The sequence below is a fragment of the Agelaius phoeniceus genome (genome assembly GCF_051311805.1).
Source record: "Agelaius phoeniceus isolate bAgePho1 chromosome W unlocalized genomic scaffold, bAgePho1.hap1 SUPER_W_unloc_2, whole genome shotgun sequence".
NCBI classification, from domain to species: domain Eukaryota; kingdom Metazoa; phylum Chordata; class Aves; order Passeriformes; family Icteridae; genus Agelaius; species Agelaius phoeniceus.
In genome coordinates this window covers 3448684-3519009 of record NW_027509867.1, presented here as the reverse complement: position 1 = coordinate 3519009, position 70326 = coordinate 3448684, and the positions used below count along the sequence as shown (strand labels likewise).

At 52.5% G+C, this 70326-nt stretch overlaps 2 protein-coding genes and 1 pseudogene across 2 annotated transcripts; 2 read left to right on the top strand and 1 right to left on the bottom strand.

Moving 5' to 3' along the window:
- Positions 1-14819: 14819 nt before the first annotated feature.
- On the bottom strand, positions 14820-52230 carry LOC143692664 (uncharacterized; annotated as a pseudogene).
- A 5284-nt stretch (positions 52231-57514) lies between these two features.
- On the top strand, positions 57515-59148 carry LOC143692663 (uncharacterized). Its single transcript, XM_077172912.1, has 3 exons — positions 57515-57535; positions 57877-58337; positions 58512-59148. Exons 1-3 carry the CDS (start codon positions 57515-57517, stop codon positions 59146-59148), a joined length of 1119 nt encoding a protein of 372 aa, XP_077029027.1.
- A 6122-nt stretch (positions 59149-65270) lies between these two features.
- Positions 65271-66203, top strand: LOC143692662 (olfactory receptor 14J1-like). Its single transcript, XM_077172911.1, has one exon. The coding sequence runs from the start codon at positions 65271-65273 to the stop codon at positions 66201-66203; it is 933 nt and encodes a 310-aa protein (XP_077029026.1).
- Positions 66204-70326: the final 4123 nt, after the last annotated feature.

The window sequence follows — 70326 nt, the reverse complement described above, 5'->3', positions numbered from 1 at the left end:
CCCAGACAAAATTTGCCATTCTTGACAAGTCTGGCTGGCCTTGGCGTAGTGAGGCTCTCATCTGCCTTCCAAACACTGGGGCTCTGTGCTATGGAAAAGAACTATCTTTCTCACCCATGGGCAGAATTGGGATTTCACCTTCATCATTTCCTATTGTGACAGCCTGGAGGAGATTGTTAACTGGAAATATTTTGTGTGTGGGGGAGGAAGGGGCAAGTCCAGTCTTGCCCTGCCCTGGAACCCCAGCCCTGCCCTGCCCTGGAACCCCAATCCCCCCAGAGCCTCTATCCCAGCCCAGCAGTGGCTGCCAGTCCCTGGCACAGCACAGGCAATGCTCCACAGCCACCTCTGCAGCCCCAGCCCAGCTCCTGAGGGACCAAATGAGCCCAAGCCCCACCTGGGGGAAGGGCCCAGGGAGACCAAGGGGTATTGAAGGCTGACCACAAGGCAAGCACACATCTTGACCCTGCATCCTCTTGGAATTTCCATCTGAACAGTGCTGGAATCCAGGAGTTGGTAGCTGTGTGTGTGCTCCTCTGTATCTTTTTGTCTTCTATTTTTGTCGTCTTGCAAATTTTGAGTAACTTAAAATTAACAAGTTAAGAGTTTGTGGAGTTGAATGGGCCAAGGTAATGCTCTGAGAAGTGTTTTCTGTTGATTAAATGTCATATTTACCCTTTTGCCAAAGTTTCTCTGATTTTCTAAAGTAAAGGCTGTTTCGTTGTTTTGAGCTCCTAAGAACCTCTTGTTGGTATTTTTGCAGTGCTCCAACTCAGAGTACACAAACAATTGTAATTCCTTTAAATGTCTCCTTGAGAGAGTTTTTTAGTGTTTGTGTTGGTCAGGGCTTGTGTGTGCTGCTTGGCCCAGCCCAGGCAGGGCTTTCCCAGCCACATTCCACACTCCATTGCCCAGCTGGAGCCGCTGGTGCCTCTGAGTTGTGCTGCCCCAGCGCCAGGGACGCTCTCCTTGTCTGCCCATTCCCCCACGGTCTCTGGGCAGGGATGGCCTCACTGGGGGCTGCTGACATCCTCAGCAACTTGGAGGCTGCTGCTGAATTTCCCTGCTCCAGAGGCTTGTTCAGCCTTCAGCTCTTCAGTGCAGGAATTCAGTGTCCCTGGGCTCATGAACATTCAGAACACCTGAACAAGCCAAGCCTCTGGGAATAATTTGATTTTAATTTTCAAATCCTTTGTGGTTAAGTAGATCTCAGTAGTGTATTCAAACTGAATACATGATATTTAAAAAGACAGCGAGAAAAGATTTTTTAGGTCCTGTTTAGATTTGTTTTCCTGTTAATTCATTGATATGTGCAATCTCCAATTGATACTGATTTCCAAGTACCCCCTCATGCAGTTTGAACAGATATGAAATCAAGATCCTTCATGGCTGACAATCAATCAGACTCTGTCCCTACCCCCAGCCCACCATTTCCCCCATCCAAGCCCTGGCACTCAGAGCAGCCTTGTGCAAATCTGAGCTCCCTCCAGCCCAGGCTACACCTGTAGCTTTCAGCTCCTTGGCTCCCACTCCCACCTGCTTTCCTTGCAGAAGGAGCTGCCTGGGACACAGAGGGATGTTCATTTCTTGTCAGCCAGCAAAGCCAAGGGAAGGCACAGCTCCATCAAATGCCAAAGTCATTCCTCTGCTGGATATTAAATCCACTTTGCACAGCAGACAGTCTCAGAGCAATGGAAAACACCTTCTGTGCCCAGCACAGATCCCAAGGCTCCCCAAACCCTCCCTGCCCTGATTCTGCTCAGATTTGCTCTTTGCACACACGAGTCACAGGCTGAAGTCAGGAGCTCCCTCCATGCCCAGAGGGAGGAAAAGAGAGAAAGGGGAGGAAGAGCTCTCCTGTGCAGAGCCAAGGTCCAAGTGCAGCCCCTGCAGTGGGAACCACTACTCATCAGGTTTGTGTCCTTTGGGCTCAGAGATTGGTGACACTCAGAGGCACAGAAAGGTTTCTTGCTGACAAACACAAGTTGAACATTTGAACAGTTTAATAACCATCACAGCTCTTCCCTCAGCTCTCTGAGATGTCCCAGCAGCATCTGACATGTCTCCCATCCCCAAGGGATTTCTGAACTGTTCTAGACAGAGACATAAGAAAAGGTAATTTAGTGATAGATATAACCATAATGAGATATTTAATTCATATTTATTTGAACTTGAAAGACTTGGCCACTCCCTGAAGCTCAAAGCATGAAACCAGTCAGTTGAGAGGCACTTGAATGACCAGAGAGCATCTGGAGGGGGAAATCATAGAGCAGCAGGAAGTAGATGGATCCAGCTGGTCTAGTGAAGAGATGTAGTCAGACATGGCCATTTCAACAGGAGAGATGGAAACACCTGACGGAAGAGGGAGAGGAAATAATAGACTGATCATTGGTGAGAGGAATAGAGGGGAAGATCAATATTTCTTCGTCTGCCATCAGCAAACTTCCAAGAAATTCCCATTCCTGGTGGGAAAATATTGCCATTTCTTAAAAGGAATCAACTGACCCAGATAATAAAGATTGCCTGAGTATTAAGAAACTAACAGGTAATAAAACCTGTGCCCCTTTCCAGGAAGACATCAGCTGAGTGCCCATGGACAGGCAGTGCCACTTGTGCCCTGAGGGGCCCAGCTGGGATTGGATCTCTCCAAGAGCACCTGAGGGAGAGCAGAGCACCTTGCAAGCTGCAGGTGCCTGACACCCCCACAGGGATCCTGTCCCATCAACATCTGCTCTGCTCCAGTCTGAAACAGGGCCCAGCATGGTGCTGGGATCATCAGAGAGCTGAGGTGTGTGCTGGAATTCAATGGCCTCCGCATCCTGCAGCAGCCCTGCATTTCCCTGCTGCAGCCTTGGTCTCCAGCCCAGCCATGGAGGCTCTTTGGGCTCTGGAGTGTTGCTGCAGCCCCCAAGGGCAGCTGAGCTCTGCCTTTGGCCCCATGGAACCACAGAGTGCAACTGTGACCCTGCAGGGCCTTGTGGAACCATGCAGAGCATTGTGACAGGGCAGGACCTGGTGTCATGATGGGGCCATTATGACACTGCAGGGCCCCATGGAACCAAGGGGCCAGGGCTGCTCCTCAGGGACCCATGGAATGAAGGAAACATGTTTGACACAGTGGTGGCCCTTGGGACCAAGAGGCCATTGTGACACTGTGGAACCAAGGAGAGCATTGCTGCACTGCCAGACCTCGTGGAACCAAGGATCCATTGTGACACTGCGGGGCCCAAGGATCCAAGGGACTTTGTGACACCAAGGGCTCCCATGGAACCAAAGGGACATTGTGACACTGGGAGGCCTCATGGAATCATGGACACCATTGGGACACTCCGGGGCCTCATGGAACCGTGGTGACACCAAGTTGTCTGGGAGTGTTGATCTGCTGGAGGGTAGGAGGGCTCTGCACAGGGCCCTGGACAGGCTGGATCCAGGGCCCAAATCCAACAAGGTGAGGTTCAACAAGTCCAAGTACTGGGTCCTGCACTTTGGCCACAACAACCCCTGCAGCTCTACAGGCATGGGACAGAGTGGCTGGAGAGCAGCCAGGCAGAAAGGGACCTGCAGGGACTGATGGACAGCAGGCTGGACATGAGGCAGCAGTGTGCCCAGGTGGCCAAGAAGGCCAATGGCTCCTGGCCTGGCTCAGGAATGGTGTGGCCAGCAGGACCAGGGCAGGGATTCTTCCCCTGTGCTCGGCAATGATTGGGCAGCACCTCGAGTGCTGTGTCCAGTTCTGGGCACCCCGATTTTGGAAGGACATGGAGGGGCTGGAGTGTGTCCAGAGAAGGGCAACAAGGCTGGGGAGGGGTCTGGAACACAAGTCCTGTGAGGAGCGGCTGAGGGAGCTGGGGTTGTTTATCCTGGAGAAGAGGAGGCTCAGGGGAGACAAGGCAGTGTCAGGGCATAGGTTGGACTTGATGATCTCCAAGGTCTTTTCCAGCCTTGCTGATTCTGGGATTCTCTGAAACCACCCTTGGAGCAGTTGCAGGATGAGCCCTGGGCCTCCTCTTCAGCAGCTACAGCAGCCCAGGTCCCTCAGCTTCTCCTGGCAGCCCCAAAGCCCATCCTGTCAGTCCTGCAGAGCCTCTGCAGCTGCTCCTCATTGCCCAGAACAGGGAGCCCCAGAGGCAGACACAGCAGCCCAGATGTGCCCCCCTGGCCTGGGGTGCCTCTGGCAAGGGAGCAGCAGCAGGCACTGCAGGAGCCTGCAGCCAATTCCTGCAGCACTTGTAGGATGATCCTGCTGCCCAAGGGGCGTTCCCATGGTGCCAAGTCAGGAACTGCAATGGGGAGTGGGGCCAGAGAGGAAAGGGCAAACAGGAATGGGCTGTTTGCAGGGCAGGGAACAGGGCTGGGAAGGAAGAAGAAATTTGTACAAGTGAATAGTAAAGAAAGCAAAGAGAAGCCAAGGAAATGGTCAGGGCAGTTTGGGGGTGGCTGCCAGGCAGCCCTGGCTCTGAGCAACAGCGTCTGCAGTGGCACAGGAAACTCCCAGCTGATGGGAACAAACTTTCTGGCTGAGTGCAGAGGCCAGGACAAAGCTGAGTGGTTTCCCTGGTGTCCCGCAGGCCTTGCTGGCCCCAGGGGCTGATGGCATTTGTGCTCCCTCAGGTTCATGTCCCCACAGCAACAGCATGGGGGTGCTGGCCCTGCTGTGTGCAATGCAAACAGGGGCTGCTGAGGCAGTGCTGCCGTGCCTGTGCCTGCAAGGATGGGGCACCTGTGTGAGCTGGGGGAGAGGCCAGGGCTGCAGAGGGGGGATGTTGTTGGCAGCTGCATGAGGAGGCTCTGGGACGCTGCCCTGGGCTGTGCAGCACACTGGGCATGGATCAGCCCCTGCTCTGCTGCTCCTTCCCGTCTGCCCCAGGGCCCTTGCAGAGCCCCAGCCATGCTGTTTGCCCCCAGCCTGCCCACGGCCAGCCTGGGGCTGCTGACGGGGGTTTCTGTGCTGAGCATTGGCCTGGCCGTGTTCTTGAGAGAGCCTGGGCAAGGAGCCTGGAGCCCCCAGGGCCTGGCCTGAGGCGTCAGCGCTGCCCCAGCAGTGCCCATGGCCTGTCCCTGCTGCAGCCCCGGCACTGCCACCCCCAGGGCTGTGCCCGGCCCCGAGAGCACTCAGGCCCTGCAGCAACACCAGGGCCACCAGGGCAGTGGGGCAGGCCACGGCAGCAGCACTGGCAACACCAAGTGCTGCTGCTGCTGCTGCTGGGCACAGCTGCTGGGCCAGCACTGATCTGCCCCAGCTCTGCACACAGACATTGCTGCTGCAGCTCTACAGAAGAGAACAAAAGGGCATCTCTGCAGAAAACTCTGCTGGGAGATCCTTTAGCTCCTTTAAAGGCACCAAGAGCGCAGCCCCTCATTGACGCAGTCTCTGGCCACAGGGAAGGTGGAGAGAAACAAAATGAGAAATGGCACAAACACTGACATACCTGGTGGACAACATTTAAAAAAAAGTAAAATAAAGAAAAAGAACCTCCAAAATGAAGCCGAGAAGAAGTTTCCAAGATGCCTTTTATTACAAGTGATTTACAGAAATTGGCCAGCAGTTTAATGTTTCTGAAACCATCCAGTCATCAGACTCAATACTGCAGCCTTGAGCTCCTGGTTCCTCAGGCTGTAGATGAGGGGGTTCAGGGCTGGAGGCACCACCGAATACAAAACTGCCAGTGCCAGATCCAGCGATGGAGAGGAGATAGAGGGGGACTTCAGGTGAGCAAAGATAATAGTGCTGAGGAACAGGGAGAGCACGGCCAGGTGAGGGAGGCAGGTGGAAAAGGCTTTGTGCCGTCCCTGCTCAGAGGGGATCCTCAGCACGGCTCTGAAGATCTGCACATAGGAGAAAACAATGAACACAACAAAAACCAATTGCTAAACACACACTAACAGCAATAAGCCAGATTTTCCTGAGGTGGAATTTGGAGCAGGAGAGCTTGAGGATCTGTTGGATTTCACAGAAGAACTGGCCCAGGACATTGCCATGGCACAGGGGCAGGGAAAATGTATTGGCTGTGAGCATAAGTACATTGAGAAAGGCACTGGCCCAGGCAGCTGCTGCCATGTGGGCACAAGCTCTGCTGCCCAGGAGGGTCCCATAGTGCAGGGGTTTGCAGATGGACATGTAGCGGTCATAGCACATGATGGTCAGGACAGCAAACCCTGTTGTGATAAAGAATAGAAAGAAAAAGAGCTGAGCAGCACATGCAGTGTAGGAGATGTTGCTGGTGTCCCAGAGGGAATTGTGCATGGCTTTGGGGACAGTGGTGCAGATGGAGCCCAGGTCAGCGAGGGCCAGGTTGAGCAGGAAGAAGAACATGGGCGTGTGCAGGTGGTGGCCGCAGGCTACGGTGCTGATGATGAGGCCGTTGCCCAGGAGGGCAGCCAGGGAGATGCCCAGCAAGAGGCAGAAGTGCAGGAGCTGCAGCTGCCGCATGTCTGCCAATGCCAGCAGCAGGAAATGCCTGATGGAGCTGCTGTTGGACATTTTTGGTGCCTTGGCATGGGGAGCTATAAAAAAAGCAATCATGGAATAGTTGGGTTTGCAGAGGACTTGAAATATCCCAGCACAGTCTGGGGGCACTTTCCCTCACTGCCTGCCCAGGGCTCTGCTGCCTGGAGCTGTCCCTGCCAGCAGCTGCTTCCCTGTGCCCAGGGCTGGGCCCTGCCAGTGCTGCCAGAGCCCAGCCCAGCCCTGGGGGCTCAGCTCTGCCCTGCAGAGCCCTCCCAGCTCAGGCACTGCCCAGGGGCAGCTCTGGCTCTCCTGGCTGTCATGGAAACATGGTAAAAACCTTGAGCAGCTGTTGGAAAAGCGACACTGATGCTGCCCCTAAGGGCTGATTTCTTTCACTGCCTGGTTTTATAAGATCTGAGAAAAAAAAAAAATTCTCTACCTGAACTGAGGGATGAATATCTGTGTGCAATTTCCCATCCATGCAACCTAGAGAAGTAGATGATTAAAGCAGGATATTCCCTTTTATGCAGGTCCTCCCTTGCTGTGCTCCCTGTATAATCTACTTGCAAATGTTCTGCAGTTCAATGCCATGCTGGGAGCAGCCCTGAACAATGCAGCATCCTCCCCACACAAGGAGAACACTTCCAAGCCACACCAGCTGTCTCCTCCCAGCCAGATCTTGTCCCCCAGGGCTGGGAGCAGCTGCCAGGGCTGGCTGAGAGCTGTCCCTGGCAGGCAGCAGAGTCCCTGCCCCAGCACAGCGCCCTGGGCTGCAGGACCCTGCTCTGCAGGACAGCCCTGGGCACCCCTGGCTGCTCTGCACAAGAGACAAGCAGAGAATGTACTCACAGGCTCTGCAGGCATTGGCATGTTCCAGCTGCAGGAGATGGCTCCAGGAGCTGCAGCTTCATTGTCCTGCAGCCAGAGGTTCCTGTGCCAAGGGCTGGCAGTGATTGTGCCCCAGGCACTTCTCAGCCCCTTCCCAGCCCTGACTGATTGAAGCTCTCTGTGCCTCTGTGCTGTGCCCGGGCTGGCTGCAGGCAGTGCCCCAGCCCTGCTGGGCTGGCACAAGAGCTGCTCATCAAGAGAAATGTGCTTTTGAAGCTCTTCTTGGTGAGCAGGAGCTGCCTCTGTGCCAGGAGCCCAGCCCAGCTCAGCAGCACAGACACAGCACAAGGACTTTAATCAGCCTCTGGGGCTTTGTGCTCAGGCCCTGGACATCAGGCCCTGAGAGGCAGCTGAAGAAACTTCTCCAGAACTCCAAGGCATATTCCAACTCCAAAGTTTCTTGGACTTTTAATGGGTCCCAGGGAGGGACACGGCTGAGCAAGTGTCCCCAGGCCCCCGGCAGAGCAGAGAACTGCAGGCAGTGATGACAGGTGGGGACAAAGAGAAGCCAAGTCTTGGTGCCCTGGGGCACAGCAGGATCTGTGCCAGCAAGGGCTGGGAGGAGACACCTTGTCCTGAGGCCCTGGGGCCTCCTGGCACAGCCCCAGCCAGGCTGGGCACTGTCAGCCCCTTGTGCTGCCCTCAGCATCCCCCCCTAGCCCACATCCCAGTGGCCTCAAGGATCTGCTGCAAGGAGTCCCTGGGGAGCCTTGCTCAGCAATGGCCCTGGGGGCTCCTTCATGCTCCCTGCAGGGACTGCAGGTTTTTCAAAGGACTTTGGCTTTGGCTTTTGCCATGGAGTCTCTGAGAGGTTTGTGCAATCCTGGCCTCCAATTATCTGCTGTAATTAGTCCCTGGAGAGGCTTTGTCAGTAACAACACTCAGTGGGGTCATTAATACTTCAGGGTACTTAAGTTTTTTAAGGTACTTGGTGTTTCCCTTTTGATACAGTCTTTATGAGAAAGATTGTGCAGTCACAGCCTCCAATTATCTGCTTTAATTAGTCCCTTGAGAACCTTTATCCGTAGTGACAGTCAGTCTCAGTACTGCTTCAAGCTACTTCAGTTATTTTAAGGTGTTTCCCTTTTGATACAGACTCTGTGAAAGGTTTAAGCACTCATGGCCCCAATTATCTGCTTTAATGAGTCCCTTGAGAGCTCTGTACTTACACTCAGTGGGGCTCATTAATACTTTGGAATACTCAAGGTTCTTAAGGTACTCTGGGTTTTCCTTTCTATACTGAGTCTCTGTGAGGTTTTTGTGTTATCCTGGCCTCCAATTCTCTTGTCCAAAAACTCCATAAGTGGTCTGTGTTTGGGATGGACCTCAGTGGGACCCATTCATGCTTTGAGACACTTTGGGTGTTTCCTCTGACTTTGACTTCTGGAAAGGTTTGTGCAATCTCCTCTCAGGCCCTGAGGTTCCAGGGCTCAGCTCCAAATGCACCACAGGGCTCATTAGGATCAAAGAAGTCTTGACAATTCGTGGCTGTTCCTTGATTTCCCTGTGTTTCTGTGCAGTTCACTAAGAATTTCTTTTTATATCGTTATGGAGAAATATTTCAAAGAGTTTCTAATAAATCCACATTCCTTTTTAAGGGTGTACTGTTCTCTTTAGAGCAGAGGTAATTGCAGCATTCAGTGACTGATACTGACCCAGGGACTCTCCTCAAGAGGTCTGGCCTGATTAGAGAAGCTGTGTCTTGAGATCTGACCCTGTGTTGACCACTTTACTCCACATTCACAAACCCCATCCTGTCCCTCCTCTGTCACTTGGGGCCAGCTTTGCTTGGAGAACTGGCTTCACTCAGGCAAAGAGGGGTTTTTCTTCCTTTATCTTAGCAAAAAACTCCCAAGTTCCCCATTGAAAACAGACACCCTCCTCAAGTGTATGCCAAGCCGAAGTGCCACCAAGATCACCCCAGACCCTCTCTGGGCCAACCATCTCTGGGCCAGCTGTGAGGGTGTGTGGAGGCCTAGGGTCCTACCATCAATCACAGTCTCCCAGCCATGAAGGGCTGGTCCCAAGTCAAAGGAACAGGCTTTCAGATTAGGGTGAGATGCATGCTTCTCCCATGGATCTTTGCAGGCACATGCTGATTTATGTAAAGTTATGATACCCAATTGGCCCGTTGGCCTAATTACCCTAACTCAGCCCCTATTGAATTAGTTCCTAGAATGTTCTTCTCTCTCTTTCCCTCCATTGGCCCTAGTTTGCTGCATTCCTCCACCCCTGTTTCCTTACTGGCAGAGCTGACCTCGGACCCCTTGTCTGCACCATTTTCCCCGGTATCCAGGGGTCCCCTGACCCTCAGGTCCACCCTCACTATCCCATATAGGACCCTGTGCCCTCAGCTTACATCATGTCTTCATCCCTGGACCCTTTTTTTCTCTGTACCCTGTTCCTGTACCAATAAACCCAGTTTGCTGGACATCATACTGTCACTGACATTTTTTCTGAAAAATACCTTTGCTAGGATTTTTTTCCTGAGAAGCTGAGAGGCCTCAGAAATGAAATGTAAACAATAATGTGGCAGGTGCATCTTTGATTGGTCTCATGTGAATTGATTCTACTTGATTACCAATCACAGGTCCAGCTGTGTTGGGACTGGTCAGTCACAAGATTTTATTATCATTCTTTTTTAGCTTTCTGATGTCTCTTTGCTCTTTCTTTAGTACAGTTTTAGTATCGCATTTTCTTTTAATATAATGTAATATTATAAAATAGTAAATCAATCTTCTGAAACACGGAGTCAAGATTCTCATCTCTTCCCTCATCCTGGGGGCCTGCAAACACCACCACACATACAAAGACCCTTCCTGCCTATTCTGGCAGCTTTCTGAGGAAGCAGTGAGCTTCGGGCTCATGAGTGCCAGATGCTCCAGGGGCCTCAGTAGCACCACAACGCTACATATGGTGCCTGAACAGGGGCATGATTCATTGAAATCCCTGTGAGCATCTCCAGCAGTGATCCTGCCAGCCAGACACCACTGGAAGCTGTACACCTTCAGGACAGCTGCAACACTGAAGTGAGACTCAAGTTTTATTGAGTCTCACTAAAGTGGAAGTTGACAATCCCTTCAATATCCATGGGACAGACTTTGCTGACAGCCCCACAAGCCCCACTTTGGTTGAAGATCGTGCCCATGAGACTGAGAGTGAGTGGCAGAGAGCTGGCGGGACTCAGGCTTTTGATTTTCTGTTCCTGTGAGTGGGAATTCCCTCTTCCATTGGGGGCAGCTATGGAAAATACTCAGTCCCAAGCTGAAAAGGATCTTTTTGTTAAGTTTTGGGGAGTTTTGAATTTAGAGGGGAGTTTGTTTTCTGAGGGGAGTTTAAAATGTTTTGTTCACTGGTTGTTTAAGGAGTTTCCTGATATCTCTGTTGATCCTATCTTTCAGTCATCATTTTGGGATGCTGCTGAGGGAAAGCTTGATATTTTACAAACACAAGGGGTGGTAAACATTGGGAAATTTTATCCTTTGTTTCATTCAATTTCTGGGATCGTTTCATGAGTTCATGGTTCCAACCCTTTGAATCACTTTATTCAATCTATCTTCCATGTTCCTGAACCCATGTTCCCTAAGAACAGGACAGGAGATGGAGCCTGCCCTTTGGCACAGATGAGCCATCTGCTGCCTGCCATCTCCCCTCCTTTTCTGTTCTCTCCTCAGGTGGTAATGGCCATGCTGCCCTGAGATATTCCCTCACCCACATTCCTGCATCCCCTAGTCCTAATCCCCCTTCCTATGAATCACAAGGTGGCAATGATCCTGTGAGAGAGAGCCCCATTTCAGATTCCCTCCTGCCTTCATCCCCATTTCCCGCCTTTGCTCCGGGTACCTCCCCTCTGACGGGTCCCACCTTGACGTTGAGTTCCGCCCCTGGAACTGGACATGGGGCCAACTGGAAGGAAGCCATTTTTGCTACCAAAGGCCTTCAACACTGGGTGTTGCTGGTTAGCCAAATGCCCTGCGCCCCTCCCAGCAGACCGGCTTCCTCTGCAGAGGAAGAGAGCAATAGCTTATCCAAGAGTGAGGATGAGCCCAAGGATTCTTGGCAGAGGATGCAAAGAAAAGCTGCAAAGGAGGGGGACTGGGATGTAGGATCCAAGATTCAGGTGGCACCTGTGCAGTATAAGGAGGGGCCAAAACCTAAATGGGAATCTATTCCCCACAGGGAAATGAAGGACTTAGTAAAGGCTGCAAAGGATTATGGAAGGGGTTCTCCCTATTTTAACAATTTGCTGGACACGACATTTACTGCCCACACGATGGTACCATGCAATTTAAAGCAGTGTATGAAAATTATATTGTCACCTGACAAATTTATTTTGTGGAAAGGAGTTTGGATAAATGAAGTTAATGAGTTACCAAAAGGTTATGTTAAGGAAGAAAGGCGGTGGCACCTCACAATGGACCGCATTACCAGGGAAGGAGACTATACTAGACTGCAATATCAGGCTGAAGTCCTCCCCCAGTCAATACTGGAAGATCTCAAAGGTGCTGCATGGTCCACCCTCCTCCAAACACCTGACGCTTCTACATCCCACACTGACTTCACTGATATTCGCCAATGCCTGGACAAGAGCTATATCAAGTTTGTAAAGCACCTTATGAAAGCACTGGAAAAACAGGTAGATGATCAAAAGGTCTGGGATTATTTTATTAGCAAATTAGCTTTCTGTAATGCCAGTATTGACTGCAGAAAGGTTCTGCACGTCCTCCCCCTTGACCCTGAGCCATCCATTGCTCAGATGGTTGACACTTGCATTTGCCAAGCGGTCTCAGACCGTGACTCCAGCCTAGCCAAGGCCACCGGCCAGGGTGCAATGGAAATGCTGGTTGCAGCAAACGTGCTTCTTCAGATACAGAATGTAATAGAGGCAATGGAAACTGTTATAACTGCGAGAAAACTGGACACGTAGCAAAAGACTGTAAATACAAGAATAACAACCGTTCTCCTTTTTCACCCAGCCCTCAGTCCCACAGCCATTGCCCAAACTGTTCCTGAAGCCAACAGCACTACCAGCCCTGGGGAAACTCCCAGCAGAGCACAAAATGACACCCAGTATGAAGTTACTCTGTCCCACCCTTCCATCGGTGATGGATGTCCTAGGTTACAATATAAAGATGTATTCTATTCCCATCCTCAAGAGCTGTTGAAACCAGGAGGGGCATTGTGTTTTCCTTATCTCCTGTTAAAGGGCCCATCAATGCCTTTCCCCATGACTCAGAGATAACTCCCTCCAGGAGCCATTTCTGTTTAATGGACCCACCCCATGACTCACAGAATGACATCAGCCCACTGTGAGATGCTCTGCCCAGGGGGAGGAGCTAAGCATCCCCATCTGGATATAATCTGGGGTTTGGGACCAAACAAGCTGTCTTTCCACTGGATTTCCCAGAGGAACAGCTGCCTTTTCCACTGGATCTTCAGAGGAAGGCTACACCCTTCTACAGGATCACTGCTCCAACAGAACCACATCTGCCACTCCAGGAGGACTGCAGCCACCATTCCAACTGGACTGCTACCAATACCCTGACCAACAGAGTGACAGGTTATATTCTGACTTTATCAGAGTTTATTCTTTTGTATTATTGCATAATTTTTGATTTTTTTTTCTTTTCCTAATAAATTGTATTTCTGACTTGGAGTCTCTCTCTGGTTTTCCTTTCAAACCAAAACAAATGAAAACCTTGAGTGGGTTTCCTGAACAACAAACCCCACTCAGGAACCACCTGCTCCGTCCAGGCTGCCTGGAATGGTGTCACCTTTCTACAGGGGACAGTGTGAGCAGAAATGATCTCTGGAAGCAGAATTCTCTGAGTCTTCCACCTGAATTCTCCGTCCCTGTCCTTTCCCTGGATCTCTGTTGCAGATGGAAGCTGCTGGTGCCATCCTCACCTTTAACCTCTCTTTGGAATGCAAACAGATGTTCCCAGGTGTGTTAAGCAGGATTTGCTCAATGTTTCTACAAAACTTTTGCGTTCCTCGTGGAACAAAGGGGCCATTTTGGCACTGAGGGGGAGACGTGGAAGCAAGGAGTCAATTGTGACCCTGGGGTGCCATGGAACCAAGGGGCCATGGTGACACAGCAGGGCCACGTGGATCCAGTTGTCCATTGTGACACTGTGGATCCAAGGAGACCATGGAGACACCCCCAGAGCCTCATGGAACCAAGGAGTCCATGGTGACCCAGCGGGGCTGCCTGGAGCCAATGGTCCATGGTGACACTGCCCATCCAAGGAGGCCATTGTGACACTGAAGAACTTCATGGCACCAAATATCCATGGTGACACAGCAGCAGGGCATCACGGGAACCAAGGAAGTGCTGTTGGCAGTAGGGAAACTCATGGAACCAGGGGCCCTTGTGGCACTGCAGAACCAACAGAGCTGCTGGACCTTGTGCCCTGGCCCTGCACAGCTCCTTGGGAGGCACGGCAGGAGCAGCACCCTGGCAGCCTCGGGAATGCCCCTCTGGGATCCATGGCACACACTGCCAGGGGCTGGAATTCCAGTTCCCAGACAGGAAAAGATGTTCCTGCCCTGGAAAGCAAAGCTCTCAAGAAGGAGCCAAAAACCAAGTGGAGCAAGATCTTACAGTGACATTTCACTGCCAGCCTTCATAACTTCACCCATGGTTGTTGTAGCTCATGGATTGGGAATTAAATCAGGGCAGGGTCTTTGGTGGGAGCTGCCCTGGGTCAAGGGAGACACTGAGAGAGAAACAGAGCAGGCAAAGAGAGCAGGAGAGAAAGGAGGACACAAACACAATGAGCTGAGAAGGTGGCACTCTGAAAAACAAACCAGAACTGATGGAAAATGAATGAGACAGAAACCAATAGTTCTGAAAGTTTTATTTACTATCACAATACATCCCACACACCCAGCCCTCCACAATCCTTGTCCCACACCCTCAAATTTGGATCCCACTTCTCCCAGTCTCTATCCAATTCCATCTTACCCTGGAGGCTGGGGAATTCAGTAATTTTGGCATGGGACTGAGTTTTTTTGAGGTGGGATTCAGGCAATTTGAAGTGGGATTGAGCCCCTTGAGGGTAAGATTGACGTGTTTTCAGTGGGACTGAGTCATTTTGAGGTGACAGGTCAATCCATCTTTACTTTTGGAGTGCAAAGCTATGCAGAACACTTCCTGAAATCCCCAAGAACTCCCAAATCTTCCAGGATATGTCCCAAAACCATAAATTCCTGCTCAAGGAACTGTTAACTGATGGAACTTTAGACTTCTTTGATAAATTTCTTTTTTTTTTAGTCCTATTTCAGATGTTTTTAAATGATAAAGAAAAATCAAGAAGAAATTGGGGCCAAACCAAAAAGATAAGCAGCCAGGTGTCTTCCCAACACAGATCACGGGAATGTGGGTCACCAAGGCTCTGCCCAACGTGGATCCTCCCAAGGGGGATGAAGCTGGAGCCGTGGGCGAAGCTCTTCGGCACTTGGGGCATTTGCAGGGCTTCCCTTACCAGTGCCTCTGTTGGTGTTTGGTCAAGTGAGAGCTCTGGGTGAAGCTCTTCCCACACTGGGCACACTCGTAGGGCCTCTCCCTGGTATGGATGCTCTGGTGGGTGACGAGGGTGGAGTTTTGCTTGAAGCCCTTCCCACCATCGGGGCAGCAGAAGGGCCTCTCCTCGGTGTGAATCCACTGGTGCTTGAGGAGATGGGAGCTGGTCTGAAACCTCTTCTGACACTCGGGACACTCGTAGGGCCTCTCCCCAGTGTGGATCATTTGGTGGATGATCAGCTGTGACCTCTGACTGAAGGTCATCCCATATTCCCCACACTTGTATGGCCTTTCCCCAGTGTGGATTCTCTGGTGGTGGATCAGACTGGAGCTGCCGCCGAAGCTCTTCCCTCATTCCAGACACTCGTAGGGCCTCTCCTGGCTGTGGATCTGCTGGTGGGTGATGAGGTTGGAGTTTTGCATGAAGCCCATCCCACAGTCAGGGCAGCAGAAGGGCCTCTGATCCGTGTGAATCCGCTCATGCAGGAGGAGACTGGAGCTGGTGTGAAACCTCTTCTGACACTGGGGACACTCATAGGGCCTCTCCCCAGTGTGGATGATGAGGTGGGAGCTGCATCTGAAGCCCTTCCCACACTCCCCACACTCGTCGGGCCATTTCCCAGTGTGGATCATCTGGTGGCTGATCAGGGTGCTGCTCTGCCTGAAGCTCTTCCCACACTCCAAGCACTTGTGGGGCTTCTCCCCATCATGAAGCTGCTCCTGGAGCACCAGCTCTGAGCTCTGGCTGAAGCTCTGTCCACCTTCCTGGAACAGGGTGGGTCTTTCCTCCTCAGAGCACACTGGGCTGGGTTTGGAGCCCCTCTTCCTGTGGGATCTCTGGGATGTTCCTCCCTCTTGGATTCCTGTGCCATGGAGCCACTCAAAACAGCCTCTTCCATGAAGTTCTGCTACAGAGATTTTTCCTCCCTGGTCTCCATCCTCAGCTCCTTCCTGGGGGAGGAAGGCCAAGGAGAGGATGGGATTTGCCTCCGTGCCAGAGGGAAGGGGAAGGAGATCCCCCCAGTGCATCCCCAGCAGGACGGGGTTGGCAGCAGGGTTGTCCTGCAGCCGGGGGCTGTGCTGGGCTGGGAGATGGAGCAGGAGAGAGGGGAAAAGGGGCACTGACTTCTTCCTCACCTGCCTGGGGCTCATGGAGCATCTTCCTTGCAGCCTTCTCCTCTATCCAGCCAAGGTTTGGGAATGGGAAATCCTGCTTTAGGAAAAATTCAATGCATTATCACATTGGGTTAGGGGGTTCCCCCTGCCCAAGTCCATCTCTACAAGTCACCAGCCATCTGGGGTCCATAAAAACGTCCCAAACACCAAGATTCAGCCCTGAAAATGCCTCCCAGCAGTTCCCTGTCTCTGGTCTCTCCCATTTGGCGTTTGGGGTTCTCCCTGTCCCAGCTGCTGGGGGTCAGATGTATTGGGGGTCCCCTGTCTACCCAGTCCCCACCCTCTCCAGGCTGCTGGGAGTCCCAGCAATCCAAAAAGTTCCCCTTTTCCATCTCCCCACTTAGGGAAGCTGGGGGTCTTGCGGTCCAAGTGTCCCTTCTCCCTTTATTCTCTGCTTTGGGGTGCAGGGGCTCCAAGGAGTCCCCCCTGCCCCTCTCCAGGCTCTTGAGGCTCCCCCCAGTGGTGGCGCTCCCCCCTCTCTGGGCTCCCCACTTTGGGCTCCTGGGGGACACAGGGCTCTGCTCCTCCAGGCTGCCTCTGCCGGCAGCTGCCACCGGCACCCCCCAGTGTCCCCCCAAGGGGCATTTTCTGCTCAGCTTTGCAGTTCTTCGTTCTCCAAACATCCCCCCAAAAATACCCAACCCAGGGACCCCCCAGGGTATCTGGGCAGAGCTCCCCTGCCCAGGGCACCTGCGGGATGGGGGGTGATGATCCCACAGGTGGGGCTGCGAATTCAGGGAGGGCTCGACCTCTTGGTTCTTTCTTCTTTCCCTGATCCTCCTTTGTCCCTCCTCTTCCTCCCACTCCTCCTCTTCCATCCCTCCTCCTCCTCCTCCTCCTCCCTAAGCCCACCTCCTTCCCCTACTTCCATCCCTTCTGGCTCTCCTCCTTCATCCCTGCCCTTCCCTCCCTCCTCCTCCTCCCCCAGCAGCAGCCACACCCTCGGTGCCCGTTCCCGCAGCCCTCGCAGCGCGCGGCAGGAGCGGGGATGGAGCCGGGACAGGTCGGGATGGGCAGCGCGGGGCTCTCGGCTGCTCCCAGCCGCTGCGGGCGGGGGAACCCGGCCCGGGCCAAAGGAGAGGCAAACTGGGCAAACTGGGGGCTGCACATCCAAACTGGGCCTTGCTGGGGACCCTGGCTGGGCACTGCCGGCCCCTGGGGCTCCTCTCGGGAGATCTGGGAGGGGGAAACGCAGAGAGGGGTGGGGGATCCCAGGAGTGGCGTCTCTGGGAGGGACTGGGCTGTACTGGGATCATACTGGGATCATACTGGGAGTGAGTGGGAGGCTGCAGGGGCAATTGAGACTATGCTGGGGGCAAATGGGATATACTGGGAGCGAGTGGGATCGTTCAGAGGGTGACCATGAGCAGCTGTGAGCAACTGGCATCATGCTGGAAGGAACTGGGAGTCACTGGGTGCATGCTGGGCATGATTGGAAGCAACTGGGCTTATACTGGGATGAACTGGGATCATGCTGGAAGTGACTGGGATCATACTGGCAGTGAGTGCAGCTACACTGAGGCTGACTGGAAGCGGCTGGGAGCAAATGGGATCAGGCTGCAAGGAACTGGGACTGACCTGGAATTTGCTGGAAGGAACTGGGTGAGACTGGGAGTGACTGGAACAAAAGTGAGGCTGAAAGGGAGCAACTGGGACCATGTGGGGCACAACTGGTTCATACTGGCAGTGACTGGGAGCACACTGGGATCATCTCTGGATCATACTGGGAGGGACTGGACTAATACTGGGAGTGTCTGAGAGTGACTGGGAACACACCATGCACATCATCCCCCATACTGGGGGGGACTGGGAGCAACTGGGAGCACGCTGGGAGCAAATGGCATCATACTGGGACTGACTGGGCTGATCTAGCTGGAGGCAACTGGGACCATACTGGGAGTGATTGGAAGTTACTGGGATTATACTGGGACCATACTGGGAGTGCTGACATGTGACAAGGATCATACTGGAGGTAACTGGGCTCATATTGGTGTAGAAAGGGAACAATTGGGATCACACTTTGGGCTACTGGGAGCAACTGAGAGAAACTGGGACCATGCTGCAAGCAAACTGGAGGGACTGGGAATGACTGGATGTGTGATGGAGGCAACTGGGATATACTGGGCATGACTGAGATCATCCTGGGATAACAAGCATCTTACTGGGACCACTGGGAGGTCTGGGAATGACCATGGACATGCTGAGGGCAACTGGGATGTACTGGGAGTGTCTGTAACCATACTGGGGATGACTGGGAACACACTGGGAACAACGGGGACCCTGCTGGGGAGAACTGGGACCCCATGCTGGGGGCAACTGGGAGTGAGTGGAAGTGACTGAGTCTACACTGGGGGCAACTGGGCATGACTGGGACCATGCTGGGAGGGACTGGGATCATCTATGGAGTGACTGGGACTACAGAAGGGACAACAGGCTTCAACTGTTATCACTCTGGGAGGAACAGGGAGCAACTGGAACCAGGCTGGGGGCAACTGGGATCATACTGGGTCATACTTGGAGCAACGGCGACTGCACTGAGGGTGACTGGGAGTGGCTGTGAGCAACTGGGATCAGGCTGGAAGCAACTGAGGACAACTGGGTCTAACTGGGAACCTGCTGGGAGTAACTGGAATACGCTGAGAGTGATTGAAAGCACAGTCAGGGTAAATGGGAACAACTGGAACCACACTGGACGATAATGGGATCAGCTGTGCCCATGCTGGAGTCATACTGGAACTGAGTGGGATCATACTGGGAGTGACTTGAAAAGTATTAGGAGCATCTGAGAATGACTGGGATCCTACTGGAACGAGACTGGGAATGACTGGAAAGGTGCTGGCTATGACTGGAACCATGTTGGAGGTGACTGGGAGCAACTGGGCCAACACTGGGAGTGACAAGGGGTCACTCTGGGCATGACTGGAATCATACTGGGAGGATCTGGGAATGACTGGGGTCATACTGGGAGTGACTGGAACCACACTGCGGGGAGGGGACTGGGTACAACTGGGATCATCCTGGAGCCACTGGGATTACAGCAGATGTGAATGGATCCTGACTGGGGGGTACTGGAAGCTACTGGGCCCATGTTGGGAGGAAAATGTGGCACATTGGGAGCAACTGGGATCAACTGGAGGGTACTGGAACCATGCTAAGGGGACTAAGGACACAACTGGAGCAACTGGGTGTGAGACTGTCCGAAATTTCCCTCATCTGCCTCACGATTGTCATTGGGGACCACTGGAGAAAAGAGCTCCTGTCTTAAATCTCTGGCCCTGTAGGAGAAAGTTACATGCTAAGGGCCCTGAGGCCTGAGAGCATTGCTAAGCTATTGTTTCACAGGTGTGTTTACTGTATGCTACACTGAGCTCCATGAAAGGAAGAGAAGGACATTCTGCCCTTTTTGCAACAATAGCTCTGGGATTTTCCCCCCCCCACCTCTGGCTGGACTTCTCTCGAGTTCTGGGTGGTCCTCCAAAGAAGACCCCTCTCGCTCCTTTGCAATCACCGTGACAGACAAACTGAGATGTAAGAAGCCTCTTCACCAGAGAAAAACCGAGACATGAAATCCCTCGGTGAGAAGGGCCCCTCTCACACTTTCCAAGGACTGGGACTGAGACCCCCAACCTGGGGGAGGTGTTGTGGGGGAGGCAAGCTGACCAAAGCAAGATGGATGTTGCAGGTGTGAGCAGTGGACCACAAAGACAATGGCTCTCGCCCACTGCTGAGAACATGGACTGTGTGTACCCTTCTCTAAATACCATTCTTTCCCCCAAAGATACAATAGACTACCTTTGATTCGGTTTCAAGATCTATTCCCCTTCCCCCATCAAAAGAGAGTATAACCAGAGTCCAGAAGGACTGCACCTCTGAGATCTGCCCGGACGTGACCTGGTGAACTCCATTGGCTGGACATCGAAGGACTTCGCCGTTCTACATTTGGTAGCTCTATACCCATTCATTCCCTCCCTCTTTTCCCTTATTTTTTCCTTTTTTTCCTCACTTCCTCCCCAACGCATTTTTGCTGTGGTTATTTCAAAAGAGGTGCATTTGTTTGGATTATCACTGCAAACCCCCTTGTCCCATGTCGGTTCTTTTGCACTCTGACATCGCGAACGATCACAAAACTTGTTTGTAAGGATGGATCATGACACTAGGTCACTGTGGCCTGGTTTGGGTTGCCCAGGGCAGGAAAGATGTCTGGCAGCTGGAGCAGGGTCTGGGAAGGGCCTCCAAGGTGGGGCTGGAGCCCTTGGGCTGTGAGCAGAGGCTGAGGGAGCTGGGCTTGTCCAGCCCGGAGCAGGGAAGGCTGAGGGGCTCCTCATCCCAGCCTGGCAGTGCCAGCGAGGAGGGGATGGAGAACACAGAGCCAGGCTCTTCACCGGGGCCTGGTGGGAGACAAAAGCCAATGGGTGGAAGGGGAAAGAGGGGAGATCAGCCAGGACAGGAGGAGATGAAATGAGTCAGGCTGGTTTCCGCATTTCCTCAACACCAAGAGCAGCCTGACCTCCCTTCTCCATCCACCACTGACAGCTTTGCAAATCAGGAATTGTTGGAGCTGTTTTGTCCCCACTCCAGGATGAGCATTCTAATACAAGAACTTAATTGTGTTTATATCTATCACAGAACCATGTTTATCTGAAATTAATTTTAGTATGTAAATCACTTGTGGATGGTGGAACTCATCAGACGCTGCTGGGACATTGCACATAGCTCAGGGAAGAGCGTGAGTGTTATTGAATTGTGTCCTGTTCAACTGTGGTCTGTTGGCCATGAAGAGAAACTTTCTGTGCCTCTGAGTCTCAGCAGTTCCTGACCCCCAAAGGACACAAACCTGATGAGTTGCGGCTCCCACTCCAGTGGCTGCACTTGGACCTCCCTCCATCCCCAGAGCAGAGCTCCCTTGTCCCAGGTAGTCCCTGGCAATGCAGGGATGAAGGAAACAGGGCAGGCTGTGGGGATCAGGGGCAGGGCAGAGCCAGGGAGAAGAATGACTTTGGCATTTGATGGAGCTGTGCCTTCCCTTGGCTTTGTTGGCTGACAAGAAATGAACATCCCTCTGTGTCTCGGGCAGCTCCTTCTCCAAGGAAAGCAGGTGGGAGTTGCAGCCAAGGAGCTGAAAGCTGCAGGTGCAGCCTGGGCTGGAGGGAGCTCAGATTTGCACAAGGCTGCTCTGAGTGCCAGGGCTTGGATGGGGGAAATGGTGGGCTGGGGGTAGGGACAGAGTCTGATTGATTGTCAGCCATGAAGGGTCTGGATTTTCATATCTATTCCAACTGCATGAGGAGGTACTTGGATTCAGTGTCAATTGGAGATTGCACATATTGATTTATGAACAGGAAAAAATCCTAAACAGGACCTAAAAAATCTTTTCTCACTGTCTTTTTAAATATAATGCATTCACTTTGGATATACTACTGAGATCTGTTTAATTCGCCACAAAGGATTTGAATATTAAAATCAAATGATTCCCAGAGGCTTGGCTTGTTCAGGTGTTCGGAATGTTCATGAGCCCTGGGACACTGAATTCCTGCACTGAAGAGCTGAAGGCTGAACAAGCCTCTGGAGCAGTGAAATTCAGCAGCAGCCTCCAAGTTGCTGAGGATGTCAGCAGCCCCCAGTGAGGCCATCCCTGCCCAGAGACCGTGGGGGAATGGGCAGACAAGGAGAGCGTCCCTGGGGCTGGGGCAGCACAACTCAGAGGCACCAGCGGCTCCAGCTGGGCAATGGAGTGTGGAATGTGGCTGGGAAAGCCCTGCCTGGGCTGGGCCAAGCAGGACACACAAGCCCTGACTCGATCCCTAAAACAATTATCTCAAGGAGACATTTAAAAGGAATTAGAATTGTTTGTGTCCTCTGAGTTAGGTGCACTGGAGAAATACCAGTACAAGAGATTCTAGGAGCTCAAAACAACCAAACAGCCTTCCCTGGGAAGTTCAGAAAATTGGAGAAACTTTGGCAAAAGGTTTATTATGACATTGTAGTGGTTTTGGTTTGTTAATTTAAGATTTTTCTATTCTTGAGAGTTCTTAATTAATGGATTGATGAGTATGGGGGGTTTTAGTGTCAGTTAATTATTTATCTATTTCTTTTATTGTGAGATTGTATTATGAGAATAGTAAAGTAGGCCTAAGATTTTTAAAGCGTATATAGAAAATTTTATTTAAAATAAATTTATAAAGAAAAAAGGTAGTAAAAATTAAAATGAATTCTCTCGAACACTTTTTTTCTTTACAACTTTTTCTTTTTACTGACAATGTTAAGTAAGTAAACTTAAAATTTCTAGTTGGTTTACTATTTCTAGAATAGTCTTTTTTTTAGTTTTCTTCGGGAGAGAAGTTTTTCTTGTTAAGGTTATGGAGATTATTTTACAAGAAAAAAAATATTTTTTTGTGGTTCTTAATTCTTTCATGGATAACAGTTGTCAGGGGAACTTTGTTCTTGGGAAGTTGTTTTTATTGCTACAAGATTTTTTACAGCTTGTAGATGGGTCATGTCAACTTATGGGGTACTGTTTTAAAGATGTGTTCTTTAAGGGTAAAAGTTTTTATTTTTTACTTTTAAAATTATTTTTATCTCTGGGAATAGAGATCTTCTCTTGGGGATACTGGATTAGTTGGATTTTTCTCCCTGCTGTTTAAACCTGTCATGAAATTACAGTTATTTTAACATTTGTTTATTTTAGTATGGAGGGGTTTTTTGATATTAATTGTAATTTTTTTTAAAAGTTTTTTGTGTTATAAAGAAAGAGTTGTTCCATTATCGTTTACAAGAAGATTTTAGTTTTAAGATTAAGGTATTTTTTCTTCTTTTTTATTTGGGACTTAATTTCTCCTTTACTCATTTGATGGTTTTATATATTTTTTTATATGATCATGGTGAGATTTTAATAGCTGTGGTTGGCTTTGTTCTGGTTGGGGTTTTGTAGCCTCTTTTGTTTTCCTGTTTGGGAGTTGTTGGGGTTTGGTTTGGTCAGAATGGGGCTGATGGGGGTGGAGCAGCCTGGGAAGGGGGGAAGGGGCTCAGCCCATGGCAGGGTTGCTTGGTTTGGTTTGGTTTGGTTTGGTTTGGTTTGGTTTGGTTTGGTTTGGTTGAGATGGGGGCCAGGGCCGGGGCCCGCTGCTTCTTTGTTGACTGGAAAAGAAAGAGGAGATTCCTGGGTTTTTTCATCTTTAGCATTTGTGTTTCACAGAGGTGCGACCGTGGTCACAGGGGTTTTCAGGATGAAGAAGAGACGAGAATGTTGACTCTAAGATCAGAAGGCTTGATTTATTATTTTATGATATATGTTATATTAAGACTACAATAAAAAGAAATAGAAAGGAAAAGGTTTCTTCAGAAGCTAGCTAAGCTAAGAATAGAAAAGAATGAACAACAAAGATCTGTGTCTCAGACAGAGAGCAAGAGCCAGCTCTGCCATGAGTGGTCAGTAAATCCAAACATCCACAGGAGACCAATCACAGGTCTACCTGTTGCATTCCACAGCAGCAGATAAGCATTGTTTACTTTTGGTTGCTGAAACTGCAGCTTCTCACAAGGAAAAATCTTAAGAAAAGATTTTTCATTAAAGATGTCTGCGACACAGAGGCGTGTTCAGTATCTCAGTGGTTTAACAGATTGTCAGTTACACAAAAAGTTATGTATTACTTTTAAAAATTCTTCTCATGTCAAATATGGACAGATATTCAATCAACAAAAAACACTTCTCAAAGCATTAACTTGGCCCATTCAACTTCACAAACTCTAGGGCTGTTCAATTTCATGTTAATAACAATTTACAGGAGCACAGAAATAGAAGAAGATGCAGAAAGAGAGAAAGACAAAAAAGATGCAGAGAGGCACACACACAGCTATCAACTCCTGGATTCCAGCAGAGTTCAGATGGAAATTCCAAGAGGAGGTAGGATCAAGATGTGTGCTTCCTTGTGGTCAGCCTTCAATCCCCCTTGGTCTCCCTGGGCCCTTCCCCCAGGTGGGGCTTGGGCTCATTTGGTCCCTCAGGAGCTGGGCTGGGGCTGCAGAGGTGGCTGTGGAGCATTGCCTGTGCTGTGCCAGGGCCTGGCAGCCACTGCTGGGCTGGGATAGAGGCTCTGGGGGGATTGGGGTTCCAGGGCAGGGCAGGGCTGGGGTTCCAGGGCAAGGCTGGACCTGCCCCTTCCTCCCCCACATATGCAATGTTTCCAGCCAACAATCTCCTCCAATTTGTCATAACAGGCAATATTGGAGGTGGAACCCAAATTCTGGCCATGGGCACCTGGCTGAGAAGGACAGTTCTTTTCCATAGGAAGGAAAGCACAGAGCCTCAGTGTTTGGAGAGCCTCACTAGACCAAGGCCAGCCAGACTTGTCAGGAATGGAAGATTTTGTCTGGGACCAGACTTCGGATATAGGGAATATTAGAGGTGGAACCCCAATCCCAGGCATGGGCACCTGGAGAAGCAGGACACTTCTTTTCCATAGGAAGGAAATCACAGAGCCTTCCCCAGTGTTTTTTGAGATAGATGCAAAGTGACCCTTGTAAAACCACTGCAAGACAGACTTGTCCTGGGAATATTCCTATTGGAACAATCGCTGGATATAAGGTGGTGTTGTTCTATTTCTGGAGTCCCATACTGTTGTTATCAAATTTCTGAAGTTCCATACCTCCTTGGTGTGTTCCTATGGATGCAGATCTTCACAGCACAGACTCCTTCTCCTGCATTTTTCTCACGTCAGGGCTCCTCCAAGACTCTCTAACTGGGTAACCCACACCCTTTTATCCCAGTTATCTTCATTAGCCACAGCTACGGCCCAATGAAGGACATCGCAGCTGCAGCCCATCAAGGACAACCGTGACCTCCCGGGGCAAAGCCTTTATACAGATATTCAAATACAATACATTTCCTCTACTATAGTAAGAAAATTTGGAGGTGGAATCCCAGTTCTGGCCACGGGTGCCTGGAGGAGGAGGAGAGTTCTTTTCCATAGGAAGAAAAGCACGGAGCCCCAGTGCTTCAGGAGCAGATGAGAAGAGACTTTCAACATGCCAGGGTCAGCTGGACCAGTCAGGCAGCCCCTGGGAGGCCAAACCAGCCAGATCTGTTCTGTGTTCCCTTGGTTTTGTGGGGCCCTACAATGCCACAATGGTGCCTTGGATCCTATGGGGCCCCGCCGTGCCATAATGGTGGCTTGATCCCATGGGGTTCAGCAGTGTCACAATGACCCCTAGGCTCCAGAAGGCCCTGCAGAGTCACAATAGTCCCAAAGATTCCATGAGGCCTTGCAGTGTCACAATGGTCTCCTTTGGCTCCACAGTGTCACAATGGACCAGTGATGACAGGAGGCCCCTCTGTGTCACCCTGGAGCTTTGGTTCCATGCAGGTCACAAAGGCCTCTTGGTTTCAGGAGGCCCCACAGTATCACAATGATCCTCTTGGTTCTGTGGGGACCCCCAGGGTCACAATGGTCTCACTGGTTCCATGAGGCCTCACAGAGTCACAATGGTCTCCGTGATTCCATGAGGCCCGTTAGTGTCACATTGGTCTCCTTGGTTCCATGAGGCTGTGACGTGTCTTAATCGTGTCTCCATGATTCCATGAGGCCTTGCAAAGTCACAATGGACCTGTGGCTCCATGGGGTCTCGCAGTTTCACAATGGACCCTTGGTCCCATGACACCTCAAATTGCCTGTCCTTGCAGCTTTAGTCTGAAAGCAACCCTTGGATATTTGGGGAATATTAGGGGTGGAATTCCATTTCAGCCATGGGTTCCTGGAAGGAAGGTTGGATCCCAGTGTTTCAAAGGCTGATTAGAGGCAGCCCCAAGGAGGCCAAGGGAAGCCAGACCTGTTGTCAGGGAAGAATCCTTGGATAGACAGAATTTGGGAGGCCAAACCCCACTTTTGTCTATGGGCATCTGGACAAGAAAGACAGTTCTTTTCCATAGGAAGGAAAGTACAGAGCCCCAGTGTTTCAAAGGATGATGAGAGCTGGCCCTTAGGAAGCCAAGGGAACCTGGACAGTCCTGGCAGGTTTGTCTGGGAGCTATCCTTGGATATAAGGAATTTTAGAGGCAGATTCCCAATTTTGGCCATGGACACCTGGACTTGAAAGATGGGTTTTTCCTGTAGCAAGAAAAGCACAGGCATCCAGTGTTTTGAAGGCAGATGAGAGGTGGTCCCCAAGAGGCCAAGGCCAGCCAGAGCTGTCTGTCCTGGTAGGTTTCATATGGGAATAATCCTTGGATATAATCAGATTTGGAGGAGGGATCCCAATTTCAGCCATGAACCCCTGGAGTAGGAGTTCTTCCCTACAGGAAGGAAAGCACACAACTCCAGGGCTTCAGTGGCTGATGAGAAGCAATCCTCAACATGCCAAGGTCAGCTGGACCAGTCAGGCAGCCCCCAGGAGGCCCAGCCAGCCAGACCTGTTCCATGTTCTTGGATCCTTGGGGCCCTGCAGCATCACAATGGCCCCTTGGTTCCATGAGGCTCTGTAGGATCACAACAGATCTTTGTTTCCATGAGGCCCAGTGATATAACAATGGTCTCCTTGGCTCCACAGTGGCACAATGGCCCCTTGCTTCCATGAGGCCTTGCAGTGTCAAAATGGTTTCCTTGTTTCCATGGGATGGTGCAATGCCACAATGGCCCATTGGTTCCATGAGGATGCAGAGTCTCAAACTGGCCCCTTGATTCTATTGGGTTCCTCAGGGTCACAATGGCCCTGTTGGTTCCACCAGGCCTGAATGTGTCACAATGTCCCCTTGCTTCCATGGGGACCCACAGTGTCACAGTGGTCCCTTGCTTCCATGAGACCTTGCAGTGTCACAGTGGCTGCCTTGGTTCTGTGAGGCCCTGTGGTGTCACAATGGCCCCTTGGTTCCATGGGGATTCGGAATGTCAGAATGGTCTCCTTGGTTCCATGAAGCCCCTCAGTGTCACAATGGTCTCTTTTGGTTCCGCAGTATCACAATAGCACCTTGGTTCCGTGAAGCTGTGAAGTATGGAATGGCCCCTTGTTTCTATCGGGCTCCTCACTGCCACACGAGTTCTCAGTTCCATAGAGCCCTGCAGTGTCACAGTGCTCTCCTTGGTTCCATGGTGCCCCATAGTGTAACAATGGTAACCTTGGTTCCACAGTTAGAATGGCTCCATGGTCTCATGGAGCCCCACAGCCCCTTATAGAGCCCCACGGCCCCTTGTGGAGCCCCACAGGGTCACGGTGATTCTCTTGATTCCATGAGGCCCTGCTGTGCTACAATGGCTCCTTGGTTCTATGAGGCCCTGTGGTGTCACAATAGCCCCTTGGTTCCAGTGGGTCCTGAAGTGTCATATCAGTCTCCATGGTTCTGTGAGGCCCCACAACATCACAATGGACTTTTGATTCCATGAGCTTTTGTACTGCCAACAACAGCCAACAACAGTCTCCTTGGTTCCACGGTGTCACACTGGACCCTTGGTTTTATTGGTACTCACAGTCTCAGAAGGGGCTCCTTGGTTCCATGAGGCCTTGCAGAGCCCCTTGATTCAACGAAGCCTCAAAGTGTCACAGTGGCCTCCAGGATTCCATGAGGCCCTGTTGTGTCACAGTGGCCCCTTGGTTCCAAGAGGTTTCTCAGGGTCACAATGGTATCCTTGGAGCTGCAGTATCACAATGGACCATTGGTTCAATGTGGCCCCGATGTACCAAAACGGATTTTGGTTCCATAGGGTTCTGCAGACTCACAAAGGACCCTTAGTGCCCTGACTTTGCTCAGTGTCACAGCTGACTCCTTGTTCTGTGAGGCCCCACCACCACCAAATATCCAAAATATCAGAATAAGGCTCCTTAACACTAATTTCTTATTTAAGAGGATATCATTTATTTGGGTCTGAGGTCTAGTGAGGGATACTCCTAACCTTATGTGGACATGTAATTCTACCAGCATCACTAAATGCATATTACAATTTACCCATAAAACCAACCTCAAGTTCCCAGATTCAGTCCTTTGATTTTCTGTCACTGCAATCTTGAGCCAAATGTCTTCTTCTTGTCTTCCAACCATCCATGGTGAGAAAGTAGCCCCTGAATGCCTTATTCCTGTACTAAAAGTTCACAGGCACAGTAAAAATGGAAGGAACCCTTTTGGTACCAGCCCCAGGCTTTGTGTGGGCAGGCAGAGGCAGGCAGGAGGCAGAGCTGTCAGCAAAGGAAGGGCCCAGCCAGGTGGGGCAGCCGGGGGATGCCCACAGCCTGCAGGGACAGAGGCGCAGGGCAGGGACACTGTAGCACAGCCTGGGCTGCACAGGGCACAGGGATGGGCAGCAGCTGCAAGACAGCCCTGACAGAGCCAAGTTGGGCAGCACTTTGGCCATGGCTGCTGGCCCTGGGCCTGAGGCCACGAGGGGACAAGTGACCCTTGCAGGCCTGGGCCCTCGTTGCCTCCTTGTCCCTGCTCAGCAACCTGGCAGGGGCTGCCCCACGCTCCTGCCCTTGGCATTGCACATCCCCACATCCCAGTGCCCATCCCGGGAAGAGCCCTGAGCAAGGAGAGAGGGACAGGATCTGCCTGGCCAGGGGCTGGGGCTCAGGCCTTGGCCCTTTGCATTCCTGAAACACATCCAGGTTTCCTCAGCATCAGAGACACCTTTGCCTTGCTTGTCCCCAGCTGCCATCACTGCCTCCAGAGTTCTGCTCTGACTGGAACCTGGGGACACTTTCTCAGTCCTGTCCCTGACAGGGATCTCTTCAAAATACAAGAAACATCAGTGTTTCAATGTAACTGAGTTCTTGAGGTTTTTGTGACATCACTGAGGGGATTGTGACATCACAGAGCTGGCTGTGACATCCCAGAGTAGGATATGAGGCCATAGAGCAGAGTCTGCCATCATAGAGGGTGGCTCTGTGGCATCAGAGAGTGGGTTGTGACACCACCTGGTGGCTGTGAAACATCATAGAGCCTGCTGTGACATCACAGGCATCACAGAGTGACTTTGTGACATCAGTCTTCTGTGACATCACAGCACTGCTATATGACATCACAATCATAGAGTTGGCTGTGTGACATCACAGGGTCAGTGTGACATCACAGGGGCTCTGTGACATCACAGGATGCTGTGTGACATCACAGGGGCTGTGTGAGGTCACTGGGGAGGTCACTCTGCCCCGGCCCCCCTCACAGTTCCCCCCAGTGCAGTCCAACCCTGCTCATGAACAGCGGGGTCCCCTGTCCCCCCGGGTCCCCCTGCCCCCGGCGCTGCAGCCTCCCCCAGAGGATGTTCCACGAGATCGACCCCAGAGCCTGACACGGGGACAGGGGGCCGGGCCCTGGGGGTGGCACAGGAGGACAGGAGGACAGGGACCCCCCGGCAGCGTCCCCGTGTCCCCCAGGGCCAGAGCCTGGGCCAGGACTCCTTCACCCTGGATGAAAGGAATGCGGCCCGAAAGCTTAACAGAGCTCAAACTTAACAGGACTTAACTTATACCTTAACCTTAACTGATACCTTCAATTTCAAATTTTAGCAAAAGAACAGCATGTAGCAGGATTTAATCTAACTTATAACCTATGATTTTGCAATTTAACAGAGGATTAACATTTAACAGTATTAACTCAGCTTATAACTTATATTAAACAGGGAAAAAAACAACTCTTAGCAGGAAAAAACAAAACCTCTTAGCAGTGTTTAACTTCACTTAGACCTTGTGACTTAACCTTACCTACAGGAAATGTAGGAAAGGTTAAGTCATCCTGGCCGCACTTGGCATCAACAGCTTTCTTTGGCAGTGTGAGAACAGGGATGTTGTGCCACTGAGGGAACAAAGCCAGTTCCCAGGACTGCTCCTCCAGAAAGCAGGAGCTGGTTGGGCAGCAGCAGTGCCTGGAGCAGACAGTGTTTGTGATGAGCTGCAGAGGAGCTGAGCCCAGGGGCTGTTGGCCAAGGCCGAGCCCCAAGGAGCATTTCTCAGCTGGCAGGGCAGCCTGAGAAGGGGAGGGGGGAATGCAGCAGCACAGGGCCCATGGAACCAAGGGACCATTGTGACCCTGTGGGGCCCTCTGAGACCAAGGGACCATTGTGACACTGTGGGGCCTCATGGAATCATGGAGAGCACTGTGACATTGCTGGGCCTCATGGAACCAAGGGGACCGTACTGACACTGTGTGGCTCTATGGAATGTCAGGATCATTGTATCACTGAGACGCCCCATCAAACAAAGGGTCCATTGTGACACCACAGGGCCTCATTGAACTGTGGAGACCATTGTGACACTTTGAGGTGCCATGGTACCAAGGGACCATTGTGACACTGTGAGACTCGATGGAGCCAAAGCTCCATTTTGATATTGCAGGGCCTCATGTAACAATGGAGGCACCATTAAGAGATGGCAGCCTCATGGAACCAAGGGGTCATTGTGACACTGTGGGGCACCATGGAACCAAGGAGACCATTGTGACACTGAAGGGACTCATGGAGTCATGGAGACCATTGTGACACTATGAGGATCCATGGAATAAGCAAAGCATTTTGACACTGTGAGGCTTCATGGAACCAGTGAGACCATTGTGACCCTGAGGGTGCCCATAGATCCAAGAGGACCATTGTGATACTGTGGGGCCTCATGAAACCAAGAGGCCTTTGTGACACTGCAGGGCTGCATGGAACCAAAACTCCAGGGTGACACTTCAGGGCCTTGTGTCATCAGTGGTCCATTGTGACACTGTGGAGCCAAAGGAGACCATTGTGACACTGCAAGGCCTCATGGAATTGTTGGGACCATGATAACATTGAGGAGTGCCATGAAATTGTTGGGGCCATTGTGAAAATATTGGGCCCCATAAAAGCAAGGGAACACAGAACAGGTCTGGCTGGTTTGGCTTCCCAGGGGCCACATGACTGGTCCAGCTGACCTTGGCATGTTGAGGGTCTTTTCTCATCTGCTACTGAAACACTGAGGCTCCGTGCTTTCCTTCATATGGAAAAGAACTGTCCTTCTCCTCCAGGCATGCGTGGCCACAAGTGGAGTTTCACCTCCAAATTTCCTTATATCCAAGGATCGTTCCCATAGGAATATTGCCAGGACAAGACTGGCTGGCAGTGGTTTCATAAGGGTCAGCTCCCATCTGTCCCCAAAGCACTGGGGAAGGCTCTGTGTTATCCTTTCTATAGGAAAGAACTCTCCTGCTTCTCCAGGAACCCATGGCCAGGATTGGGTTTCCACCTCCACATTCACTATATCCAAAGACTGCTCCTAGACAAAATCTGCCATTCCTGACAAGTCTGGCTGGCCTTGGCTTTGTGAGGCTCTCACCTGCCTTCCAAACACTGGAGATCTGTGCTTTCCTTCCTATGGAAAAGAACTGTCCTTCTCATCCAAGAGTCCATGGCCAGGAATGGCGTTCCACATCCAGCATTCCCTCTTGTGACAGCCTAGAGGAGATTGTTGGCTGGATATATTTTGTGTGTGGGGGAGAGGTGGGGGCAGGTCCAGCCTTGCCCTGCCCTGGAACCCCAGCCCTGCCCTGCCCTGGAGCCCCAATCCCCCAAGAGCCTCTATCCCAGCCCAGCAGTGGCTGCCAGTCCCTGGCACAGCACAGGCAATGCTCCACAGCCACCTCTGCAGCCCCAGCCCAGCTCCTGAGGGACCAAATGAGCCCAAGCCCCACCTGGGGGAAGGGCCCAGGGAGACCAAGGGGTATTGAAGGCTGACCACAAGGCAAGCACACATCTTGACCCTGGATCCTCTTGGAATTTCCTTCTGAACACTGCTGGAATCCAGGAGTTGGTAGCTGTGTGTGTGCTTCTCTGTACCTATTCTGTCTTTAGCTCTCTCTGTGTCTTGTTCTATTTCTGTCCTCATGCAAATTTTGATTAACTTAAAATCGAACAGGCTTAGAGTTTATGTAGTTGAATGGGCCAAGGTAATGCTTTGAGAAGTGTTTTCTGCTGATTGAATGTGACATTCAACCATTTGCCAAAGTTTCTCTAATTTTCTAAAGTTGCCAGTAAAGGCTGTTTGGTTGTTTTGAGCTCTTGAGGATTTCCTGTCAGTATTTCTCCAGTGTGTCCAACTCAGGGTACAGAAACAATTGTAATTCCTTTTAAATGTCTCCTTGAGAGAATTGTTTCAGGGATGGGAGTCAGGGCTTGTCTGTCCTGCTTGGCCCAGCCCAGGCAGGGCTTTCCCAGCCACATTCCACACTCCATTGCCCAGCTGGAGCCGCTGGTGCCTCTGAGTTGTGCTGCCCCAGCCCCAGGGACGCTCTCCTTGTCTGCCCATTCCCCCACGGTCTCTGGGCAGGGATGGCCTCACTGGGGGCTGCTGACATCCTCAGCAACTTGGAGGCTGCTGCTGAATTTCACTGCTCCAGAGGCTTGTTCAGCCTTCAGCTCTTGAGTGCAGGAATTCAGTGTCCCAGGGCTCATGAACATTCAGAACACTTTAACAAGCCAAGCCTCCGGGAATCATTTGATTTTAATATTCAAATCTTTTGTAGTTAAGTAGATCTCAGTGGTGTATTCAAAGTGAATACATGATATTTAAAAAGACTGCCAGAAAATATTTTTTAGGTCCTGTTTAGTTTTGTTTTCCTGTTAATATATTCATATAGCTAGTCTCCAATGGACATTGAATCCAAGTGACTCTTCATGCAGTTTGAATAGATTTGAAAATCAAGACCCTTCATGGCTGACAATCAATCAGACTCTGTCCCTACCCCCACCCCACCATTTCCCCCATCCAAGCCCTGGCACTCAGAGCAGCCTTGTGCAAATCTGAGCTCCCTCCAGCCCAGGCTGCACCTGCAGCTTTCAGCTCCTTGGCTCCAACTCCCACCTGCTTTCCTTGCAGAAAGACCTGCCCGAGACACAGAGGGATGTTCATTTCTTGTCAGCCAGCAAGCCAAGGGAAGGCACAGCTCCATCAAATGCCAAAGTCATTCCTCTGCTGGATATTAAATCCACTTTCCACAGCAGACAGTCTCAGAGCAATGGAAAACACCTTCTGTGCCCAGCACAGATCCCAAGGTCCCCCCAAACCCTCCCTGCCCCAATTCTGCCCAGATTTGCTCTTTGCACACACGAGTCACTGGCTGAAGTCAGGAGCTCCCTCCATGCCCAGAGGGAGGAAAAGAGAGAAAGGGAATGAAGAGCTCTCCTGTGCAGAGCCAAGGTCCAAGTGCAGCCCCTGCAGTGGGAACCACAACTCATCAGTTTTGTGTCCTTTGGACTCAGAGATTGGTGAAACTCAGAGGCACAGAAAGGTTTCTTGCCGACAAACACAAGTTGAACATTTGAACAGTTTAATAACCATCACAGCTCTTCCCTCAGCTCTCTGGGATGTCCCAGCAGCATCTGAATGGTCTCTCATCCTCAAGCGTTTCTGTACAGGAACAGTTTTAGATAAAGACATAAGAAAAGGTATTTCTGTGATAGATAGAAACACAATTAGGATGTTGACTAAGATGATATTTTTATGAATATCAGAAATATTAAAATATTCCCTGAAGTTTAAAGCAGGAACCCAATCAGTTGAGAGGCACTTGAATGACCAGAGAGCACCTGGAGGAAGAAATCTGGGAGCAATGGGAAGGACAAAGTTCCAGTGTGTCTAGTGAAGAGATATACACAGAGACGGCAATTTAAACAGGAGAGCTGGTAACACCTAAAGGAAAAGAGAGATGATATAATACACAGATTATTGGAGACTCAAGCAGAGGGGAAGATCAGTATTTCTTCTCCTGCCATCAGTACACTTCCAGGAAATTGCTGTTCCTGGTGAGAAAATTTTGCCATGTCTTAAGAGTACTCAAATGACCCAGATAATGAAAATGTACTTGCATATTATAAAATTTACAAGCATTAAAATCTGTGCCCCTTTCCAGGCAGACATCAGCTGTGTGCCCATGAACAGGCAGTGCCACTTGTGCCCTGAGGTGCCCAGCGGGGATTGGATCTCTCTGAGAGCACCTGAGGGAGAGCAGAGCACCTTGCAAGCTGCAGGTCCCTGACAGCCCCACCAGGCTCCTGTGCCATCAACATCTGCTCTGCTCCAGTCTGAAACAAGGCCCAGCATGGTGCCAGGACAATCAGAGAGCTGAGGTGTGTGCTGGAATTCAATGGCCTCCCCATCCTGCAGCAGCCCTGCATTTCCCTGCTGCAGCCTTGGTCTCCAGCCCAGCCATGGAGGCTCTTTGGGCTCTGGAGTGTTGCTGCAGCCCCCAAGGGCAGCTGAGCTCTGCCTTTGGCACAGTCAGGCCTGGCCAGCGCAGGCCATGCTCAGCAATTGCTTGTGTGTGCCTGGCCTTGCTGTCAGCCCCGGCAGCAGCTGCGTGGCCCCTTTGTGGCCCTGTGCTGGCCCAGCCATGGTGGCCCAGACCCTGTGCAGGCCCAGCCATGGTGGCCCAGCCCCTGTGCAGGCCCAGCCCAGGCCAGGAGCATTGCGGCTGGGAACGGCCCCTGTGCCGTGGTGCCCACAGCAGCCTTGGGGCTCTGTGCCCCATGGCCTCCCTGCTGGGCAGCCTCTGCCAGCTCCTGCAGAGCCCGTGGCACCTGTGGGGCTGCATAGACAGCCCTGCCCCGGGCTCTGCCGGCCTCTGGGCCAGCAGAGAGGCAGCCAGGGCTGGCCATGGCCGGGAACAGGCCCTGAGCCCCGCAGGAGGATGGAGCTGGGCCACAGCCAAACTCAGCCCAGGCCAAAGCTGGGCTCAGCAGCCAGGGCTGCCAACGAATGGGCACAGAGGCTGGCACTGACAAATGTCCTGGGCCCCCTCCCTGCTCTGTCCGTGCCACCAAGGGCACAGAGCAGCCTCCTCTCTGGGCCACTTGCCTGTTTGCAATGCCTTGCACAGGCGCTGGCCCTGCCCCACAAGGCCTGGCCTGAGTCCTGCCCCTGCACGCTCAGCCAGGCTGAGATGGACGCTGATGGTTTCTAGGCCAGACTCTCTGAGGCCAGCCCAGCTCCCTGCAAGCTCTGCCAGCTGCCCTGAGCTCTGGGCAGCACCAAGGGCCTCTCTGAGCCCAGCCCAGCCCAGCCGGCTCTGGCCCCACAGCTCTGCTCAGGCCAGGCTGCTCTGGGCACTGGCCCCACGGCCTCAGCCCCTGCCAAGGGCACAGCAGCAGCTGCAGCTGCCACAGGACTCAGCCCCAGCCATGGGGGAAGGTGCTTGGCCAAGGCCAAAGGAGGCTCCCTGGCTGCCCTGCTCCCCTCAGCCTGAGGTGCTGAGAGCTCTGCAGCCCCTGCTGCCATCCCATCTGCCCAGGGCAGCACAAGAGCCCTGGCCTTGGGGCCCTCAAGAGCTGCTCCTGCTCCAGGCCCAGGGCCCATGCCAAAGCTGGGGCAGCAGCCACAAAGTTGTGCCCATTTCTGTTCATTGCTGCTCTCATGGGCATGGATCCTCAGCCACTTTGAGTTGATGATGAGTTTTACTACTCCAGAGGCCTCTTCTTTCTTGTGCTCTTCACTTCAGGAATTCAGTGAGAAAAGCTCATAAATATTTGTTTGAAACACCTGAACAAGAAAAGCCCCTGGGAATAATTTTAGTTTTCAAATATTCTCTGGTAAGTTAGACAAATTTCAGAATGGAATTCTAATGTCCAATTGATATTGACCCCAAGCACCTTCTAATGCAGTCTGAACAGATATGAAAATCAAGACCCTTCATGGCTGACAATCAATCACAATAACACTTTGTCCCCACCCCCTCCCCACCATTTGCCTCATCCAACCCCTGGCACTTGTATGGATCAGGAATGGTGTGGCCAGCAGGAGCAGGGCAGGGATTCTTCCCCTGTGCTGAGCACTGTTGGGCAGCACCTGGAGTGCTGTGTCCAGTTCTGGGCCCCCCAATTTAGGAAGGACATGGAGGGGCTGGAGCGTGTCCAGAGAAGGGCAACAAGGCTGGGGAGGGGTCTGGAGCAGAAGTCCTGTGAGGAGCGGCTGAGGGTGCTGGGGTTGTTTATCCTGGAGAAGAGGAGGCTCAGGGGAGACCTCATCACTCTCTACAACTCCCTGAAAGGAGGGTGCAGCCAGGTGGGGGTCAGGCTCTTCTCCAAGGGAACACTGACAGGACAAGACAACACAACCTAAACCTGCACCAGGAGATGTTTAGGCTAGATATTAGGAAATATTCTTTACAAATCTTCACATTGGAATCACACATTGGAACCCTGGGCTTTGGAATGGGCTGCCCAGGGAGGTGGGTGAGTCACTGTCCTTGGAGGTTTTTAAGGCAAGACTGGATGTGGCAATGAGTGCCATGGCCTGGGTGACAAGGTGGTGTTGGGTCCCAGGTTGGACTTGATGCTCTCCAACATTTTTTGCAGCCTGATAGATTCTCTGATGATTGTGACACTGCAGGGCCTGGGGAAGCAAGGGGCCATTGTGACACTGCGGGGCCTGGTGTCACCAAGAGGACCATGGTGACACTGTGTACGACATGGCAGCACAGAGCCAAGGGGCCATTGTGACACTGTGGGGCTGGATGGAAGCAAGGAGTCCATGGTGACAGTCTGGGTCCTCCTGGAACCATAGAGGCCACTGTGACTTGTGGAACCAAGGAGCCATTGTGCCACTGTGGAACCAAGGAGACCCTTGGGAGAGCCTGGGGACAATGGAATCAAGGGGCCATTGCTCCATTGCAAGGACTCTGGGAACTGAGGGAACAATTGTGACCCTGTGGTGCCCCATGGAACCCAGGGTCCCTGATGACACTGCAGGATCTTGTGTCACCAGGGCTCCATTGTGACACTGCAGCACCAAGAAATTCATTGTGGCACTCTGAGGCCTCCTGGAACCAAGAGGCCACTGTGACCCTGCAGGGCCTTGTGGAACCATGCAGAGCATTGTGACAGAGCAGGACCTGGTGTCACGATGGGGCCATTGTGACACTGCAGGGCCCCATGGAACCAAGGGGCCAGGGCTGATCCTCAGGGACTCCTGGAATGAAGGAAACATGTTTGACACCGTGGTGGCCCTTAAGACCAAGAGGCCATTGTGACACAGTGGAACAAAGGAGAGCATTGCTGCACTGCCAGACCTCATGGAACCAAGGATCCATTGTGACACTGCAGGGCCCAAGGATCCAAGAGACTTTGTGACACCAAAGGGTCCCATTGAACCAAAGGGACATTGTGACACTGGGAGGCCTCAGGGAATCATGGAGACAACTGGGACACTCTGGGGCCTCATGGAACCATGGTGATATCAAGTCGGCTGGGAGTATTGATCTGCTGGAGGGTAGGAGGGCTCTGCACAGGGCCCTGGACAGGCTGGATCCAGGGCCCAAATCCAACAAGGTGAGGTTTAACAAGTCCAAGTGCTGGGTCCTGCACTTTGGCCACAAGAACCCCTGCAGCACTACAGGCTGGGGACAGAGTGGCTGGAGAGCAGCCAGGCAGAAAGGGATCTGCAGGGACTGATGGACAGCAGGCTGGACATGAGGCAGCAGTGTGCCCAGGTGGGCAAGAAGGCCAATGGCTCCTGGCCTGGAAGGAATGGTGTGGCCAGGAGGAGCAGGGCAGGGATTCTTCCCCTGTGCTCAGCACTGGTTGGGCAGCACCGCAAGTGCTGTATCCAGTTCTGGGCGCCCTGGCGGGGGGGGGGGCATTAGGGAGAAATTTGTACCAGGGAAGAGTAAAGTAAGCGAAGGTGCAGCCAAGGAAATGCTCAGGGCAGTTTGGGGGTGGCTGCCAGGCAGCCCTGTCTCTGAGCAGCAGCGTCTGCAGTGGCACAGGAAAGTCCCAGCTGATGGGAACAAACTTTCTGGCTGAGTGCAGAGGCCAGGACAAAGCTGAGTGGTTTCCCTGGTGTCCCGCAGGCCTTGCTGGCCCCAGGGGCTGATGGCATTTGTGCTCCCTCAGGTTCATGTCCCCACAGCAACAGCATGGGGGTGCTGGCCCTGCTGTGTGCAATGCAAACAGGGGCTGCTGAGGCAGTGCTGCCGTGTCTGTGCCTGCAAGGATGGGGCACCTGTGTGAGCTGGGGGAGAGGCCAGGGCTGCAGAGGGGGGATGTTGTTGGCAGCTGCATGAGGACGCTCTGGGATGCTGCCCCGGGCTGTGCAGCGCACTGGGCATGGATCAGCCCCTGCTCTGCTGCTCCTTCCCGTCTGCCCCAGGGCCCTTGCAGAGCCCCAGCCATGCTGTTTGCCCCCAGCCTGCCCACGGCCAGCCTGGGGCTGCTGACGGGGGTTTCTGTGCTGAGCATTGGCCTGGCCGTGTTCTTGAGAGAGCCTGGGCAAGGAGCCTGGAGCCCCCAGGGCCTGGCCTGAGGCGTCAGCGCTGCCCCAGCAGTGCCCATGGCCTGTCCCTGCTGCAGCCCCGGCACTGCCACCCCCAGGGCTGTGCCCGGCCCCGAGAGCACTCAGGCCCTGCAGCAACACCAGGGCCACCAGGGCAGCGGGGCAGGGCCACGCCAGCAGCACTGGCAACACCAAGTGCTGCTGCTGCTGCTGCTGGGCACAGCTGCTGGGCCAGCACTGATCTGCCCCAGCTCTGCACACAGACATTGCTGCTGCAGCTCCAGAGAAGGCAACACAAGGGCATCTCTGCAGAAAACTCTGCTGGGAGACCCTTTAGTTCATTTAAAGACACCAACAGCATAGACCCTCATTGACACAGTGTGCGGCCACAGGGAAAGTGGAGAGAAACAAAATGAGAAATGAAACAATGACCTTCATTTGTGGACAAGATTAAAAGACTAAAATACAAAGTACTTTCCAAATGAAACAAACAAGAAGTATCAAAGATAACTTTTATTACAAGTGATATGCAGTATTTTTCCAGCAGTTTAATGTTTCCAAAACCATCCAGTCATCAATCTCCACACTGCAGCCCTGAGCTCCTGGTTCCTCAGGCTGTAGATGAGGGGGTTCAGGGCTGGAGGGACCACCGAGTACAGAACTGACAGGGCCAGATCCAGCGATGGGGAGGACATGGAGGGGGGTTTTATGTGGGCAAATATGGCAGTGCTGACTAACAGAGAGAGCACAACCAGGTGAGGGAGGCAGGTGGAAAAGGCTTTGTGCCGTCCCTGCTCAGAGGGGATCCTCAGCACAGCCCTGAAGATCTGCACATAGGAGAAAACAATGAACACAAAACAACACAATGCTAAACACACACTAACAGCAAGAAGCCCAAGTTCCCTGAGGTTTGAGTGTGAGCAGGAGAGCTTGAGGATCTGAGGGATTTCACAGAAGAACTGGCCCAGGGCATTGCCATGGCACAGGGGCAGGGAAAATGTATTGGCCGTGTGCATGAGAGCATTGAGAAAGGCACTGGCCCAGGCAGCTGCTGCCATGTGGGCACAAGCTCTGCTGCCCAGGAGGGTCCCGTAGTGCAGGGGTTTGCAGATGGACACGTAGCGGTCATAGCACATCACGGTCAGGAGGCAAAAGGCTACTGAAAAAAAAAAGACAAAACAAAAGAGCTGAGCAGCACATGCAGTGTAGGAGATGTTGCTGGTGTCCCAGAGGGAATTGTGCATGGCTTTGGGGACAGTGGTGCAGATGGAGCCCAGGTCAGCAAGGGCCAGGTTGAGCAGGAAGAAGAACATGGGCGTGTGCAGGTGGTGGCCGCAGGCTACGGCGCTGATGATGAGGCCGTTGCCCAGGAGGGCAGCCAGGGAGATGCCCAGCAAGAGGCAGAAGTGCAGGAGCTGCAGCTGCCGCGTGTCTGCCAATGCCAGCAGCAGGAAGTGCCTGATGGAGCTGCTGTTGGACATTTGTGCTATCTTGGCATGGGGATCTGAAAAAAAAGTAATCATAAAATAGTGTGGCTTGGAAAAGAATTTAAATATCCCAGCACAGCCTGGGGGCACTTTCCCCCCACTGCCTGCCCAGGGCTCTGCTGCCTGGAGCTGTCCCTGCCAGCAGCTGCTTCCCTGTGCCCAGGAGTGGGCCCTGCCAGTGCTGCCAGAGCCCAGCCCAGCCCTGGGGGCTCAGCTCTGCCCTGCAGAGCCCTCCCAGCTCAGGCACTGCCCAGGGGCAGCTCTGGCTCTGCAGGCTCTGATGGCAACGTCAGGGCAACCCTGAGGAGGCTGGAAAAGCAAAACAGATGCTGCCTTAAAGGGACCCTGTGCTCATCTCAGTAACTGCCCAGTTTATTCAGATATAAGAGAAATAGTTTTTATTTTTTACTGCCTGAAATCAGAGATGAATATCTATGTGCTATTTCACATCCAGGCAACCCAGAGCAGTAGATTAAAAAAGTAGGATTTTCCCTTTTACGCAGTCCCTGCCTTGCTGTGCTCCCTGTATAATCTACTTGGAAATGTTCTGCAGGTAAATGCCATGCTGGGAGCAGTCCTGAACAATGCAGCATCCTCCCCACACAAGGAGAACACTTCCAAGCCTCACCAGCTGTCTCCTGCCACCCAGATCTTGTCCCCCAGTGCTGGCAGCAGCTGCCAGGGCTGGCTGAGAGCTGTCCCTGGCAGGCAGCAGAGTCCCTGCCCCAGCACAGAGCCCTGGGCTGCAGGACCCTGCTCTGCAGGACAGCCCTGGGCACCCCTGGCTGCTCTGCACAAGAGACAAGCAGACAATGTACTCACAGGCTCTGCAGGCATTGGCATGTTCCGGCTTGAGGAGATGGTTCCAGGAGCTGCAGCTGCACTGTCCTGCAGCCAGAGGTTCCTGTGCCAGGGGCTGGCAGTGATTGTGCCCCAGGCACTTCTCAGCCCCTTCCCAGCCCTGACTGATTGAAGCTCTCTGTGCCTCTGTGCTGTGCCCGGGCTGGCTGCAGGCAGTGCCCCAGCCCTGCTGGGCTGGCACAAGAGCTGCTCATCCAGAGAAATGTGCTTTTGAAGCTCTTCTTGGTGAGCAGGAGTTGCCTCTGGGCCAGGAGCCCAGCCCAGCTCAGCAGCACAGACACAGCACAAGGACTTTAATCAGCCTCTGGGGCTTTGTGCTCAGGCCCTGAACATCAGTCCCTGAGAGGGAGCTGAAGAAACCTCTCCAGAACTCCAAGGCAGAATCCAACTCCAAACTTTCTTGGACTTTTAATGGGTCCCAGACAGGGACACGACTGAGCAAGTGTCCCCAGGCCCCAGGCAGAGCAGAGAACTGCAGGCAGTGATGACAGGTGGGGACAAAGAGAAGCCAAGTCTTGGTGCCCTGGGCCACAGCAGGGTCTGTGCCAGCAAGGGCTGGGAGGAGACACCTTGTGCTGAGGCCCTGGGGCCTCCTGGCACAGCCCCAGCCAGGCTGGGCACTGTCAGCCCCTTGTGCTGCCCTCAGCATCCCCCCCTAGCCCACATCCCAGTGGCCTCAAGGATCTGCTGCAAGGAGTCCCTGGGGAGCCTTGCTCAGCAATGGCCCTGGGGGCTCCTTCATGCTCCCTGCAGGGACTGCAGCTTTTTCAAAGGGCTTTGGGTTTGGCTTTTGCCTTGCAGTCTCTGAGAGGTTTTGGCAATCATGGCCTCCAATTATCTGCTGCAATTAGTCCCTGGAGAGGCTTTGTCAGTAACAACACTCAGTGGGGCTCATAAATACTTCAGGGTACTTCAGATATTTGAAGGTACTTGGTGTTTCCCTTTTGATACAGACTCTGTGGGAGGTTTGTGCAATCATGGCCCCAATTATCTGCTTTAATGAGTCCCTGGAGAGCTTTGTACTGACATTCAGTGGGGCTCATTAATGCCTTGAGATACTAATGGTTTTTAAGGTACTTTATGGATTTAAGAATACTTTTAGGTACTTTTAAGGATTTTCCTTCCCACACTGAGTCTCTGAGAGGTTTTTGTGCCATCCTGGCCTCCAATTCTCTCCTCCAAGGAGTCCATGAGGCGCCTCTATTGGGTATCTTCTCCCTTTCTGTTTTACAACAAAGATGGAACTGAAAGAATTTTTAAGACTTTCTAAAAGCATCCAAACAAACATGGGACAATTATCAATACAACAACAATAACCACTAAGATAATTAATAGTCCTGTTTTAGCTAGACCTCATCCAACCCTTTTGTGCTCAGGACTGGAAGAGTTTATTAACCAGTCTTTGTTTCCCACTTGAAGCTTCTTGAACCCTGCCTTCAGTACCTGAATGCTCTTGTGGATTGACTCGCTGTGGCTGGAGAGGTTCATGCAGCACATGCCCTCAGAGTCTACACAGCCATGCCCATGTGCCAGAGTAAAAACTCTATCGCTGTTCTGCAAGGTGGCGTGTCTGATGGTCTCTGTGTCTGAGAGCAGCCACTCAATGTGAGGGAGGCAGCATTGGTTTGCTTACTTAACAGGCACCCAGGATGGTCTGATTGCCCTAAAGCTTTAGCTGCAGCCACCCAAGGTAGTAACATGGAGGCTGCCATTCTTTTGTTTTGACTCCAATAGATGACATTATTTTTGCAATCAGATTCAAAATAGTGTGTAGATCTTTTTGCTCTGTTTCTCTGGCCAGTAATCATTTTTGTTTTGGGTGCCAGAAAGGTAAGCGTCCCCAAGCTTCAAGGTCTGCCTTTGATGTGTGAAGGGACAGCAGGCCATGCTCTATCCTTGCAAATAAGAAACACACCCTGCAGCAAGTTGAGTGGGTAGCTACTGGACCAAGAAATCATGGAAGAGGTGTAATTACACCATCAGGTCTGGTTTTTGTAAGTGGGATGGTATGGGGAGATGTCTCTCCTGATAGTTTCTTTTTTTCTTGTAATTTTGTGTCTTTCACCCTCTTCCCATCTCAGACAGTAATAAAACCTTACACAAAAGTCCATTTTTACAGAGCTGAGAATTTCTACCCCCTGAGTTCGAGTGGTGCATGCAGGAGCTTCTGGGTCCAGTAGTCCCAAGCACCAACAGAGTTGCACTTTTATTTGCTGTCAGGATTGTCACCTGGCATACTGCAGATGGCACCCTCAGTTATTGGCCAGACATCTGTAGGCAACCCCAGTAGGCAGGTAGAGAAGGGGTCGTCAGGGCTAGCGACAGACAGGCACGGGGTGTCTTGTTTCATGGCTTTGCTAGAGTTATCCATACACTGTGCTTTGTGTTTTTGAGGGCTACCCATCCACTCGTGAGGAGCATGGTTGCAAACAGGCCGAGGAATGTGAGTAGAAGCTTCCTATGTGTCATCTTCAAGAGAATTGTCTAGTCCAGGTGCTAGAGTCACTGTCTGGTGGGTTTGTCTTGGGGTGAACTTGGGGGTTCCTTTGCAGAATCCACACTCAGTGGCTACAGGTAGGGCTTGATGTTCTTATCTGGGATACACCAAGGTCCTTTATCACAAATGGTCTCATTGTGGCAATTCGGTCTTCAGGTCCTTTGATGTTATGAAGTTCTGCACTTTGGAGAATGTCACTGTCACCTCCAATCTCGGACAATATTCCTGCAGTAGATGTGAACACCCAGTTAGGAGCCCACTTGGAACGTGAGATACCTGTCACGTCTGCTCCCATGTCCACAAGCCCTGTCAAAACACTCTTTTCACTGTTCCAGAGCGCAGGTGATTTTTGGTTGATCGTGATTTATCACCTGGGTCCACATCCCTAGTGAAGTGTCATTGGCATCCTGTTTGGGGTGTATTATGGCTTTGGCAATTGTTAGTTCTTAGGGTATAAAACAAGGTGGGTTGGGAGACAGGGCCAGCACTGTAATTTCTTCTTGTGAGGCCACTGATAGTACGGATGGCAATACAAAAAGTCCTTCAGTCCTCGATTGGCAGTTTCCTAAGGTTAATAGTTCACAGGGCCAATCTTCAGGCCCCAGCTGTCCTGTCAATATTGCATGGGCAAAATAGTCAGTTAAAACAACAGACTTCACACTCACCAAGACCTGAGACAAATTTTGCCCCTGGTGGTGTTTGGCAACTGGGAGATGAGGTGCTGGAGTTCAGTGCTCCATGGTCTGTAATGGGTGTTTGTGCTACTTGACCTTCGTCAGTTGTAGGCATCGTTGGTTTGAACATTTGTGTCAGAGTGTGAGGCTGCCTTGCACTCCAGTGGTAGTTTCTTTAATGGCTACTTGATGTAGTTACCTTTTGAGAAATTCCACTTAATTTGATGCTGATTTCTGTTAGGGACTGGATAGTCCCTTCCCCTCTGGAGAAAATCTTTTCTAAAATGTCCTTGTTGACAACACTGGAAACATATTTTTGGGCCCTGTAGATGTTACTGGGGCCCCCTAAAGGGGAATTGCATGGCCCCTAGGGCTTCTGCAACTCCTTGCCCAAAGGCCTGGGCTTGTACAGCTGCTCTGTGTTCTGTTGTTCTGAGGCGATTACAGGCCTCAGTCATCTGCAGGAGTGTGGGTTCCAGCTCTAGTGGAAGGGCACACAGCACTTTCTTACATTCTAGGTTGGCATTGGCTACCCCCAACGATTTTAGTAATTAATTTTGAGTCTTTTCATTCCGGACTTGTTTCTCTAGTGCCTGTTTAAGGTGATCAATAAATTTCATGTAGGGCTCTCCAGGTTCTTGTCTTCTGTTTACATAGTCCAAACTGGGGGTGGTGCTATCTGGTACCTGGATTCAAGCTTTCAAAACCATTTTTTTTTATATCATCCAGTGCTTTTCTGGGGATACCTGCTGCTTGATCATCTGGCAGGCTGTGTTGTCCTTCTCCAGCTAGACGGTTGATTGTCATTTCAGCCCTTGCCTCATTATTAGCACAGTCTTCTATTAATTCATTTAGCAAACGTTTCCATCCCTCTTCCCACAGGGTGTATTCTGTAGGTGACAACAACATGGTCATAATATATTTTAAATCATAGGGGGTTAAGATGTGCTGTAAACATGGCCCTCATTAGGCCATAAAAACAAGGTAAGTCCTTCCTATGGTCTTTAGCTGCCCTACACAGATCCTTGATTTCCCCATAAACCAATGGCTGATACCTGGGGTTCTGCCCCCTTCTTTCATAAGATATGGGGGCAACGAGGAGTTTTGAGACTATTCGCCAGTCTCCTTCCTTAACTGCTTCTTTCCAGATCCTTTCCTAGGGATCTTCTGGGGTTGAGGGGCGAGGTGGCTCTGGGGAATCCAAACTGTCTTCTGGGGAGGAAGAATAACTTGGACCAGAAACATTTGGATTAGAAATAGTGTGACAGTTGGGCTTAGTATCTTTGACCATGGGGTTATATAGTTGCTGGAGGGTGAGGCAGAGGGCGCTGCCATTTTGTCAGGTGTTGGGGAGGAAGGGCCTTGATTTAGGATGGCGGACTTCCAGGGTGGAGCTCTGGAGGCATGGCCCAGGGTGGAGGTGGAATGATTGACAGTGGGGGCGTGACCCACAGTTGTGGGGGTGGAGTCTAAAGGTTCATTCAGGGCGGAAGAGAAGGCTGTGGTAGCAGGAAGTGGAGGAGCCAAGATGGAGGGAGGATGGTCAGGCTCAGGGGCATCTGGAAAATTTTTAATGATCCACTTCACGATTGATTTTAATTTGTACTTTGAAGATATTTGGTCATGATCAGTGAGAATTAATTTAAAGCATCCATATATGCTCCTTTCTACTTTGGGCATCTGGCTGCCCATTTTTCTCTTTCTCCACTTTAGGTGGAGCAGCCACTGGAACACCCCAAATCAGTTATGAGATGTGGATGCATATTGTAAAAATACAGCAGCAAAATGGGCAATAATTGTCCTGCATTTCCCCAAACCCACCTGCAAGCCTACGCAGGTGAAACTGTTGCTGTCCCTGTGGATCCTGGTCCAGGCCCCTTGAAGCAATGATGAATCTGCCGGCCCGGCACAATCCACAATCCCCGGGAGCACTGGCCTATCCATCAGCTAACCCCAGCTGACATGACTGAATGTCAGGGCCCCTGTTCGGGCACCAAAGGTCGCAATGAGGGTGGCTGTGACAAACCTTTCTGGTTCCCCAACTTCAGGGCAAGGGTGGTAAAAATGAAAAGGAGCAGATGCTGGGGAAGATGACACAGGAAAGCCTTATAAATATGATTGCCTGGCAAAAGATGTTGAGAATATGGACACTATAAGTGAGATTGAAATGAAAGCAAGCTTTGAGATACCAAGCCTTAGTTACTGAACAACTGGAAAACAATGATATGGCCGGCTGAAGGTAATCTTCTTTTGATGAAACAATACTCTCTGCTTGCAGACAGGTCCAAGGGTCAGAGCAGACCCTACTAGCTTGGCAGAAGGGGTGCAAAGAGTCGTTTTTAGGGTTTAAAATGTAACACAGTATGGTAATGTAATGATTCTTCTAGGCTGTATGTAAATGCTATAGGATTTGTATCATGTACTAGATTGGTTAGTGAAAATTAGAATATGCAGCACAGAAGAAGATTTATTGTATTGTAACGGGAACTCCCCTCCTCTTTCGGGCATCCATTTTGGGCGCCTCTTTCGAGCTCCTCCTTCGGGCCTGCTCCGAGCTGTGGCTGGCAGCTCCAAACAAGGCCCCTGCACCCACACCCTTTGCAATAAACCACAAGTTCCAAGACCTGGCTTCAGAGATCTCTTGTCTCCGTCTGTCCCAACTGTCCTACCCCCCAACACTCCTACAAGCAGGATCAATGGAGTTGCCCAAAAAAAACTTTAGTAACAGGGTGGAAAACAATAAATATGGAGAAGTCGAGCACAGTATGAGGGGTGGGATTCAAAGACCTGAGATAAAGGCAAAGCAACAAAATATACACTTGAGGGTAGAACACTCTGGAACAATAACCCGATAGGGGAAACAAGTAACCAATAGGGGAGGAGAACTTGGACAACTTAGCATAACAACACTAAAGGCTTATGGGGGAACTCTCAAGCTCACCCTGAGTTAAACAAATGATTCCCAGGGCTTGAAACTCACACCCAGTTCTTCCAGGGTAAAATCTGGCTGACACTGAGTTGCAGCCAGGCTAACTCCCACATTGCTGATTTGCACCGGCCCCTTGGGACCATGTGGCCCAACAGAGCCACAATGATGTCCTTGGTTCCACAAGGTTCCACAGTGTCACAATGGTCCCTTGGATCCATGGTGCTCTGCAGCGTCACAGTGGCCCCTTCATTGCACAAGGCTCCCAAGTGTCACATTGGTCTCCATAGGAAGGAAACCACGGAGCCCCCATGTTTCAGGAGCTGATGAACAGCAACCACCTGAGGCCAAGGCAAGCCTGACCTGTCTGTCCTGGCAGGCTTGCCTGGAGCAACCCTTGGATATTTGAAATTATGAATGTGGAATCCTAATTTCAGACATTTCGCCTGGAGAAGAGGGATGGGGTTATTTTTTCATAAAAGGAAAAGCACAGAGCCCTTTCCAGTGTTTGGGAAATAGCTGAGTGCAGCCCCTCAGGAATCAAAGACCAGCCAGACTTGTCCATCCTGGCAACTTTTGTCTGGGAGCAATCCTTTAGCACACAAAAATTTGGAGGTGTAATCCTAATTTGGGCCATGGATGCCTGGAAAAAATGGACAGTTCTTTTCGATAAAAAGAAGAGCCCAGAGCCCCAGTGTTTCAGGGGCAGATGGGAGTGGCCTTCCACATTCCAAGGTCAGCCAGACCTGTCAGGTGACCCCTGGGAGGCCAAGGCAGCCACACCTGTTTCATGTTCCCTTGGTTCCACAGGGCCCTGCAGTGCCACAATGGTTCTCTGGCTTCCATGAGGCCCTCAGGTGTCATAATGGCCCCTTGATTACACAGGTCCTTAAGGATCCTAATGGTCTCCATGGTTCCACAAGGACCCACAGTGTCATAATGGCCTTTGGGTTCCATGAAGCCTGGCTGTGTCCAATGGCCCCTTGGTTCCATTGGGGCCCAGCAGTGCAACAATGATTCCCTTGGTTCCACTTGTTCCCACAGTGTCACAATGGCCCCTTCCTTCCATGAGGCCCTGCAGGGTCACAATGGTCTCCATGATTCCATGGGGCCTTGCAATGCCCCAATGCTCTCCATGGATCCACGGTGCCCTGCAGGATCACACGGGCCCTTTGGCTCCACGAGGCCCTGAAATGCAGCAATGGCCTCTTGGTTCCACAAAGCCCTGCTGCTTCACACTGGCCCCTTGGGACCATGCGGCCCAACAGAGCCACAGTGATGTCCTTGGTTCCACGAGGCCCCACAGTGTCACAGTGGCCCCTTGGATCCGCAAGTTCCTGCAGTGTCACAATGTTCCCCTTGGTTCCACAAGTTCCTACAGTGTCACAGGTTCCACAAGGGCCTGCAGTGTCACCATGGCCCATTGGTTCCACAATGCTCCGCAGTGCCACAATGGTCTCCATCGGAAGGAAACAAGTGAGCCCCAGTGGTGCAGGGGCAGATGAGAGGCAGCCACCAGAGGCCAAGGCTGGCCAGAATTGACTGTATTGGCAGATTCTTTCTGGGAATAACCCTTGGATATAGGGAATTTTAGACACAGAATCCCAATTTTGGCCATGGGTGCCTAGACAAGAAAGACAGTTCTTTCCCATAGGAATAAAAGCACAGAGCCCCAGTGCTTCATGGTCAGATGGGAAGTGGCCCTTGGCATGCCAAATTCAGTGGGACCTGTCAGACAGCCCCCAGGAGGCCAAACCAGGCAGACCTGTTCCATGTTCCATTGACTTCATGGGTGCCCACACTGTCACAATGGTCTCCTTGATTCCATGAGGTCTGGCAATGTCACAATGGCTTCTTGGTTTCATGAGCCCCAACAGAGTCACAAGGGTCCATTGGCCCCACGCAGCCCCGCTGTGAAACAATGGCTCCTTGTTTCTATTTTAAATCAATCACAGTCAAACCACAGTTTGATCATTGATCCTTGCTTCCATAGGGCCCATGATTTGCACAATGGTCTCCTTGATTCCCTGATTCCTGGATTCCACAGTATCACCATCGTTTCCTTGGATCTCCATTGTCACAACTGACCCATGGTTCCATGAGGTTCCGTAGTGTCACCGTGGTCGCTGTCAGAGGCTGGATGAGATCCATGTCCCGAGACACCTTGGGATGCTCGGAATGCCCGTGTGGGGCCAGGGCCGGGTCAGGCCTTGGCTTGTGGTGGGACAGAGCCCTGCCCCCAGCCCTGGCCTGGCAGAGCTGTCAATCACACAGCAGGGGGTGATGTTAACCCAGCTCTGATTGGCCCAGCTGTCAATCAATCAATCACACAGCAGCAGCTGGGGCTACCCTGGCTCTGATTGGACAAGCAACTGGCAGTCCCACCCCAGGGGCGGGGCCATGAAGGCCCAGGGGGTGAAAAGCCGGAGCACGAGGCCAGCCCAGGGTGTGGATCCTGCCTTCTGCTGGGGTTCCTCTGTTGGTGATGCTGGAACCTGAGCAGTTGGTACCCATGTGTGTGTCTTTCTCTGGATCTTCTGTCTTTCTGTTGTTTTCTATTTCTTCTCCTTCTAATCATACTTGCCTGGATCATTTTTGGATAACTTAAAATCTTTAAAGTATTTTACGTTAAAAGTGTGGGAATCCAGGGTACAGGGAATATTTCTCTATCTGCTCTGAGGAATCCTGACCCCCAGAGAAACACTGCCTTTAACCTTCGCCAATGGAGAGGACTTCCAGGACTTTGAGATAGATTGGAATTTACCAAAGTTTAAAATAGATTAGAGGCTAGTTTAGCATGTCACTTGGGTGAGAAATTTAGGTTTTGGGATTTTTATTATGGTGTAGATAGGAAGCAAGATGGAGGAATTTGGGTGCAGTCCCTGTCTTCTTCTTCATCTACTCCATTTTCTGCAGTGTTGGTGGCACAGGGTGATTGGTCAAGGAAAGCACAGTGCAGAGGTTATGTGGACAGTCAAGGGATGAGTTATTGGCAGATAAATAGAAATAATGTACATTTTAAGAGTTAATTGGATGAGAAAACTTTAAAAGACCTTGAAACTCTACATTTTGGGGCCATTTTGTGGTGCTTTTCCAGCGCGCTGAACCTGGTGTGGACAGCAATGCAAACTTTAGATAAGAAACAACAAGGAGCTGAAGACTGAAAAAGTCCCATGCATCTCCTTTTACCTGGCACAGAACTTCTACTGGAGGGTTTCCCCCATCCAGAGAGCCCCCAGAAAGGCCCAACATGAAACAAACATCAATAACTGGTGCTCTCACAATGTTTGTAATAAGTTGTTTTTTCCATAAAGTTGTTTAGTGAAGGGTGTTTTCTTAATTAGCCAATCATGGGAAATGTGTTGACTAAATGGCCAATGAGGTCCACCTGTAGAAAACCAAGGTCAAAATGAAGAGGATGGAATAAATGGGTGGCTTTTAGCCCTTAGCCTTCTGATCTGAGTCTGTGTCATCTCTGACGCAATGGTGACATTTGGGGATCTGTGGGGGCTATTGGGGATCCTTTCTGCACCTCGAGACCCAACAGGAGCTTCTCTAATCAACTTTGCCTGAAGCTCCCACTGTGCCCATGACAGGAACCCCTGTGAGTGTCTGGGACATCCCGGCTCTTTGGCAGCCTGGGCACTCCTGGGATGTCACCGTGGAGCCCCCGTGAGTGCCTGGGACAGATGGGTGCCTTTGCAGCCCCAGGTGCCCTGGGATGTCACCATGGAATGGCTGTGACTGCCTCTGACCACAGGGCTCTTTACCATCCCCAGAAACCCCTGGGAGGTCTCCATGGAGCCCCTGTCTCTGTGTGTGACATTCCAGCTCTGGAACAGCCTGGAGACTCTTGGAAAGTCCCCATGGAGCCCCTCTGGGGACCTGTGACAAATCTGATCCTCAGCAGGCAACCATCACCAGCCCCCTGCTACTATGGTCAGTTTCCATGGCAACCATCCCCAGCCCCCTGTTGCTATGCTCAGTCCCTTGGCAGCTCCATGGAGACCCCATGCCAGGGGTGGTTGCCATGGACACCAGCTCAGGCCTGCAGCCAGAGCCCGTTGCCATGGCAACCATTGGCAGCCCCCCATCCCCAGGCTGATGGGATCCCAGAAGCACAGAATGGGCTGAGCTGGGAGGGACCCATCAGGATCCTCCAGTCCAACTGCTGGCCCTGCACAGGACACCCCAACAATGCCAGCCTGGGCCTGGCAGCGCTGGCCAAACGCTGCTGCAGCTCAGAGAGCCCTGGAGCTGGGAACCTTCCCTGGGGAGCCTGGCCAGGGCCCCAGCAGCCTCTGGCCAAAAACCTTTTCCTGACATCCAACCTGAGTCTGCTCCAACTCAGCTGCAGCCGCTCCCTCCACTCCTGTCCCTGGGCACCAGAGGGAAGAGGTTCCCACAGCCCCAGCCAGGGACCCACTCCCAAGGCTGCTGCCATGGCCACCAGGGCTGGCACCAGCTGGGATGCTCGCTTTCCACGGGCCGGGCTTCAGGAATGGGATCCCCCAATTTCCTGCTCCCGCTAAAATCGCGCTGCCCTTGCTGCCCTCCCGCCTCCCATGGAAAGCACAAAAGGCAAAGATCCTGGACTGGGGTAAGAACAATTTAATGGGAACAGCAACGAGATAAAGACCAAACAGAAACAGAAACAATATTGATAACAGAAGGGATAAATAAAACTGTTTACAGGAAAAACTACAACACAACTCACAGGGTCTGCCTGGCTACAATATTTCTTGCCTGGAAAGGACACCCTTCTCCTCAGGGAGAGAGAGAGAGTCCCTTTCCTGTCCCTGGCAATGATCTGACGTGGGACTGAATGTAATGACAGGGCCATGGCCAGACCCTCATGTTTTTCAATGACACATCAGGTCATTGGCAAGGGCAGGAAAAGGTACAGGTGTCTTCCCAGCATGGATCACAGGGAACATGGATCACAAGGTTTCTTTCCAATGTGGGTTCTCCCATGGGGGTTGAAATTGGAGTGGTGCATGAAGCTGTTCCTGCAATCAGGGCATTGGCAAGCCTTTCCTTACCGGTGACTCCGTTGGTGTCTGGTCAAGCTAGAGCTCTGGGTGAAGCTCTTCCCACACTGGGGACACTCGTAGGGTCTCTCCCCAGTGTGGATGCGCTGGTGCCTGATGAGGGTGGAGTTGTGCTTGAAGCTCTTCCCGCAGTCAGGGCAGTAGAAGGGCCTCTCATCGGCGTGAATCCGCTCATGCAGGAGGAGATTTAAACTGGTCCGAAACCTCTTCCCACACGTGCGGCACTCGTAGGGTCTCTCCCCAGTGTGGATGCGCTGGTGCCTGATGAGGTGGGACTTGCGCTTGAAGCCCTTCTCGCAGTCAGGGCAGTGGAAGGGCCTCTCTTCTGTGTGAATCTGCTGGTGCCTGGTGAGATCAGAGCTGGTGTGAAACCTCTTCTGGCACTCAGGACACTCGTAGGGCCTCTCCCCAGTGTGGATGCGTTGGTGGATGATGAGGGCAGAGCTGCAGCTGAAGCCCTTCCCACACTCCCCACACTCATAGGGCCATTCCCCGGTGTGGATCATCTGGTGGCTGATCAGGGTGCTGCTCTTCCTGAAGCTCTTCCCACACTCCAAGCACTTGTGGGACTTCTCCCCATCATGAAGCTGCTCATGGACCACCAGCTCTGAGCTCTGGCTGAAGCTCTGTCCACCTTCCTGGCTCAGGGTGGGTCTTTCCTCCTCAGAGCTCCCTGGGCTGGGTTTGGAGCCCCTCCTCCTGTGGGATCTCCAGGAATTTTCCTCCCTGTTGGATTCCTGTGCCCAGGAGTAACTCAAAATGGCCTCTTGCATGACGTTCTGCCATGGAGATTTGTCCTCCCCGGTCCCCATCCTCAGCTTCTTCCCTGGGGGTGGAAGGACAAGGAGAGGATGGGATTTGCCTCCGTGCCACAGGGAAGGGGAAGGAGATCCCCCCAGTGCATCACCAGCAGGACGGGGTTGGCAGCAGGGTTGTCCTGCAGCCGGGGGCTGTGCTGGGCTGGGAGATGGAGCAGGAGAGAGGGGGAAAGGGGCACTGACTTCCTCCTCACCTCCCTGGGTTTCCTGGGGCATCTTCCTCTTCCTCGCAGACTCTTCCTCCATCTGGCAAAGGTTTGGGAATGGGAAATCCTCTTTTGGGAGGAAAGCAAGGGATGAGCGCATTGAATTTTGTACTTGTTTGAAGGCAAACCTGGGGAGGGTCTAAACCAGGATTACAATTTAATAAGAAAATGAAGATCAAGGCAATGATTCAGAAACACTGCCTTAAACTGACAGAGTCAGGATATATATAACCTGACACCCTGTTGCTCGGGGTGGTGGCAGCAGTCCCATTAAATGGTGGCTGCAGTCCTGTGTGAGTGATGAACGTGATTCCGTCCAAGCAGTGATCCTGTAGAAGGGTCTGGTCTTCCTCTGGAGGTACAGTGGTGGTTCTGGAGCTCTTGTCCTCTGGGAATCCAGTAGGCAAGCTGCTCCTGGTGTTGCAATGCTCAGCTTATATGCAGGTAGGAATGCTTGGATCCTCCCCCTGGGCGGAGCATCCCACACTGGGATGATGGAATTTTATCAGTCCTGCAGTGACACTCAATGGCCCATTCCCAGAAGATATCTCCCCTGGAGGGCGTTATCAGGGCTGAGTCATGGAAGAGATCAAGAACACTGCCCCACCTGTTTATAGCAGTTGATGAAGATGGGCATTGAAAACATGCATTTGGTTCCATCTTACACTGCAGCCTGAAACAGTGGGGGAATCCCTGCTCAGGGGGTGAACACCACCCCCCTTACCCAAACTGCCTCAGGTGTAAAACCCCCACCCCGGGAAGGCCACACACACAGGGGACAATGTCACACTTGCCCTGCCCCAGGGGAGATCTCTGTCCCTCTCTGTGGCCGTCCCCCCTTTTCTTTTTCACAGCTCGGGGGCTTTTCCAAATCTAAGAATAATTTTTTTCTTTGTCCCTGTCACCTTTGTGACATCTACACAGAGCTTTCCCTTCCTTTTAATAATCTTTTCATAAAAGAGGTATCGCAATGTATTGGGCTGAATTTCCACTTTTCTTATATTGGAACCTGCCAGCAGCTGAGCTGGAGCTGGGCAGGACCAATGGCTGTTGGAATTGCCACAAAATCACTTCTATTGTCAGTTTATTAAATTTTGGGATTTGTTTGCGTGTTCACCACAAGTGACTTTTGGGAAGAGCAAATTCAAGGCATTTTCTGTAGGGTTAAATTTGATTTTTGTCAAGAAACAACTTTACTTTGTCCAGTGGCCAGGGGATTCTCCAGGGGTCACTGACCCTCTTACACTGGGGGATGCTTGGGAGGGGCTTGGGGGGGTTTTCCCTGTCCCTGTCACCCCAGGCCATTCCCCAGGGGTGTCCCTGTCACCCCAGGCCATTCCCCAGGGGTGTCCCTGTCCCTGTCACCCCAGGCCATTCCCCAGGGGTGTCCCTGTCCCTGTCACCCCAGGCCATTCCCCAGGGGTCTCCATCATTCTCACCCAGGGAATGCCTGGGGGGTCTCCCTCCCTCTCTCCCCTGTGCCAGGGGGTGCTCGGGGCAGTCTCTGTCCCTCTCAGCCCAGGGCATGCTCGGGGCTCTCTGTCCCCTGGCCCTGGGGGATGCTCGGGGGGTCTCCATCCCTCTGGCCTCAGGCAATGCCTGTGCAGGGCTGGGCACCAGGGGCTCTGTGTCCCTCTCACCGCTGAGGCTGCTCGGGGCTGGGGGGGCTCTGCCACCTTCTCACCCCTGGGGAGCCTGGGGGGGTCTCTGTCCCTCTCAGCCCTGCTGGGACCCCACCCAAACATCATCGGGGTCACAGGGACAGAGACACCCCCAAAGCCCCAGAAGGGCTGAGCCTGGGCTTTGGTTTGGGGCCGAGGATTTAGGAAGGGGCTGGAATTGGGCCTGGGCTTGGAGTTGGGGCTGAGATTTGGATTAGAGCTGGGATTGGGGTTAAGGCTAGACATGGGATTGACTTTAGGGCTGGGGTTGGGATTGGGTCTGGGGCTAGATGAGTTTGGGGCTGGGATGGGATTAAATACAGAACTGTGAGTGTGTCTGAACATGGAGTGAGATTGAGACCAGGATCAGGGTCAGGTTTGGGACTGAGCTCACCCAGAGCAGGAGAGGAGGGGATGTCAGTGTGGGAAGGTTTGGGGAAAATACTGATTTGGGGAGAAACAAGGTATGAATGCCTTGGGTTGGGGATTCCTCCCCCACAAGTCCATCTCTAGAAGTCACATGATGTCCATAAAAACCTCCAAAAATCAAGAGTGAATAAAAAAAGCGCCACCAGGAGTGTCCCATTTCCAGTCTCATCCCTCTGGGGTTCTGGTGGTCCCCTGTCTCTGGGCTGTTGGGGATCCCATGGGTCCTGGGGATCCCCCCTCTCCAGGGTCCTGCTAAGGGATGCAGGTGGATTTTGGGGTCCCAAGGTCCCTCTCTCCAGCCTCCCCTCAATCCAGCCTCTTGGGCTTCCCCCCTCTTCCAACCACCCTGTCCTGCTTTAGGGCAAATTTGGGAGAAAACCTCCAAAAGGAGTTTCCTCTGGAATGCAGATTCAGCAGCCCCACCCTCAGCCAGTTCGGGAAAATATTTCCTTGGATAAAAGTGGAAAAAAACACTTTATTTAACAGGCAAAGCATTCACCAGCACAAAAATTGAACAATATTAAGCAATAAAACCTCCTGCTGCTGGAAAATAGGTGACAAACTCCGAAAGTCCCTCCTTGGGCTGGGGCTTGGCTCACTTAGTGTCTTATCAGTCTCTTATCACTCTCTTATCAGTCTCTTATCAGTCTCTTATCAGTCCCTCCTGTATTGGAAATGCCGCGACCCAGGCTCAGCCCAGTGGGCCATAGGTGGGAGATGCCAGTGGTGTTCTAGGTGTTCAGTCCAGAGCAGGTTTAAACAGCTCCAAAGAAAAAGAAAAACAATAGTCCAGGGAACTTCTCTGCCTCAGAGAGCTAAATACTAACTAAAAGCAAAGGAGAGCTCTGTCCCGCCTTCTGTCCATTCAGGAGCTGGAATGTGGAGGAGTGAGTGCAGTGTCTGAAAACAAACTTCAGCTTCTTCCTCCTCCCCTTGGCTCTCAGAACCAGCCTTAAAGGTGCAGAACTCATTTCTGGGCTAAACGGACCGATGGGGCACGAGCATCATGAAGTCACCCCAGGACGCGCCCCTGTCAGGGTCAGGGGGTCCCGTCCCCGCCTCATCTCCGGGCTGCCGGGGGTGCCCCAGCTCCGGTATCGCCCCTTCCCCTCTCCCCGCCCCGGGGGTCCCCCGTTCCACAGCCCCGGCTCTCACGGGGATCCCCAAAACCAATGTCCCGCCCCGTCGGTACCGGGCCATCCCCACGTGGACCCCCCCGGGACCCTCCTGAAAAAGCTCCTCTTAGGGAGCCCGGAGATACCCGGGGCTCGAGTCCAGGATCTGCCGGCTCCGAACACTCTCCAAAAAAATCCTCCTGGAGACCCCTGGCTGGAGTTATTTGGGAATTGAGCTACTAGAGCTGGGCTTCTTGTGGGACTTTCAGCAGCCTTGTGTTTCTCACCCTGGAGTAAATGAACTCTATCAGTCACTCTGATATCATTTGCTCCCTTTCCTCCAGTGTTTTTAACAAACTTTTCAAAGAAGGACAACAAAATATTTTCTTTTTCACTGGCCACCCACGACAGCCATTTTCCTCATCAATCCTCCTGTAAGTTCCCCAGGAGGAAGGAGGGACTGTGTCCAAGTTTCCAAGAATTCTTCCAGGAAGAACCACAACCTCCTCAGTGGAGGGTACCATGCTGTTGTCAAAGGCACCTGGGGTCAGACAACAGTGCCTAAACTCACAGTGCCAGAATAATGTCACATTCTGGTTAAGAAAATTGTTAGAGAGATGCCTCTGCCCCAATTAAGGTGCTAACAAGACCAAATCCTACGTGCATTTTATTGAACAGTAAATGTGAGGTAGAGAGAGATGGAAAGAAAGAGAAAAGGGAGGGACAGCAAGGGAGTGAGAGGGACAGAGACCTCCCCTGGGGCAGGGCAAGTGTGACATTGTCCCCTGTGTGTGTGGCCTTCCCGGGGTGGGGGTTTTACACCTGAGCCAGTTTGGGTAAGGGGGGTGGTGCTCACCCCCTGAGCAGGGATTCCCCCACTGTTTCAGGCTGCAGTGTAAGATGGAACCAAATGCATGTTTTCAATGCCCATCTTCATCAACTGCTAGAAACAGGTGGGGCAGTGTTCTTGATCTCTTCCATGACTCAGCCCTGATAACGCCCTCCAGGGGAGATATCTTCTGGGAATGGGCCATTGAGTGTCACTGCAGGACTGATAAAATTCCATCATCCCAGTGTGGGATGCTCCGCCCAGGGGGAGGATCCAAGCATTCCTACCTGCATATAAGCTGAGCATTGCAACACCAGGAGCAGCTTGCCTACTGGATTCCCAGAGGACAAGAGCTCCAGAACCACCACTGTACCTCCAGAGGAAGACCAGACCCTTCTACAGGATCACTGCTTGGACAGAATCACGTTCATCACTCCCACAGGACTGCAGCCACCATTTAATGGGACTGCAGCCACCACCCTGACCAGCAACAGGGTGTCAGGTTATATCCTGACTCTGTCAGTTTAAGGCAGTGTTTCTGTATCATTGCCTTGATCTTCATTTTCTTATTAAATTGTAATCCTGGTTTAGACCCTCCCCAGGTTTGCCTTCAAACAAGTACAAAATTCAATGCGCTCATCCCTTGCTTTTCTCCCAAAACAGGATTTCACATCCCCAAACTTTTGCCAGATGGAGGAGGAGTCTGCAAGGAAGAGGAAGGAGCCCCGGGACATGCAGGAAGGTGAGGAGGAAGTCAGTGCCCCTTTCCCCCTCTCTCCTGCTCCATCTCCCAGCCCAGCACAGCCCCCGGCTCCAGGACAACCCTGCTGCCAACCCCGTCCTGCTGGGGATGCACTGGGGGGATCTCCTTCCCCTTCCCTGTGGCACGGAGGCAAATCCCATCCTCTCCTTGTCCTGCCTCCCCCCGGGAAGAAACTGAGGATGGAGACCAGAGAGGAGAAATCCCCACAGCAGAAACTCATGGATGAGGCCATTTTGAGTGACTCCAGGGCACAGGAATCCAATGGGGAGGAAAATCCCAGAGATCCCATAAGAGGAGGGGCTGCAAACCCAGCCCAGGGTGCTCTGAGGAGGAAAGACCCACCCTGAGCCAGGAAGGTGGACAGAGCTTCAGCCAGAGCTCAGAGCTGGTGGTCCATGAGCAGCTTCATGATGGGGAGAAGCCCCACAAGTGCTTGGAGTGTGGGAAGAGCTTCAGGCAGAGCAGCACCCTGATCAGCCACCAGATGATCCACACTGGGGAATGGCCCTACGAGTGTGGGGAGTGTGGGAAGGGCTTCAGCTGCAGCTCCACCCTTTTGACCCACCAGTGCATCCACACTGGGGAGAGGCCCTACGAGTGTCCTGAGTGCCAGAAGAGGTTTCAGACCAGCTCCAGTCTCCTCCAGCACCAGCAGATTCACACAGAAGAGAGGCCCTTCCGCTGCCCTGACTGTGGGAAGAGCTTCAAGCGCAACTCCACCCTCATCACCCACCAGCGCATCCACGCCGGGGAGAGGGAGAGGCCCTACGAGTGTCCCCAGTGTCAGAAGAGGTTTTACACCAGCTCTGATCTCCTCCTGCATGAGCGGATTCACATGGATGAGAGGCGCTTCTGCTGCCCTGACTGTGGGATGGGCTTCAAGCGCAACTCCACCCTCATCACCCACCAGCGCATCCACACTGGGGAGAGGGAGAGGCCCTACGAGTGTCCCCAATGTCAGAAGAGGTTTTACACCAGCTGTGATCTCCTCCAGCATCCGCAGATTCACACGGATGAGAGGCCCTTCCGCTGCCCTGACTGTGGGATGGGCTTCAAGCGCAACTCCCACCTCATCAGGCACCAGCGGATCCACACCGGGGAGAAGCCCTACGAGTGTGGGGAATGTGGGATGAGCTTAATCCAGAATTCTAACCTGATCTCCCACCAGAAGACCCACACCAGGGAATTGCCCTATGAATGTGGGGAATGTGGGAAGAGCTTTAGGCAGAAGTGTCTCTTGATCTGCCACCAGAGGATCCACACTGGGGAAAGGCCATACAACTGCGGGGAATGTGGGATGACCTTTAGTAGGAAGACACAAATGAACATCCACCAAATGATCCACACTGGGGAGCGGCCCTACAAGTGCCCCGAGTGTGGGAAGAGGTTTCACACCAGCTCTCAGCTCCTCCAGCACCAGCGCATTCACACGGATGAGAGGCCCTTCCTCTGCCCCGACTGTGGGAAGGGCTTCAAGCACAACTCCACCCTCGTCACCCACCGGCGCATCCACACTGGGGAGAGGCCCTACGAGTGTCCCCAGTGTGGGAAGAGCTTCACCAGCAGCTCTCACTTGACCAGACACCAACGGAGGCACCAGTAAAAGAAGCCCTGCACATGCCTCAACTGCAGGAACAGCTTCATGCACCACTCCAGCTTCATCCCCCATTGGAGACACCACGTTGGTCAGAGCCCTGGTGATCCATGTTCCCTGTGATCCATGCTGGGAAGACACCTGTTTCTTTTCCTGCCCCTGCCAATGACATGATGTGGGGTTGGAGAACATGAGGGTCTGGCCATGGCCCTGTCATTACATTCACTCCCACCTCAGGTCATTGCCAGGGGCAGGAAAGGGACTCTCTCTCTCTCCCCCTGAGGAAAAGGGTCTCCTTTCCAGACAGGAGGAAATACATTGCCAGGAAGAACTAGTTGTTGATGTTGTAGTTTTTTCTGTAAACAGTTTTATTTATCCCTTCTGTTATCAATATTGTTTCTGTTCCTCTTTGTTCTTTATCTCGTTGCTGTTCCCAATAAATTGTTCTTTTCCCAGCCTGGGATCTTTGCCTTTTGTGCTTTCCATGGGAGGCGGGAGGGCAGCGAGGGCAGCGCGGTTTTAGCGGGAGCAGGAAATTGGGGAATCCCATTCCTGAAGCCCGGCCCGTGGAAACCGAGCATCCCAGCTGGTGCCAGCCTTGGTGGCCATGGAAACCACCTCTGGCATGGGGTCTCCATGGAGCTGCCAAGGGACTGAGCATAGCAACAGGGGGCTGGTGATGGTTGCTATGGAAACTGCCCATAGCAACAGTGGACTGGTGATGGTTGCCTACTAAGGATCAGATTTGTCACAGGCCCTCAGAGGGGTTCCATGGGGACATTCCAAGAATCTCCAGGCTGTTCCAGAGCTGGAATGTCACAGGCAGAGACAGGGGCTCCATGGAGAACTCCCAGGCGTTTCTGGGATGGTAAAGAGCCCTGTGGTCAGAGGCAGTCACAGCCATTCCATGGTGACATCCCAGGAGTTCCCAGGATGCCAAAGAGCCGGGATGTCCCAGACACTATGGGTTCCTGTTATGGGCACAGTGGGAGCTTCAGACAAAGTTTATTAGAGAAGCTTCTGTTGGGTCACGAGGTGCAGAAACGATCCCCAATGCTTCCCATAGATCCCCATATGTCACTCTTGAATCAGTGTTCCGTGCTTTCTTTCCAATGGAAAACAAGCATCCTTATCCTCCAGGTGTCCATGTCTGAAATTGGGATTCCACCTCCAAAATTCTGTATATCCAAGGGTTGCTCCCAGGCACAATCTGCCAGTACCATCAAGCCTGGCTGGCCTTGGCCTCTGGTGGCTGCCCCTGCAACACTGGGGCTGGGTCCTTCCCTTCCCATGGAGATCACTGGGACACTGTGGGGACCTCATGGAACCAAGGGGATCCTTGTGGCACCACTGGAGCCCATGGAACCAAGGGGCCATGGTGACCCAGCGGGGCTTCATGGAACCCAGAGACCATTATGGCTCTGTGGGGCCTGATGGAACAATGGAGACCATTGGGACCCTTCAGGGCCTGGTGTCACCAAGGGGGCATTATGGCACCTCATGGAAGGGCCTCATGGAAGCAAGGGACCATTGGGACACTGTGGGGCCCCATGGAACTGAGGGAACATGGAACAGGCCTGGCTGGTTTGGCCTCCCAGGGGCCACCTGACAGGTCTGGCTGATGTTGGGATGTCAAGGGCTGCCTCTCATCAGCTCCTGGAGCACTGGGGCTCTGTGCTTTTCTTGCTATAGAAAAGAACCATCCCTCTTTGTAAATGTCCATTGCCAAAATTGGTATTCTCTCATAAAATTTTCCTATATGCAAGGGTTTCTCTCAGAAAAAAACCTGCCACTTCTGGCTGCCTTGTCCTCTGGTGGTCACTCTCTTCTGCCTGGCAAACACTGGGGCTCTGTTCCTTCCTTCCTATGGAAAAGAATGAACATTCATGTCCAGGGTCCATGGCCAAAATGAGAATTTGGCTTCCCAAATTCCACATGTCCAAAGATTGCTCCCAGACAAAAGTAGCCAGGACAGACAGGTCAGGCTGGCCCTATCCTCTGGTGATTTTCTTATATTCTGAGCTGAATGCTTTCAGTTGAAAACACCTTGGGGAGGGCCCAGAGATCTCCCAAGAAGTGTTTTTGAGGTCTTGGGCACATGAACACTACATATGGACAAAGGAACTCTGTGCTCTGTGATGTTGTGAGGGTTTTGCATCACAGAAGTGATGTTCTAAGAGAAGCTGCTAGCAGTTTCCTCCATGTCTGACAAAAAAACCAATCAGTAATCAGCTTTGAGAATTGACAATCTGTTAAACCACGAAAGAAACTGTACACGCCTCTGTGAAGGCACATGTTAAAGATGGGAAAGCCTGGGAGGGTCTCTTTCCCTTCTGGCTGGCACAGAGGTAACAAGGCTGACCCGGCCCCGTCTCAGCCAGGCCGGGCCGGGCGGCTCCTGCCGTGGGGCCGGGCCCCTTCCCAGGGACCCCGCCAGGCCCCATCGGCTGCCGGGCAGGGCAGGGGAGGCCGCGGGGCCGAGGCCGGGCCAGGCCATGGCTGCAGTTGGGAACATCTGGGCCCTGCTGAGCCCTGCCCCGCCGCCAGCCCGGGCCCAGCCAGGATCCGCCGGGCCCCAGGAGCAGCCCTGGGCCGGGCCGGCTCGGCCAAGATTCTGCCACCCTTGGGCTTCAGCCGCAAGCCCCGGGCAGGGGCAGGAGAAGCCATCGGCCCCCGGCCGTGCTGCTGCTGTGCTCTGGCCTGGCTGCTGAGATCCTGGCCCTGCCCCAGCGCGGCCCATCCTGACACAGCCCCAGCGCAGCCGCTGCAGAAACCTCCATCGTAAAACAGCTCCGGCCGCAAGCACCGAGCCCGGCCGGGGGCACGGAAACATCTGCAGGCCCCGGGTGAGAGATGAACTCTTTCAGTGCTTCCATCCTCCCTCCAGTGAGAGAAAAGGACAAACTGCAGGCACAGAGAGGAGCAACATGAAGACACCCAGGTCACTGAAGGGGAAGTTGAGTCCCAGATGGGAGGGATGAGGAGATGCCTTGATCTTGGGGCTGAAATCCTCTTGTAAAGCTATGGAGAAGGATGGAATTAATATATCAGACTCTCTTTTTCCCTATAACTAATTGAAAATATGGGGAGATGACTTGTTCAGCAAAGGCCTCCTTGCTAAAGTAAGCAAATGTTGAAGTAGCTGTGATCCCATCAGAAGTTTAAACAGAGAAAGAGAGAAGAGTAATGAGATCCTGTGGCCTCAGGGAGAGAAGAAGATCTCTGTTGTCAGAGATGAAGATGATTTCAGAAATAGATGAAGAGAATCTTTGCTCTTGAATAGCTCATCTTTAAACTCATACCCCATTAGTTGACATGGCCCATAAAAACAGCTGTGGGAAAAGCTGTGAAAAATGGGAGGGACTTCAGGATTGCAGATTTTCTGGGCAGCTGCTCTTCGTGGGAATTGAGAGCTACGAGAGAACTTTTTTCTTATGAAGAAGTCTCCATAGCATGAAAGAGAGACTCCTCTGCCTAAGTGAACTGAAGAAGGACTGTTCTAGATGGTGTAAACTGACTGAAACTTTCAAGTTTTGCCTCCTTGCATTGTCAGTAAGAAAGAAAATGTTGTAGGGAGAGGAGAAGTGTTCAGATTCTTATTACTCTTTCTTCTATCTAGTGGTAATAAACTTATCTATATACCCTTTTAAAATTTTGAGCCTACTTTGCCTTTCTCCTAATCCTATCTCACAGCAGGAAATGAGTAAATATATTCCAGTGAGTGCAATGGTAATTAGCCAACACTGATCCCACTGCACTAATAGATGCATTGGCAGAGAAATCTCAAATTAGCAAACCAAAATCACTCCAGATACATTACTGATAAACTGCATTAGAGTAGAGGGAAATCAAGGCAGAGCCATGGTTTGTCAGGACTTGCTGCATCCTGATGAGCCCTGTGGTGCATTTGGAGCTGAGCCCTGGAACCTCAGGGCCTGAGAGGAGATTGCACAAACCTTTCCAGGAGTCAAAGGCAGAAGAAAACCCCAAAGTGTCTCAAAGCATGAATGGGTCCAACTGAGGTCCATGCACCAACACAGGCTCATCATGGACTCCTTGGAGGAGAGAATTGGAGGCCAGGATGGCACAAAAACCTCTCAGAGTCTCAGTGTGGAAAGGAAATTCAAAACTACCTTAAAAATTTTGAAAAGCTCAAAGCATTACTGAGCACCTCTGAGTGTCAGTACAAAGCTCTCCAGGGACTCATTAAAGCAGATAATTGGGGCCATGATTGCACAAACCTCTCACAGAGTCTGTATCAAAAGGGAAACACCAAGTACCTTCAAATAACTGAAGTACCCTGAAGTATTAATGAGCCCCACTGAGTGTTGTTACTGACAAAGCCTCTCCAGGGACTAATTACAGCAGGTAATTGGAGGCCAGGATTGCACAAACCTCTCAGAGCCTCCAAGGCAAAAGCCAAAGCCAAAGTCCTTTGAAAAACCTGCAGTCCCTGCAGGGAGCATGAAGGAGCCCCCAGGGCCATTGCTGAGCAAGGCTCCCCAGGGACTCCTTGCAGCAGATCCTTGAGGCCACTGGGATGTGGGCTAGGGGGGGATGCTGAGGGCAGCACAAGGGGCTGACAGTGCCCAGCCTGGCTGGGGCTGTGCCAGGAGGCCCCAGGGCCTCAGCACAAGGTGTCTCCTCCCAGCCCTTGCTGGCACAGACCCTGCTGTGCCCCAGGGCACCAAGACTTGGCTTCTCTTTGTCCCCACCTGTCATCACTGCCTGCAGTTCTCTGCTCTGCCTGGGGCCTGGGGACACTTGCTCAGTCGTGTCCCTCTCTGGGACCCATTAAAAGTCCAAGAAAGTTTGGAGTTGGATTCTGACGTGGAGTTCTGCAGAGGTTTCTTCAGCTGCCTCTCAGGGACTGATGTTCAGGGCCTGAGTACAAAGCCCCAGAGGCTCATTAAAGTCCTTGTGCTGTGTCTGTGCTGCTGAGCTGGGCTGGGCTCCTGGCCCAGAGGCAGCTCCTGGTCACCAAGAAGAGCTTCAAAAGCACATTTCTCTGGATGAGCAGCTCTTGTGCCAGCCCAGCAGGGCTGGGGCACTGCCTGCAGCCAGCCCGGGCACAGCCCAGAGGCACAGAGAGCTTCAATCAGTCAGGGCTGGGAAGGGGCTGAGAAGTGCCTGGGGCACAATCACTGCCAGCCCTTGGCACAGGAACCTCTGGCTGCAGGACAGTGCAGCTGCAGCTCCTGGAGCCATCTCCTGCAGCTGGAACATCCCAATGCCTGCAGAGCCTGTGAGTACAACTCTGTGTATTTCTGGGGCAGGGGAGGTAAAATGCTCATGAAATTCTGACATGCTGAGGAGTTCTGATCAGTCATAGAATATTTCCAGGGCAAGGGTTTTGTTCAAAATGAGGAAATTTCCTAAGACTAGGTATTCAGTTTACTACTACTGGAGAATGGCAGGGAGGAGGGGATACATATTAAAGATTAATTCTGAATTATTAATTATTAATTTTGACAAGATCCTGAGACATCCGAACTGTTCCTTTCAGTGATCAATAGGTTCACAGGAGATCCCTAATGTGCTTTCAGCCCCTCTGCCCATGGACAGCAGCAGCATCACCTTTGCTGGAGCCATCAGGCTCAGTCTGAGCTGTCCTTTCTCCAAGCTGCAAACAGAACCTGCCCCCAGCCAGTGCCCTGCAAACAGGCAGGGTTCTTGAGGGCCAAGGAGAGTGCACAGAGATTTGGGGTCTGTGAGTGCTGGCAGGGAGAGATCAGGCACAGGGAAACACCTGCAGGAGGGAAATCTGCAGGAAGCAGAGAGAAGATCAGGCAATGAGAGAAAACAAAGCCCAGCAATGCTGTGGCAGGGAGAGTTTAGAGATGCCCACAGGAGCCCCTCCAGTGCAGCCCCTCCCTCTGAACAAGCCCCCTCCCTCCTGTGCCCCAGCCAAGCCTCTGCCCTCAGCCTGGGAGTTCCTGATATCTAAGAATAGAAGAAGAGACATAGGGGGAGCTTAAAAAGAAAATCCTAGAACTCTTAAACACCAAAGGCTGTCTTTGTGTTCCAGGGCAGGGTGTATGGGAAAAGGCTTTGATTTTGGTTACAGGAATCTCCTCTAACTCTTCACTGTCCTTTCTCCATGAACAGGTGCCCATGTGGAGCCCCAGCAAATGTCCAACAGCAGCTCCATCAGGCACTTCCTGCTGCTGGCATTGGCAGACACGCGGCAGCTGCAGCTCCTGCACTTCTGCCTCTTGCTGGGCATCTCCCTGGCTGCCCTGCTGGGCAACGGCCTCATCATCAGCGCCGTAGCCTGCGGCCACCACCTGCACACGCCCATGTTCTTCTTCCTGCTCAACCTGGCCCTCAGCGACCTGGGCTCCATCTGCACCACTGTCCCCAAAGCCATGCACAATTCCCTCTGGGACACCAGCAACATCTCCTACACTGGATGTGCTGCCCAAGTATTTTTTTTTGTTTTTTATGCTACAGCAGAGCTTTGCCTGCTGACCATCATGTGCTACGACCGCTACGTGTCCATCTGCAAACCCCTGCACTACGGGACCCTCCTGGGCAGCAGAGCTTGTGCCCACATGGCAGCAGCTGCCTGGGCCAGTGCCTTTCTCAATGCTCTCATGCACACGGCCAATACATTTTCCCTGCCCCTGTGCCATGGCAATGCCCTGGGCCAGTTCTTCTGTGAAATTCCTCAGATCCTCAAGCTCTCCTGTGCCAAATCCTACCTCAGGAAATTAGGACTTCTTGTGTTTTCCATCTGCTTAGCACTCGGCTGTTTTGTGTTCATTGTTTTCTCCTATGTGCAGATCTTCAGGGCTGTGCTGAGGATCCCCTCAGAGCAGGGACGGCACAAAGCCTTTTCCACCTGCCTCCCTCACCTGGCTGTCGTCTCCCTGTTCCTCACCACTGGCACATTTTCTGACTTGAAGCCCCCCTCCATCTCCTCCCCATCCCTGGATCTGACCCTGTCAGTTCTGTACTCGGTGGTGCCTCCAGCCCTGAACCCCCTCATCTACAGCCTGAGGAACCAGGAGCTCAAGGCTGCAGTGTGGACACTGATGACTGGATGCTTTCAGAAACATTAAACTGCTGGCCAATTTCAGCAAATCACTTGTAAGAAAAATCATCTTTGATATTTCTTGTTGTTCTCATTTCGGGGGTTCTGTTTCTTTGTTTCACTTTTTCCATATTGTCCCCAAAGAAATGTCATTGTTTGTGCCATTTCTTATTTTGTTACTCTCCAAATCCCCTGTGGCCGCAGCTTCTGTCAGTGAGGGCCTGTGCTCTTTGTGGCTTTAGAGGAACTAAAGGATCTGCCAGCAGAGTTTTCTGCAGAGATGCCCTTGTGTTGCCTTCTCTGGAGCTGCAGCAGCAATGTCTGTGTGCAGAGCTGGGGGCAGATCAGTGCTGGCCCAGCAGCTGTGCCCAGCAGCAGCAGCAGCAGCACTTGGTGTTGCCAGTGCTGCTGCCGTGGGCCTGCCCCGCTGCCCTGGTGGCCCTGGTGTTGCTGCAGGGCCTGAGTGCTCTCGGGGCCGGGCACAGCCCTGGGGGTGGCAGTGCCGGGGCTGCAGCAGGGACAGGCCATGGGCACTGCTGGGGCAGCGCTGACGCCTCAGGCCAGGCCCTGGGGGCTCCAGGCTCCTTGCCCAGGCTCTCTCAAGAACACGGCCAGGCCAATGCTCAGCACAGAAACCCCCGTCAGCAGCCCCAGGCTGGCCGTGGGCAGGCTGGGGGCAAACAGCATGGCTGGGGCTCTGCAAGGGCCCTGGGGCAGACGGGAAGGAGCAGCAGAGCAGGGGCTGATCCATGCCCAGTGCGCTGCACAGCCCAGGGCAGCGTCCCAGAGCGTCCTCATGCAGCTGCCAACAACATCCCCCCTCTGCAGCCCTGGCCTCTCCCCCAGCTCACACAGGTGCCCCATCCTTGCAGGCACAGACACGGCAGCACTGCCTCAGCAGCCCCTGTTTGCATTGCACACAGCAGGGCCAGCCCCCCATGCTGTTGCTGTGGGGACATGAACCTGAGGGAGCACAAATGCCATCAGCCCCTGGGGCCAGCAAGGGCTGGGGGACACCAGGGAAACCACTCAGCTTTGTCCTGGCCTCTGCACTCAGCCAGAAAGTTTGTTCCCATCAGCTGGGAGTTTCCTGTGCCACTGCAGACGCTGTTGCTCAGAGCCAGGGCTGCCTGGCAGCCACCCCCAAACTGCCCTCAGCATTTCCTCTGCTTCACCTTTGCTTTCTTTACTCTTCTGGTACAAATTTTATCCTCTTGCCCACCCCTGTTCGCTCCCCTGCAAACAGCCCATCCCTGTTTGCTCTTTCCTCTGTGGCCCCACTTCCCATTGCAGTTCCTGCCTTGGCACCATGGGAACGTCCCCGAGCTTTCTTGGCCACCTGGGCACACTGCTGCCTCATGTCCAGCCTGCTGTCCATCAGTCCCTGCAGGTCTCTTTCTGCCTGGCTGCTCTCCAGCCACTCTGTCCCCAGCCTGTAGTGCTGCGGGGTTGTTGTGGCCAAAGTGCAGGACCCGGCACTGGGACTTGTTAAACCTCACCTTGTTGGATGTGGGCCCTGGATCCAGCCTGTCCAGGGCCCTGTGCAGATCCCTCCTCCCCTCCATCAGATCCACACTCACATCCAGCTTGGTGTCACCAGGGTTCCATGAGGCCCCAGAGTGTCCCAATGGTCTCCATGATTCCATGAGGCCTCCCAGTGTCACAATGTCCCTTTGGTTTCATGGGACCCCTTGGTGTCACAAAGTCCTTTGGATCCTTGGGTCCTGCAGTGTCCCAGTGGCGCCCTGGTCCCCCAAGGCTCTGCAGTGTCACAATGGATCCTTGGTTCCATGAGGTCTGACAGTGTCACAATGCTCTCCTTGGTTCCACAGTGTCACAATGCCCTCTTGGTCCCAAGGGCCACCACAGTGTCAAACATGTTTCCTTCATTCCAGGAGTCCCTGAGGAGCAGCCCTGGCCCCTTGGTTCCATGGGGCCCCACAGTGTCACAATGGCCCCATCATGAAACCAGGTCCTGCTCTGTCACGATGCTCTGCATGGTTCCACAAGGCCCTGCAGGGTCACAGTGGCCATTGGCTCACAGGGCCTCTGTGGCTCCATGAGGCCTCAGAGTGCCACCATGGATTGCTTGGTGCTGCAGTGTCACAATGGAGCCCTGGTGAAACAAGTGTCACAGTGGCCCCTTGGCTCTGTCATACACAGTGTCGTACACAGTGTCACCATGGTCCTCTTAGTGCCACCAGGCCCCGCAGTGTCACAATGGCCCCTTGCTTCCCCAGGCCCTGCAGTGTTACAATCATCAATCAACCAGGCTGGAAATGACCTTGGAGAGCATTAAGTCCAACCTGGGACCCAACACCACCTTGTCACCCAGACAATGGCACTGAGTGCCACATCCAGTCTTTCCTTAAACACTTCCAGGGATGGTGACTCACCCACCTCCCTGGGCAGCCCATTCCAATGCCCAATCACCCTTTGTGTGGAGAATATTTTCTTAATGTCTAGCCTAAACATCCCCTGGTGCAGCTGAAGGCTGTGTCCTCTTGTCCTGTCCCTGTTCCCTGGGAAAAGATCCAACCCCCACCTGGCTGCACCCTCCTGTCAGGGAGTTGTAGAGAGTGATGAGGTCTCCCCTGAGCCTCCTCTTCTCCAGGAAAAACAACCCCAGCTCCCTCAGCTGCTCCTCACAGGACTTGTGTTCCAGACCCCTCCCCAGCCTTGTTGCCCTTCTCTGGACACGCTCCAGTCCCTCCGTGTCCTTCCTAAATTGGGGGCCCAGAACTGGACACATCACTTGAGGTGCCGCCCAATCAGTGCTGAGCACAGGGGAAGAATCCCTGCCCTGCTCCTGCTGGCCACACCATTCCTGATCCATAGGAGTTCCAGGGTCTGGATGAGGGAAATGGTGGGGAGGGGGTGGGGACAAAGTGTTATTGATTGTCAGCCATGAAGGGTCTTGATTTTTATATCTCTTCACACAGCATTAGACTGTGCTGGGAGTCAATATCAATTGGACATTGATTATACAAAACTATAAACAGGAAAAGAATACTGAATAAAACATTTCTCTTCCCATTTTTTATTTCAATACACCAGATTCACATTGAAAACTATTCTGAAATTTGTCTAATTAACCACAGAAGAATTGAAAACTTCAATTATTCCTCAGGGATGTTCTTGTTCAGGTGTTTTAAACAAATATTTATCAGCCTTTTTCACTGAATTCCTCAACTGAAAAGCTAAAGAAAGAAGCCTCTGGAGTAGTAAAACTCATCATCAACTCCAAGTGGCTGAGGATCCATCCCCATGGGAGCAGCAATGAACAGAAATGGGCACAGCTTTGTGGCTGCTGCCCCAGCTTTGGCATGGGCCCTGGGCCTGGAGCAGGAGCAGCTCTTGAGGGCCCCAAGGCCGGGGCTCTTGTGCTGCCCTGGGCAGATGGGATGGCAGCAGGGGCTGCAGAGCTCTCAGCACCTCAGCCCCAGGGGAGCAGGGCAGCCAGGGAGCCTCCTTTGGCCTTGGCCAAGCACCTTCCCCCATGGCTGGGGCTGAGTCCTGTGGCAGCTGCAGCTGCTGCTGTGCCCTTGGCAGGGGCTGAGGCCGTGGGGCCAGTGGCCAGAGCAGCCTGGCCTGAGCAGAGCTGTGGGGCCAGAGCCGGCTGGGCTGGGCTGGGCTCAGAGAGGCCCTTGGTGCTGCCCAGAGCTCAGGGCAGCTGGCAGAGCTTGCAGGGAGCTGGGCTGGGCTCCGAGAGCCTGGCCCAGAAACCATCAGTGTCCATCTCAGCCTGGCTGAGCGTGCAGGGGCAGGACTCAGGCCAGGCCTTGTGGGGCAGGGCCAGTGCCTGTGCAAGGCATTGCAAACAGGCAAGTGGCCCAGAGAGGAGGCTGCTCTGTGCCCTTGGTGGCATGGACAGAGCAGGGAGGGGGCCCAGGACATTTGTCAGCGCCAGCCTCTGTGCCCATGCGTTGGCAGCCCTGGCTGCTGAGCCCAGCTTTGGCCTGGGCTGAGTTTGGCTGTGGCCCAGCTCCATCCTCCTGCGGGGCTCAGGGCCTGTTCCCGGCCATGGCCAGCCCTGGCTGCCTCTCTGCTGGCCCAGAGGCCGGCAGAGCCCAGGGCAGGGCTGTCTGTGCAGCCCCACAGGTGCCACGGGCTCTGCAGGAGCTGGCAGAGGCTGCCCAGCAGGGAGGCCA

Excerpts from the sequence above, each read along its gene's own strand:
- LOC143692662 (XM_077172911.1), top strand. The coding sequence starts at position 65,271 with ATGTCCAACAGCAGCTCCATCAGGCACTTCCTGCTGCTGGCATTGGCA.
- LOC143692663 (XM_077172912.1), top strand. The coding sequence starts at position 57,515 with ATGCAGGAAGGTGAGGAGGAA. Across the intron at positions 57,536-57,876 it reads TGCAGGAAGGTGAGGAGGAA|GAAAGACCCACCCTGAGCCA; the intron begins GTCAGTGCCCCT and ends TGCTCTGAGGAG. Across the intron at positions 58,338-58,511 it reads TGTCCCCAGTGTCAGAAGAG|GTTTTACACCAGCTGTGATC; the intron begins GTTTTACACCAG and ends ATGTCAGAAGAG.